The sequence below is a fragment of the Cibotium barometz genome, chromosome 6 (assembly GCF_041138505.1).
Source record: "Cibotium barometz isolate CiBa-2024 chromosome 6, ASM4113850v1, whole genome shotgun sequence".
NCBI classification, from domain to species: domain Eukaryota; kingdom Viridiplantae; phylum Streptophyta; class Polypodiopsida; order Cyatheales; family Cibotiaceae; genus Cibotium; species Cibotium barometz.
In genome coordinates this window covers 52321419-52393507 of record NC_141051.1, presented here as the reverse complement: position 1 = coordinate 52393507, position 72089 = coordinate 52321419, and the positions used below count along the sequence as shown (strand labels likewise).

Here is a 72089-nt window from a genome sequence, read left to right as displayed (position 1 = left end):
CGCCTGTAGAGAGTCAGGCGCAGCCAGCAGCCTGTTATGATGCAGCCGCCTTGAAGGGTGTATGCGCTGCAGTACAGAGAAAGATGGCAGCCGCTTGTATGGGTGGTGAAGTAGCCGCCAGGTGCTGTAGATGAAAGAACCGCCAACCAAGGTGATCGCCGGTTGATAATTTCAACGCTAGATGGAAGCGATGGCTCCACGCTTGAAGAAGGGAGTCTCTTTTAATAAATTAAGGTGGAGTTAACTATTGATGATACCCACGCATGCATGTGGGGGATTAGTGGGGGTAGGTGACCATGCCCACCCCCACACTCACTTAAAAGTGGGGCTCCCCACCTTGGCCCCAAAGTGGGTGCCCAAAGGGGGTGCCCACTTTTAAAGAAGTGTGAACACCTAACCTTATAAATCAAAGGGTTAGAATATAAAACATTAAAACAACATGTACCATATACTTACCACCTGTTCACATGCACTGAAACTTGTCAGAATACAGGGCAGACTTCACGACTCACTGGCAGGCGTCCCCGCTCAGTAAGTAACACGTCAGGCAGGCAAACACACAAATACATGTCATGCGAAAACAGTTTCAAGCATGCAAATCATGTGTGCATGTGCAAATAGTAACATGGACATATCTCCCGTTCATGGAACAAGTACAAAATATCTGTCGGCACAAAACTGGCACGACATAAAAACATAAAAACCTGGTCTTCCTATGGAGTGACAGTCCCATAGGTAAGACACAGTTCCAGGCACGAGTTTCCCTATGGTGTGACAGTCCCATAGGTAAAACACGGCACGAATACTGGCTCTTCCATGGCGTGACAGTCCCATGGATCGAACACAGTCCAGGTCATACACGGGTGGCACTGATCTGGCTCCCGTCCATACGACACCATCCTGCTAACACACGGGTGGCACCAGTCTGGCTCCCGTCCATGTCAGCAGAAATACTGGCCTCTTCACACGAGACACCGGCCTGGCCTCAAGTGAACGAGACGCAAAAACTAGGAATGGACCAAATGGTCGGCCAATTGGTGACAACATGACTCCTTGTGTGCGAAAAGGCATCGCACCCTTCAAGAGTGCTCCTTAGACGCAATTGACTTTGATGATAACTTTATGGAACCGATCAAGGAGACCACTACGACAAGTTCTGAAGCTTCCTTTAAAACAGGGCGCTCTAGCAAAGACTCGTATTGAGAGGAAATAGTTAGTGCTGTTCTTAAAAAGATGGAAGAGAATTGGAAGATAGCCCTGAAAGAGGCTGGAAATCCTCATCTCTATCCAAGAAGAGAGATGGTTTGGTGTGCCATCTGTCGCACCAATCACACAAGCTCTGAGTGCCCACACTCGAGGGCTAAGCCACCTCTCTATTGCACTTATTGCAGATGATATGGGAACCACGACATGACTACCTGTTTCCGCTTCAACCCTACCTTAAGATCTAACCCCTCAAGAGTGTCAAATGTGCCAACGATATGGGAACCACGACATGACTACCTGATTCCATTTCAACCCTGCCTACGATCTAACCCCTCAGGAGTGCCAAATGTGCCAGCCTTACTAGCAGCAACCCAACCTTTGGCGTTGCCTGTACCTAACCCTCCCTCAGGAGCACAAAGTCCCACAGCCGGTCAAATTACACGTAACCTATACAGGGGACAAGATACGCCACCTCCAGTGTTACCACCTAAACAAACACCGCCTAGGATAACACCAGTGAGACAAGTAGAGCCCGAGATGCCCAAGGAGGATTTTCCTCCTGACTATTATGGTGAATACCCAGAAATGTGGGAATCTCTTGCTTCTACCATAGACCCTAACTCAACTCTAGCAGGACACATGATGATAGATAATAACACGCTGGTGACATTGATGCAAGTAGCAGCTACAGCCTATAGAGGTAGGGACCTTAACACGATGAACAAAATACCACCTCTATCTTGCTACGAGTGTTCAGGACCTCATAGGATTGCTGAGTGTCCTAATAGGTGCACAACTACAGTTGCTTCCTCTACACCTCCAGTACCCTTGATCCATGGTGCGTAGGATGTGGTGTGGACCATCTCCTCAAGGATTGTCCCCACATATGTGATATGTAGCAGAAGTCTTTGTATTGGAAGATCCTGTCACACAAATGCTCACACTGTCTTCTGTATCCTGAGTTTCGTGAGTTTAGCAATCCACTTTAATACTTCAAACCTTAAAGAGATATGAGAGAGAGATATGAGAACTGTACACTAGATTGGGTCCCAAATTACCCACTGAAGGGCCCCCTATCCCGATAACGAGATAGTATTTGCTTTATTACTTTAGAGAGAATGACTGTGGACTGTAGATAAGCCAAACGCAAGATCTCGGAGGATCTGAAGCCTGGCTGAACTGTACACGGCTGTAGAAACACCTCGATGAACTGATCTCGAGCCTATGCACTCTTCCCAAGGGCATGAGGAAGGGCTGCACACCTAAGGCTGAGAAAAGAAGGCGGTGTACTGTTCTAAGCTATGTTAGAATGCTGTAAATGCTTATGAATGATAGAATACCTTTACCAGATGACTGGTGTATGCCTGGATGATGCACTACATGCTAGATACTGATGTAGACTGATGAATCAAGGCTGAAACTGCTGGGAATCTGCAAACGCAGACTGTAGGACTGAAGACTGTTGTGAGGCTGATGCTGGACAGAAACGCAGGGCTGTTTGTTGATGTGGGGACTGTGGAGGACTGTACGGTTGCGCCTGAAGGCTGTCCTACTGTACTGCTGTGTTAGGACTGCTGGATTGCTGCGTTGGGACTGCTGAACTGCTGCGCTTGAGACTATGGATGACTGAAGCAAAAACGCAGATGTTCAGAGGACTGGAGAAGCAAAACTCAAGTACTCCAAGGACTGGATGAGACTAGTCTAGTGCTAAAGGCAAGGGTACTCCTAGGGCTGAGGAGGAAAGCTCTTAGCACCCTGAAGACTGAATGAGAAACTAAGCCCTATGCAAGCCTATTTATACTGGATAGGGGTTGGTCAAGTTGGTTGGTCATAATTTAATAAACTTTATGTTTATAAATGCCAAATAAATACCATAAAATATGGAAAAAATACCAAATAAATCGTAGTAAATTCCCTAAGGTTTCTGGGATGTTCTAAATGATGCAGAGGCATATGAATGCATATTATGCAGGCTGCAAAGTGCTTTCTGATGCAAACCCTAAGGCTTCTACTGACTCTACGTGCATGAATGATTCTCTCCAAGTGGGTTAAGGGACTTGACTGACTGACTGACCCACTAAGGCTGAGGAATGACTTACGTAGCTCGTGCCTGACTTATCCTGGACTGAGTATGTACAATGGGGTCACGGCGTACAACGAATATCATCCTACTGGGTTCTAATAATGTACAACTGTTGCACTGCTGTGATGATGAGCGAGTTTGTCACCATGCACTGATGAGTGCAGAGTGCATGTGACATTCCCTCCTGCTTAGCTTGGCGGAAGATTCATGGCTTCCAAGTAGTCCGCCAACAACAACTGGGGGTACTCTTGGAAGAACTCCTCATCTAGCCATACGGCTTCGTGGGTACCTCGATCTCGGAATTTCGTATAGAACTAACGTATCTGTCGACCGGAACCATTCTTCCAACGATGAAGAAGGATCTGCTCAGGCTTGATGACTTCTGCTTCGTCTACCACGTCTGGCTGGTGTTCATCTGAACATCAAACACTTCTGGACCAACATATGGTTTTAGCCAAGAAACATGGAAAACATCATGCATTGTCCAACTGGTAGGCAACTTTTAACTTCATGGAGACATCACTTAACTTCTTAACTATTGGAAAAGGGCCAAAACTACGGAATGAAAGCTTGGGACAACGTTTGCCCACTTGTTTCAATCTCTATTTCATGATACGCAAATAGACCCAATCCCTTTCCTTGAAGTGGACATCTCGTCTAGACTTATTTGCCTATCTGCTATATGCTTCCTGAGCTTTGGTCAAGCGGTCCTTGACTAACTCAATGATCTCGGAATATGCTTTCGTGGTTTTATTAGCCTCTAAAGATGGAGACACCATTCTCGTCAAAAGAGAAGAAAAACGGCGACCAAAGGCTGTTTCATATGGAGTCCGTTCGACATTGGATGTGAATGAGTGTCGTTCAAGATAGCTTGGACCAATGGAAGATAATGTTCCCATTTGGACTGTTGGTCATGACAGTATGACTTGAGAACATCAAAGGCCAACTGGTTATAAATTTCTGTTTGGCCATCTGTCTGCGGCGGATGGAATGCACTAGACAACTGTAACTTAGTTCCGAAGCTTTCAAATAATGCCCTTCAGAAATGCAAGGTAAACTTGAAATCTTTATCTAATGTTATGGTGCTAGGCAAACCACAAACTAGAGCTATGGCCGTATGCTTGCATGGGGTGAGCATGCAAAATTTACTAAAGTGATCCACAATGGTAAAACACTGAGTATTACGGGATCCGGTGGATGCTGGTAGAGGCTCTACAAAGTCCATAGATATGTCGATGAAAGGTCCGTCGGAGATAAGCAAAGGTTGAAGTAAACTTGCCTTCTATGTATGGGGAACCTTGACTTTTTGACAAATCTTACAGGCTTGTACATATGCTATAACATGCGGAAGCTTCGGAGAAGAATCGATAACTTCAATGCTCAGAAATCAGCACTCTTTTCACGACGGAATTAATGCACAAACTGAATGAAGATGTGCAGAAAAGAGAGAGAGAGAGATGGAGAGGACACAGTATTGGGTCCGAAATACCCTCTGTTGGGCCCCCACCACGGATGGTGTATTTGCTTTATTAGAATGATGTAAATCTGAAAGAAAATACAAAAATCCTTGACCTTTCTTGGCTAGAAATTCCCTGCCCTTGACCTGCAGTCCTTCACCCCTTTGCTTAGCACCTTGGCTTGTCTAGCCTCTTTATGCTTGAGCTCTTGGTGAGAAATGAGATGAAATGATGGGATTGTGGGCTCTCCCTTTTATAGTACTCCTACTACAGTAGTCGGCCAGCATAAAGCCAAGCGGCTAGCTTTTAATGCTCCCACGACTGAAATTCTAGCATAAAATGCTGAAAAAAAATCACATTAAATGCTGTGTTTTTTTCTAACAACCTAGGCATGATGCGCCTACTTCTGATTGGCTGGAAAGAACCTTTGCAAAACCTCATGAGGGCTAGGCTGCCTGTATGGGCTGCCCCATACCTGCCCTACAGCCATGAAAAATGTTGTGTTCTCCTGAAATTTGCCTTTAGCTTGCCCCTAGGGCTGTCTTACAGCCCCTCCATGGCTGGTGGGTTCAGCCAAGGCTTTCCTGGCCCTCATGGGGGTGGCTTCACACCATCCCCATGTCCACACAAAGACCCGGGGTAGCCCTATGGGCTGGCCCCTTGTTCTAAACACTAACTACTTAGTGATCTGGCATTCGGTACCATACCAGATACACAGAATCACTAACATCATTCCAAAGGGAGACTCACAACGCGGACTGGCACTGTTTCATGTGCAGGACAGTGCACACGTCACCTTAGACTACTGTGCAGGACAATGCACACCTGACTTCGAACAACTGAGATGGATCCCTGGCTGACTCGTCCCGGATTGGGCTCACATGGGACCAGTTCACCATCCCAGGTCCTGCACCTTCTGTACAGAAATGTCTACATGGCATCCAAGTGCGGGATGCACGTGACATCCCCTTCTGCTTAACTTGACAAAAGCTGCATAGCCTCCAAATAATCCGTCAATAACGCCGGATAGTCTTCAAAAAACTCTTTGTCGAGCCATACCGCTTCATGGGTCCCTCGGTCCTGAAACTTCGTGAGGAACTGTCGTAGTCTTCGGCCTGAGCCATGCTTGAAACGGTGTAGAAGGATCTGTTCTGGAACCATAACTTCTGCTTCATTAACAATATCTGGTTCTGCTTCGTCTTTGACCTCTGAAGGGATTGGACCTGCATATGGCTTTAACCAACTAACATGAAATACATCGTGCATAGTCCAACTCGGAGGTAGCTTTAACTGCATAGACACCTCATTAATCTTTTTCCTTATGGGAAAAGGTTCGAAGCTCCTGAAAGACAACCTTGGGCATCGCTTACCCACCTGTTTCAATCTTTGCTTCATAATCCGAAGATAAACCCAATCCCCTTCCGAAAACTTCATATCCCTTCAGTCTTTATTGGCCTGTCGAGTGTAGGCCTCTTGCACTTTAGCCAATCTGTCCTTTACTGACTCTAAAATCTCTTGGTAAGACTCCGTCACTCTGTTCGCTTCAGGTACGGAAGACGAGGTCTTGGTCAACAATGACTTGAAAGGTCTTCCAAATGCTGCCTCATATGGAGTCTTGCCAATAGCTGAAGAAAAAGAATCATTCAAAACAGCTTGAACTAAAGGCAAATATGATTCCCACTTACCTTGCAGACCGTGGACATAACACTTCAGCACATCAAAGGCCAACTGGTTGTATATCTCTGCTGGCCATCCGTTTGTGGGTGGAATGCACTGGAAAAATTCAACTTAGTACCAAAGTTATCAAACAATGCCCTCCAAAAATGACTGGTAAACTTGGCATCTCGGTTTGACACTATGGTCCTAGGAATCCCGCCAATCGGTACCAATGCCGAATGAACAACTGGGCAACAACCTCGGCGGTCACATTGGCCCTGCAAGGAATAAGCATAACAAATTTGCTAAATCTATCAACAATAGTTAAGCACAATAGTTAAGCACTGCGTATTACGCTTACTCGGACTGGGAGGCAGATTCATGACAAAGTCCATGGAAATGTCTTGGAAAGGACCCTCGGGAATTGGAAAGGACCCTCAGAAATTGGAAAGGACCCTCAGGAATTGGCAAGGACCGTAACAACCCTATCTTCTTTCCACGAGGAGCTTTCATCTTTTGACAAATATCACAGCATTGTACATATGTAAACATATCACGCCTGATCTTTGGCCAATAGTATTGCCGTTCCAATTTCTCCAGAGTCGAATTCATGCCCCTATGACCACCTGTAATGGCGTCATGGGCATCATGGAGAAGAGCTGCCCTGAACGACTTCATGACACATAGTCGGCCTTTGTAGAAAAGCCAACCATCACGTATCAGAAAGTGGCATGGTCTTGTGGCATCCAATGTCTGTTCCCACTGTGTACCGAATTCCTCGGAATCCGCGTACGTGTGCTTCATGTCATCTAGTCCTATACTAACAAGATCAAGTCTAGTGGCCTGAATCGTTGTCACATGTTCCTTCCTGCTCAAAGCATCGGCCACCACTGAATTGGCCTTTCCTGGACGGTACTCAATCATACCATCGAGTTTCTGTAATATTTGACTCCAGCGGTGTTGTCGATCACTCCACTGTGCACTTGGCATCGTCTGAATCCAGCGTAATGCCTGATGGTCAGTGCGAACCTCGAAGTCACAGCCATACAAAAAATGTTTCCAATGTTTCAAGGCCTGTATAATTGCTAGGAGTTCACAATCATAGACTGAGTAGTTTCTCTCTGCGGGCAGTAACTTACGAGACATGTAAGCTCTGGATGACCATTTTGTTGCAATACACCTCCGATTGCGATGTTACTCGCATCAGTGATCACCTGAAATGGGTCGTCCCACAAGGCAAGTGCTAAACAAGACGGTTCTGATAAAGCCACCTTGAGGTTCTGGAATGCCTCCAACGCTCGTGGAGTCATTCGAACCTTTTGTCTTCTTGTCTTCACTCCCTTTAGCAGATCGATGAGATCTGCCGAGAGGTCAGAAAACCGGTCGATGTGGGTGGAGTATGCCTGGAATATACACACAAAGGATCCAATGTCATAAGCTGTCTGAGGTACTTCCCAGTTGACAATCTCGGTCACTTTAGTTGGATCAAGTCGAATGCTTTCAGCACTAATTATGTATCCCAAGTAATGCACCTGGAACGGATAAAATTCCGACTTCTTTTCATTGACGTAGAGCTCGTTGCTTTCCAGCAACCTAAGGACTTTCTCCACATCAACCTCATGTTACTCAACCATAGCTGAAAATACCAGTATGTCGTCCAATAATATGAACACACTTTCCAATCAAATCCCGGAAAACACGCATCATCATGCGGTTAAATGTAGCTAGGGTGTTCGTCAAGCCAAATGGCATGACCACGAATTCATAGTGGGCTGGGGATATCCCCCTCCACAATCCGCACCTGGTGGTACCCACTCTTTAAATCCAGTTTCGAGAATACCTTTGCTCCATTTAGTCTCTCGAGAATATAGTCAATTCGAGACATCAGGAATTTGCTCTTGATAGTCAGCTTGTTGAGTGCACGATAATCGACACACAAACGGGAAGACCCATCTTTCTTCTTGACAAATAAGATCGGTGCTGCAAATGGCGACATGCTGGGGCGGATGAAGCCAGATTGCAACAATTCTTGGAGTTGGCGGTCCCAACTCCGATTCCGTTGCCTTGGAAAGGCGATACAGAAACTTGCTCGGGGGTTCCAAGCCTGGAAGGAGGTCAATCTTGTGGTCCTACGGTCTGGACAAGGGGAGCTGGGGAGGGAGGCTATCCCGAAGAAAAATCTTTTGGAACTTTTCATGGAGAACCGAGTACTTCTCGGAAGCACTGGCCATCGTCTGGGCTGTCTGGATATAAATCATCGCACACTGTGCGCCTTTCCTAACTGCTCGCTTAGCCTGCAAGTGGCTTATGAGCGGAAAGTTCGGAATTCCTGGCTCTCACTTAATGGTCACCGGGGCGCTGACACATTCCGATTGATCTGGAACGTGTGCTTGTCCCACTTGACATCAGGAAGAAACTTGTGAAACCATTGAATACCCAAAATTATGTCTGCTCCTACAAGAGGGGCAACCATAAAATCACGCACAAACTCTATGCCCTGAATAACTAACTTAGCACCTAGAGCTTCATACTTGAAGCTCGTTGTCATGCCTGTGCTAAAACCCTCAACCTGTTTGTCCACCGAAGTCAGATCGAAACAGGCACGCCTAGCGGCCTATTCCGTGACCACATTCTCCGTGCTGCCGCTATCAAACAGGACAATGACTCTTTGGCCACCTATGTAGCCAAAGGACTTGAGCAATTCGTTGCGCTCATACTCCTGGTCATGGGCGCCCTTTTGCTTATCTTCGAGCTCCCGGCGGCGGCTAATAATTGCTCCAACTGAAGCACCGGGGTTTGAAGAACTAGGGGTAGCCGTTGGGGTCTGTGTGGGAGCTGAGCTCATGCTGTCACACAGGTAGTCATCAAGGACAAATCCCAGATATCAACGAAGGCCTCATTGATAATCTCTGAAGTACAACATACATGCTTGCTCTCTAGCTTCAAAGAAGAAAAGATATGGAACGAGAGTCTCGCAATACTTATTTAGCCACTCAAAACAGAGTCAGAGATTTGGAAGGCCAAATCCTCACAGCAGCTAGAATGGTGGAAGCACAATGGGCCACGAACGACCAACTCCAAGAGCAGTTGCGCGAGGCTACCACCGGCATCGCCGACGCCCAACAAAGGCTCTAGCAGACAGAGCAATAAACAAGGGCCCTGCAACAACAGCTCGCTGACGCACAAACTGCACACGACGCATTGCAGCAACGTCTACAAGAGCTGGAAAGTAGTCAGGAGCAAGCAACCACAGTCACCCACCTGAAACAGGAAAATGCACAGTTACGTGCAGAGAGAGCCAGCGTTGGAAGAAGCCCACCAGCAACGTGAGGCTGCACATGCAGTGGATACCACCAGACGGGAGGCCCAGATCGCCGAGCTCCAAGCCAGACTGCAGGCCTCGTCCTCTAAAGTGGCCCCATCTTCTCGGTCAGATGAAACACTAAATTATTGGCCAACTCGATACTACTCATGTTGTCACAATGTATAAAAACTTTCCCATTATGTGGCTGTCCCAAATCTGCAAACAAGCAGTTTCATCAACAACCATACACTTTCACATGCAACTATGGCTGTTTCTCTATACTCTACCTCTGTGCTTGACAAAGCAACAGTAGGTTGCTTCTTGCTGCTCCAACTAACCACAACACTCCCAAAGATAAATACATAACCACTGGTAGATCTTCTATCATAATAAGAACCACCTACCCAATCTGCATTTGTATAGCCATACACTTCCAAGGCTTTACCATGCTCATAGGATAAACCATATTGAGCTGTGGTTTTAACATAATGCATAATCCTCCTGACAACATCCAAATGAGGATTTCTTAGGCTTTGCATAAATTGACTAACAAGCCCAATTGCATAACTCAAATCCAGCCTAGTAATAGTCATATAGATCAAGTTGCCACCTATACATATAGATCAAGCTACCAACCATCTTCCTGTACATAGACGGATCTTCTAACTCTTGTCCAACATCAGCTCTTAGCTTAACATTCTACTCCAAAGGTGTACTCATGGGCTTACACCGTGTTATGCCATACTTTGCCAACATGTCCAAAGCATATTGTCTTTGAACCAACCATATATCTACTTCCTCTTTGACAACTTCTATGCCAAGAAAATATATCAATGCACCCAAGCCTTTCATGTCAAACTATCCACTCCGATGATTTCTTCACATCTTCAATATCCTTGGAATGATTACCTGTCACACAATCAAGTCATCCACATAGATGACGATCACCACTATACCATGAGCCGTTGTTGGGATAACAAGAAAGCAAAACACCTCTATAGCAATGTCTCCCAAAAGTGCTCAAGACACAAGATCAGCACCACAAATCACAACACACAATCCTCCATGAACCATGAGGACTCAAAGAAATGATCTCTTGGGAGTTTACTAGCACACGCCCACCCGAAAGATCACTCCATACACCCAGAAAGCACCTGTCTTGACACGGAATTACGACACATGTCTACCAATGCACTTGAAGGCAAGAGCTTCCTCTTCAGCAATTCAACACTCCAAGTCATCCACTTCGAACATATCTCTCATAATTTGTGTACATATGGAGGTAGCGCCCACTACACGGAATTACACCAAAGCTGCCATAAACTTGACAATAGTACTTCAAAGCCCCATCTTCAGTGGCCACTGTCGGAGAAGGAATCAAACTAGATCATGTATCTAACAGAGGAGATGCTTTGAGAACCCTCAGACATACTATCCAACATCCAACCCTCTCTCTACTTTGATCCACGAACTACTCTTCTCAAGTTACGCTGGTCACCACTGTCCATTGAAAAGAACTGCAGGAACTCTAGCCTGCATGCATCAATTAGGCGCACAAATCTGCAGGAGACTCTCAACTGCAACCTTACCTCTGATGATCCCTTTTTCCCATCCTCGTGCGTCCCCTAAAAATCATCTTTTTCCGCCTTCGTAGAGCCGATGCCGCCTTCGCCTTCTTTTTAGAACCTTGCTCCACCCTGTCTCCTCGTGGTCGCCATATACCTTCTATTTTGAAATGCACACCTGCGCCTTTTCTCTTGGTTGCCACGGGCCTTTTTCACCATCCTGGATTGACCATGCATCACCATTTTTTGCCTTTGCATTGTGTTTGTGAGGGATTTATTCTGCTCTTCACATATAGCCCTCCTGGATCAAAGGGGAACAACAAAATGTTCCAAAACCACTTAACTGCACTGATCCAACTGCCCGGATCAACAACCTGCAGCCTGTCTTCAAACTGTAACTGTGCCTTTCCCTTCGCAACTAGCTGCATCATCCAAGCGCACTTACCATCTAGCTCTCCTCCTGTCTCTCCATCCTTATCAACCCTCCTTTGCTCACATGCTTCAAAACATTTGCACTCATCTCTTCCCCTATCACACCCCTACACATGTTTCCACTCGATACATCTCCATCATCATAAAAAACTTTCCCAACTAGACCATCTTGAGCTCCATCAAACAAAGAGCCCAAATCAAACACTTGCTCAGCATTCTGCATCTCTTGGTCAACATCCACAAACTCTTTATTCTCCAACCTGCTCACGGCATTCAAAACCTGATTATCTCCCACGCATTTTTTCAGCATTCTCCTGAGCATCAAATAGCTCACCATCATCCATATCTAGATACTTTTCAAACAAATCATGGACACCTTCCAAGGTGTCATCCCACAGCAGATCCTCAACACTATCTACATCACAACCCATATACTTGGGTTCTAAATAAGGTTTGTAAAACCCCAAAAAAAAAAAACTAACCATCATACTTTCATCCGCTTATGCACACATATATACAATAGGTACAAAAAGCTGAGTTTTTTTTCCAAAATGCGCGTGACACCGTCTTCTTCACATACAGTGAAGAGTTTGAAGTGGAAACATGAAACCCAATGCTAATAATATATTTGCTTATTTTTATTGCTCCAAGCATGTGGTGCTGGCTTCAGCCCATATAGTGCTTTCTTTAATCTGCACACATATGTAGGGTAATCTGCACACATATGTAGGGTAATCTAGGTGTACATAACTCTCTGGCTACTCCATAAACACTTCCTCTTTGACAACTTCTATGCCAAGAAAATATATCAATGCACCCAAGTCTTTCATGTCAAACTATCCACTCCGATGATTTCTTCACATCTTCAATATCCTTGGAATGATTACTTGTCTCACAATCAAGTCATCCACATAGATGACGATCACCACTATACCATGAGCCGTCTTCTTCACATACAGTGAAGAGTTTGAAGTGGAAACATGAAACCCAATGCTAATAATATATTTGCTTATCTTTATTGCTCCAAGCATGTGGTGCTGGCTTCAGCCCATATAGTGCTTTCTTTAATCTGCACACATATGTAGGGTAATCTAGGTGTACATAACTCTCTGGCTACTCCATAAACACTTCCTCTTGCAAATCACCATTGAGAAATACATTCTTAACATCCATTTGATGCAATTCCCAACCTTTTGATGCAACCAATGCAATCACAGACCTCACAGTACCCATCTTTGCCCCACTAGGCTAAATATCTCATCATAGTCTAAGCCATGGGTTTGTGAATAACCCTTTGCAACCAGCCTTGCCTTATGTCACTCTATGGAACCATCTAACTTACATTTCACCTTGTACACCCACTTACAACCAATAGCATTCTTGCCTTGTGGTAATGCAACCAGATCCCAAGTGTCATTGTGGACTAAATCATCCATCTCTTCATCCATAGGCTTTTCCCAAACATGCTTGCCAACGGCTTCTATAAAACATGTTGGTTCCACATACTTTACCATAGAAGTCATGTATGCATAATGCATAGCGTACCCACGATATGTCAATCATTCCACTAGATATTGAATTCTTTGTGATCTCCTCAAAACCTTTGGATCACTTTGAACACCTTGCACTCTAGCATGTGGAGGTACATATCTTTCTTGCCTAGCACACCTAGCATGCGTACAGCTAGAATACCAAGCCCTTCATGAACTAGATGATTCATATCTTGTAATTTCAATGCCTTCAACTTTCTTTTTTCCTTTGTCAACAGCACTACTGCTAGAACTCCCATTATCATGCCTTAATCATCCTGACCATGGACGTACATTACTACTACTGCTAGACGATTCACCTGGCCTAGACAATGAAATAGAACTTTCTTATGGCAAGTTCACATGTACATTAGCATTTATATCATCAATGACACCATTCTCTTTTGGCTTATACCAACTTACCAACTCATCAAAGACCACATCTCTTAAAATAAGTACTTGTCTAGTGTGTGGGTTGTAATACTTGTATGCCTTTTAGTCTTGTGCATAATCAACAATTATGCACTTCTCTGCCTTAGGATTCAACTTCTTCCTCTTTTCATCCGAAACATGTACATAGGCAATACTCCTAAAAACCTTAAGATGTCCCATGTCTGGCCTATAATCTATGAGTCGCATCTCTGGCGTATTCTCATGAATAACAGTTGTTGGTGTCTTGTTCAACAAGTGCACCGCTGTAGCACATGCTTCTATGCAATAGAAATTTGGCATTCTCTTCTCATTGAGCATAGCTCTAGCAACCTCACCAATGACCCTATTCTTCCTCTCCGCAACTCCATTTTGTTGAGGAGTGTACATGTTCATGCATGTGAGCTGTCTCCTAATCCCATGCTTCCTAAGATAGTCTTCAAATGCGTATGAGGTTTATTCGCCACCTCCATTAGACCTTAAACACTTGTTGATCCAACATCCATATTTCTTCTCTGCATCAGCCTTGAAATCCATGAACTTACCAAGAACTTCACTTTTCTCTTTGAGAAAGTAAATCCTTATCATCTTGCTGTAGTCATCAATGAATGTGAGTAGTACCTGCTACCATTATTGGATGGGCATTGTGTAGGCCCCCAAACATCACTGTGTATAATCTCCAAAGGCATGCTACTCATGTTTCCTTCTTTAGGAAATGGAAACCTTGCTTTCTTCCCAAATTGACAAGCATCTCATACATGCAAGCTACCATCATATTTGAACCTAGGCAGTCTAATAACAATGCTTCTTGCTTGCATATTTTTCAGCTTTGGTATATTCACATGCCCAATCCTCTTATACCACATCTTTATATCTTGCACCACACCATGACTTTAGCTCTAGAATACCTGCATCCAACTTGAATAGCATCCCTTCTTTCTTGCCTTTGGAAATCACTCTACAACCATTCTTGAAATCTTCCACAAAATAGCCATGTTTATTGAATCTCACTTGCAAACCTTGCTCTACCATTTGATCCACAGATGCCAAATTCTTAGTGATAGAAGGCACATACAACACCCTAGACATAGTCTTGACTTCACCATTATGCATCCTCAAAGGTACACTTCCAACCAATGTGCTTAATAGTATGCCGTGTATTAATCATCACCTATTTCCACAAAACCGTTAACATCCATAGGCTTCATTTGCTTAGACCATTCACCATGATAGGTCATATGGTTTGATGCACCCGAGTCCATGTACCAAGTCTCATCATTGTCACTATGAGACATCATAGAGCCCACAATATGCTTCATTGCAAACTTATGATTTGAACTACCATCATGACTAGTGGATGCAAAATTGCCACCATGTTGCATTCTTTTTCCTCTCAAATAATTATGTTTCTTGTAGCAGTCTCAAGTCATGTGTCCAAGCTTCTCACAATAATGGCATTTAAATCCATTCATAGACTATTGTTGGCCTTGCCAACAACCTCTTCCATAAGCACTTGCTCTTCCTCTTTGAGGTGAGTACCCACGACCACCTCGAGCACCATAAGATGGTTGAAAATTATGTTTTGATTGTGGTGGTCTATCATTCCAACCCCATCCACCACGTCCTGGAGAGGTAAATATCCCCTTGCCTCTAGAACCTCTTTTAAAATAGAATGCCTAGTTCTTTGCATGCTCATCATTGCTGGTTGAGGCATCATTGGAATCACCAAAACCAAGCTTGATTTCCTCCATAATAAGCAGTGATATTAACTCATCAAAATATAGCAGACCGCATGTGCATACTAAGACAGATGTATCAAAAGACTTGTATTCTATGCCTAAACCATGTAATGCAACAGACACCAATTCATCAATAGGAATAGGTGCATTGATAGTTCATATCCTTTAAGCTCCTAGATGTAATCATGAATACTCGAGTTTCTTCTCCTCACACTATGAATTTGTTGTCACAATTGAGACTTTCGTGCACCAATGTCCGTGTCATGCATATGGACTAAAGTATCTTGAGCTTCTTTTGGTGTCTCTGCATCCTGTATATGAACAAGCATATCATTTGACACACATATAGAGAGGTAATGCAACACTTTGAATGCTCTCTCCATCCATTGCTTATGAGTGGCCAACTGGGCATTTGTAGGATTTTTCCTTGGTAATGCATGCTCTGCTTCTTCACCTGAGATAAGGCTCCAATAGCCTTTACTCTTCAAAAAATCCTTAATGTGGTATTTTCATGCTTGGAAGTTCTTTCTATCAAGCTATTCACCCACAATTTGTATTGGGTTATTTGCCATTGTTGCTCAACACAATGTAACACACAAATGTCAGCTTTAGCTTCAAATACTAGCTTCTTAGCACCTGTGTATACCTGCAAATGAATGTTCCTTAGCTTAATCAAATTCTTGGCAATGCTCCAAATGATCCAATTTACTTCAAAAAGCTCAAACTTGATGCATAAATTCACTCTAGTTGTATAAGATGCCAACTAGTTGTATAAATTCACTCTAGTTGTATAATATGCCTACTAGGTACATGCAGTCCGCTTTGACCACTTGTCCAATGCTCCAAATCACTATGAAATCATCAAATAAAGTGTAATAAATATTCATTCACATCCCAACATGCTCAATGTTTCATAGAAACACCATCAGAGCTCATTACATGCCAAATATATGCCAAAAGTAGCTCTTTGTTTTGCTTAAACAGGGGGTATACACCTACTAATCTACTTCTAATTCATCCAAATCTGGTCCAAATACAAGTTTCAGGCATTCATTGGCTTCATATTGATCCCCTCTAACTTTTTATATGGTAAATTGCTCCAATTTTGTATGATCTTGATGCTTCAATGCTTTCGATTTGTGCTCAAACGGTCTGCAATAGATTCGATTTCAAGCATACATTCTATGTTTTTGTATGGTTCTCAAAATAGAAACTTTACCTCTTCCACAATGCATAGAATAGCTCAAAATAAATGCTAGCTCGAAATCAATGCTAGTGCAAGCTCCTAAGTTGCTCTTGCTTCTCACAATGCCTTATACATGTGCCACTCACAGATTTTTCAACTACATAAGCTTCACATCCTCTTCTTTGCTTACCCATAGTATGTGCATACATTCACATAACGAGTCCAATAATGCTTCAATTTGTGTGCTTCAATCACCTGCAATCCACTTAGGGTGTTTGGGGCAACTCACCTGTGGTCCTTAGCTTTCAGATTTGTTAGTTGACAGTGTGCTCCAAGCTTCAATAGCTTCAATGGCTTCCTCTTCATAGCTTCTTCTTCATTGATTCACAGCTTCATTCACTCTCACTCATAAACCCTAATAGAGAGCACCGGCTCTGATACCTTGATAAAAGATAGGCTATGACATAGAGCACACACAAAATAGAGCAAAACCTAATGTATTCATGTACCATGACCATAGAGAGAAGCCATCTCTACTCTCTCATAACACACAATAGAGAAGAACCACACACTAATGTGTTGTGTCCACACATGAGAAAACCCCATCTAATGTCCAGACACATTGGCTAACTGGACACGGCCATTATTGCACACACACTATCTAGATAACTCTATCAGCGCATCTCGTGCTATCCAGCAGCTATCAATGAGCTTGCATTCTAGCGAGTGGCTACCCACAACAAAAAACACACACCAATCAAGATCATGCTCAGGCAACAAGCACACACTCCCTTTTCATGAATCTTAGAAGAACCATGGGCAAAATTGCCGCTCAAGCTTGCTCAAGGGGGCTTCAAACATGTCCATGGACATCTATGAAGCCCCCTCTCTAACCAATCAAAATCAAGAATCTAAAAAGTTGTCTATAACTATGTTCACACATGAAGCGAATGGCTGCCTTGCAATCCTTGTTGGCATGATGAATCATGGACACATTAGCACAATTCTTGTTCCGCCTATTCATGTTGCCCCTAGGCAGACATGTGAAGAAACAAAAAAAAATATTGTGGGGTCAAAGAATCTAATAAATCACCTCCTTCAATTAGCTTGAAAATAAACCTTCACTTAATATTAATTAAGTAAAATTCCGTCTGCCCTTTGTGAAGGATTTGGTGGACACTCGCATGACCACCCAAAAAGTAGGGTGAACATGGTGGACCTGGGGCTTCACTTGTTCACAGACATGTGTGAAGCGCCCCTTAGTGACTCATCATGGCCAAGTGACTTGGATGAGGACGCTAAGAGCCACACAAACAAATGGAAAGCAACAATAAAAAGTAGTGAGACCTAACCTTGGTTAAAGGCACCTAGCCCTAATCCTAGTCCCTAACCTAACCTAACCCAAGTTTGTAATTAAAGTAAGAAAACTCACCACACCCACCCATGATGTTGGCCCACGTTCTTAAATTGATCATTAAAATATCCCTAGGGTCCCTACCAAAGGTGGGTAGGGTGCCTATGCGCATTACAAGAAGTAAGCATTGTTGCTATCTTTTTGGAGGTAGGTCTCAAGATGGTTGATTGGAACTATTGGTGTTAGGGTTTCTTGGTTGTCAACTTTGATGCTTCATACTCCTATTCAAGTTTTCTTTGAGAAATTTATAGTAGTTTCTTATGCTAGATTTGTTTCTTTGTGAGTAATGGTGGATACTTTCAAGTTTAGATATAAATTTGTGAATGCCTTACCTACCTTGGTTGCAAAGAACATAAGACTTTCAGTTTTGGTAGTTGGATTAAAAGAGAGTTCTCTCACTGAGGTGATAGATTATCTCCATTCTTTCATGTCTTAATTAATGTGGTAATGTATGTAGATATACTAGCATGCTTCATACTTGATCCGACTTGCAACCTCCCTACCATTAGTTGATTTAGAAGACTTAAGTCTTATTCATTTTTGGGGTTGTGTCCTTTCAACCTAATTTGTGCAACCCCCCTTGAGGAGGACTTTACTAAAGAGAATATTCTATTAGTATCTACTCAAGTTATAGCTATCACAGAGCCTTTGGATCATGGGTTCCTTAATTTTGCTTTAAATGTGCAAGATGAGGAGGCAAGAGTAAGGCTTGCTTCTTGGCAAAATGCTTGCCCTTGGTTGCCTCTACTAGTGTTCTTGTCAACTTTTCTTCATTGCTTCCTTGCATTTGTTGTGAGAATACAAGATGAGGAGACAAAAGAAAGGCTTTTTACTTGTCAAAATGCTCCCACTTGCTTTCTTGCTTCTAGGGTTGTGTTTTTGGGCTGGAGCTAGATAATGTTTTAGACATGTAACTACTCATCAAAACTTGAGGGATTTGGATGGTTTGAAAGTATGGGAGGATGTTAAAAACATTTTTTATTTTTGGCCTACCTATAGAAAGGCCTTAGTGGTTGTTTTGGGTTAGAATATATTTTTAGTGAAGTGTGAATTTTAATATATCATAATATCTAAATAATTCAAGGAGGTTAAATATACTGATGTGGGTATTTACAAAAGTTCATAAGAAAATGTATTTAACATCATCATTGTGTGATTATTGTAATCATTGCAATCATTTAGATTATTGTACTTGCGTGATTGTGTGAGGGTGTCTAGTCCCTACCATTGGAGAGCGTAGTAGACCATAACATGTACTTATTCAAGTAGTAGACCACAACATGTACTTATTCAAGGAGTTGTGTGCTATTTAGCAATAGTTTTCTTGTTAATCCAACATTAAATACATCAATATCTCTCTCTTGCATTGGGCTTGGATGAGTTACTTGCTTTTTTTGTTGCATTCATAACATCTCTGGGCCTATGCACAATAGACATAGGTGTAACATTTGGTATCAAAACTTGGTCATTTATGCCTTGGACTGGGTTTTCTTTTCAAGTAGGGTTGAAGATATTCATAAACTACTGCTATATAAGGGCTAGAGACTACAAATTTTGTACATGTTTAGAGTCAAAACTCTTCTTCCTTGCATTTTGGAGGGGCTTGCTACTGATTCAAAACATTGTTTTCTTGTTCCTTCCATTTTTCTATAGATTTAACAAGATTCTCTTCTCTCAACTTGTGTTTTTTTCTAGTTGACACTTGGGGGGGGGGTCATTGGTGATGCTTTTTTTTCTAGCTTTGCATATGTTTAAGAGGCAATATATTGACAATTTTTTAGGACTTTTTTTTCCAATAAAGAAAAGCACTTTGGGCTATTTGAAGGTGGGTAGGTCCATCTTCTTCTTGTTGGATGGGCAGATCCACTCTTTGGTTGGTGTACAAGAGCCTTTTATTAGGCATGTGCTTGTGGAGGTGGTTTGAAGGCGCTCGACAAGCTATTGCTCGTTATCAGCTCTCTTGTATCTCCTATGTGGCTATTATTTCAAACTATCCATAGTTAGTCCTTCCCTCCCACACTCTTATCTATTGTGTTTGGGTTGGATAGCCTGAGCAGAGCCTTTCTAGATTTATTTCCCTGCTGTTTGGAGGCTATACACCCTACAATAATATGTGTGTTTGATGTGGATTTCACTATCAATCTTTGGTGATCTTCCTGGTAAGGATGGTGTTTTTTGGCATGTTGAGGTCCCCCCTATAACCAGATACTTGAGAGATCTTGCATGATATAGGATACACAAATAAAAAGCTGAATAAGGAGTAATATTGAAGGATTTCAATTGAAATAATGTTTATATAAGCTGTCATTTCAAATAAAGGATTAGAAGTTTCTATATCCTTTCTTCTCTCTCTACCTTTTATGTTTCACTCACTCTCTATACGATTGGCATCATGTAATTTTTTGTATTTTGAAAAGATTTTTTTGGTAAATTGTGAATTTTATATAACATATTTAGCTAGTTGTGCACACTCTAGCACCCAATTGAGTATAGTTGTGGACACTCTAACTAGTCTCTTTTTGTATTATGTGTTTAGTTAACCATGGACATTCTAGCATCCAATTAGGTGCCAGAGTGTGCACAATCTTGTGAGAGGATCTAAAGCAAATGGGCCCTTCTCCACATAAAGAAGAGGAATGTCTATTGCTTAGTTAGAGTGGTTGACAAGATAGACATTGAAAAAGTAAGAGACATCTAGAGCTTCCTCTGGAGGACAGTGACATTTATGCCATGTTAAAGATGTTTTCATCTACTTGTTTCGCATGAGTCCAAGCATTGACATCACATGCTCTAGTACTAGTGTAGCAACATGGATGGGTGTGGTAGCACATGCCTCTATATCAAACCAATCATCTTCATCTAACATTGATTCAGAGTGAGATGCCTTTCCTTTGCCCTTGGCCTTAAGAGCAAAGGCCTTCTCATCACTTCTTAACCCAAAAATGTTCACCCTGGTTTGCTCTTATTGTAACAACATACTGATAAGCTCTTTAAACATGAGAGCTTTCATGCTGTGTAATCCTTGGTATGAGGGTGGAAGAGAGTGAAGTATTATAGTGACAAGCTGCACGAACGTCATCCATGACTTTGTCAATGTTGAGAAGCCATTCTTTAATGTCTTTTTATAAGGTTAGGAAAAAACATAATGGGAAGGGAAAAGGAAAGCGTGAGAGAGAATGATGAGAGAAAGAGAGAGACTCTAAAAATAGCCAATAATATAATAAATAATTGGCACTCCAAACATAAAAGAAAATATTCACAAAAGATAAACTTGAATACCTTTTTATAAGGTTAGGCAAAAATATAAAGAGAAGGGAAAAGAAAAGAAACATGAGAGAGAATAAGGAGAAAGCGAGAAAGAGAGAGAAATTTTAAAAAAATATTGTTTACAACATTTTTTTTTTAAAAGAGAGAGATTACAAAAAAATATTATTTACAATGTTTGAGGGACATTGACTACTTACTAAATGCCATGAGATATGCTCAAACTTTGAGAACCGTTAGCCAAATTTTTTCCTTAATTTCTTAATTCACTAAAATTACAAACCCAATGCTAAGGCCTTATATTAATAGGGCAAAAAAGCGTCATTGCTAGGGTCCATTTACATAGCATACATTTTTAACACAATTGAGGGGAGAGACAAAGGAGAAGGAAAAGCGAAGAAGTAAGAGAAAAAGAGACCAAGAATCACCACACAATCAAGGGAAATGGATTGCCACCTTTGCCATGGCATACTCCTAAATGCATCATGACATATTGCACCTTACGCATCTCTTCAAGGAGTCCCCCCTTGCCCCTCAAGGAATCCCCCTCGCCCCTTCATTGCCTACATCTTCCTGGCAATATGTGGGTCGCATGTCTTGATAGTAGAGGAGCTTACTCTCACACAGAGTGGTAGGCACGGACATGAGCCGATAATAGATTTTGGGTGTATAGACAACAATGGCTTGTAGCATTACGATAAAGAGACGTTGCAATGGATTGACACACCCTTACGAGACTAGTGTACTCCCTAGTGCACCTATACTACTAGTTAGGAATCCGAATTATGAGGAGATATTGCCACCAAGGATTCAATCACCTCCCCCACCTCTTCACTCTCCTCATCGTGCCACAGCCTCCTTAATGTGCATAGCATCATGTTTGGAGGAACAAGGATATAGATTGGGTACTTATTGATAGTGAGAAAGTAGTTGGGTTAGCTCCCTTTTATGTTGTATTTAGTCATTATATTTTAGATCTTATTATAGTAACTAAACCTAGACTAGCTGGGTTAAATCACTGTATTGTACACTCATTTTTTGGGATATATTGATCTATCATTTTAGCATTGAAGTTAATTGATGGACTAGATATTATGGTATTCATCCATTGTTATTTTGCCACCATGTTGTTTATATAATTTTGGCATAATAATCTTCATGTAGTTTTCATAAACATGTTGTGTCTTCCTCCTTATCCCTTGGGCACGATATCTTACCCGAATGATGTCCAATGGTGATTGAACTTTGTAGGTGTGTGGGAATGGGTGCCCCCCACACACTTGCAAGGCTTGGTCACCGTTTAACATCATTCATGCATGACGGGGTTGAGAAAGCCCACATTTTGGTGGCTAGGAGAAACCTGCATAGAAAACAGGAGATAGAGCACGATATATTGCCCGAATGATGTTCCATGGTGACCAAACTTTGTAGGTGTGTGGGAATAAGTGCCTCCCAAATACTTGCAAGGCTTGGTAACTATTGAATGTCATTGGGGCACAACAAGATAGGGAAAACACACATTTTGCTAGTTTGCACCCTCTGGTGGAAACCCGCATAGCAAATGGGAGATCAAGCATGATATCTCACCCGAAAAATGCTTGATGGTCACAAAACTTTGTAGGTGTCTGGGGAGGAGTTCCCCCCACACACTTGCAAGGCTTGGTCACTGTCATTCAGGCACAATGGGGTTGGGAAAACCCCACATTTTAGTGGTTTGCACCCTCTCGAAGAAACCCGCGTAGAAAACAAGAGATAAAGCACAATATCTCTCTTGAACAATGTCTGATGGTGACCAAACTTTCTAGGTGTGTGGGGAGGGGTGCCCCGCACACGCTTGCAAATCTTGGTTGCCACTGGATGTTGTTCTGACACGACATCAAAAAATCCTATATTTTGATGGGTTGGCACCTCTAGGGAGAAAGTATGTCAGAAATGGGTGTTTGGACATGTTCAGCCGCTCGAATGACATTTCATGGCAACCAAACTTCACAAGGGTGAGAAGTGCATCCCCCCCCCACATACTTGAAAAGTTTGGTTGCCACCACCATAAGATGTCGTTCAAGCATGACGGCATCAAAAAATCCCCGAATTTTGTTGGTTTACCACTTCTAGGGAGAAAGTATGTTGGAAATGGGTGTTTGGACATGCTCATCCATTTAAGCAATGTCTGATGGAAACCATCAAACTTTTCAAGGGTGAGCAGTGGACCCCCCCACACACGCTCAAAAGGTTTGGTTTCCATTCGTCGATGTTGTGTAAGATTCCTCTTACCCAGCTTTTGAAGATATAAAGGTGTAAGAGTCTTCCCTTTCAGTCCCCAGTGATCATCCCCCCCCTTCAGAAAACTAATAGACGCTGCTTGCCCCTTTTTTGAGCTAGGAAGAGAATTTTGCTCTAATATTTTTGAAATATTTTTGGATAAGAATCTTCGTCCAGTCAATAGGAAGAATCTTCGTCCAGTCAATAGGAAGACATCCCCCGAAAAAGAATTTTAAAATAGTTTTTCAGTTGGGAGAAAATGAAGAAAGAAGGTTGCATAAAAACACCCCTTGTGCAAAGGCACTCAACTTATAAAAATCTTGTGGAATATTCTAGAGAGAGGTGATTTTATAGTAAGAGAAAATAATATTATTTTATTCAGATAACTACTTTCCCAAAATGTGCCAAAAACTCCATTTCTTAAAAAAAAGAAAAATATTATTATTTTAATACAGATAAAATATTTTGAGAATAAAAATGAAATATTCTTATCCAAATGACTCGACCACCTAAATGACGTTCAATGGAAACCGAACTTTACAAGGGTGAGGAGTGGACCTCCCCACACACTTGCAAAGTTTGGTTGCCATCAGAAGTCATTTGGGCACAACCGCATCGAATAATCCCAGATTTTGGTGGTTTGGTACCTCTAGAGAGAAAATATGTCAGAAATGGGTGTTTAGACATGCTCGGCCACCCAAATGACGACCAATGGCAACTAAACTTTGCAAGGGTGATGAGTGGACCCCCCCCACACACTTGCAAATTTTGGTTACCATCGGAGGGTGTCTAGGCATAACGGCATCGAAAAACCCCATAGTTTTGTGGTTTGGCATATCTACAGAGAAACTATGTCAAAAATGGGTGTTTGGACATGCTCGGCCACTCGAACAATGTCCAATAGCAATTGAACTTTGCAAGGCTGAGGAGTGGATCCCACCCCACACACTTGAAAATTTTGGTTTCCATCGAATGTCATTTGAGCATGACAACATCGAAAAACCGCAGATTTTGGTGGTTTGGCACTTCTAGGGAGAAAGTATGTTGGAAATGGATGTTTGGACATGCTTGGCCACCCGAAGCATGTACGATGGCAACCAAAGTTTGCATGGGCCAAGAGTGGACCCCTCCCACACACTTGCAAAGTTGGTTGCCATCATGTCATTTAGGCACAAAAAACCCCATATTTTGGTGGTTTGGTACCTCTAGGAGAAAATATTTCAAAAATGGTGTTTGGACACGCTCAGCCACCTAAACAATGTTCGATGGTGTCAACCAAAATTTGAAAGCATAAGGGGTGGACCCCATCCCACATGCTTCCAAAGTTTGGTTTTGCCATCAGATGAATGAGGGCATCGCCCTAGATTTTGGTGGTTTAGCACCTCTAGGGAGAAAGTATGTTGGAAATGGGTGTTTGGACATGCTTGGCCACCCAAACAATTTTCGATGGAGCAACCAAACTTTGCAAGGGTTAGGAGTGGACTCCCCCCCCCAAACATTTGGAAAGTTTGGTTGCCATCAGATGTCGTTCGGGGATGACAACATCAAAAAACTCTCGATTTCGGTGGTTTGGCATCTCTAGGGAGAAAGTATGTCAAAAATGGGTGTTTGGAGATGCTCGACCACCCGAACGATGTCGTCTGATGATGGAAACCAAACTTTGAAAGGGTCAGGAGTGGACCCCACCCCAGAAGCTTTCAAAGTTTGGTTTCCATTGGGGATGTCATTTGGGCATGACCACATCTCACACAAAAGTATAGTAATACAAGTACAATACTACATCTCAACATAAGTATAAAAATGATAGGCTAGTGACCATCTCAAAGGTACAATAATACATCTCTACATATATACAAAAATGATGGGCTAGTAACCATCTCCAAAAGGTATAATAATACATGTCTGCATAAGTACGAAAATGTTGGGCTAGTGACCATCTCAACAAAGGTATAGTAATACATCTCAACATAAGCACAAAAAGGCACAATAATATATATGTGCATAAGTACAAAAGTAATGGGCTAGTGACCATCTCCAAAAGTGATGGGCCATATTGACCATCTCCAAAAGGCCCAATAATACATCTTTGCGTAACTACAAAAGTGATGGACTAGTGACCATCTCCAAAAGGCCCAATAATACATCTCTGCATAAGTACAAAAGTGATGGGCTAGTAACCATCTCCAAAAGGCACAATAATAAATCTCTACATAAGTACAAAAGTGATGGATAGTGACCATATCCAAAAGGCATAATAATACATCTCTGCATAAGTACAAAAGTGATGGGCTAGTGACCATCTCCAAAAAGCACAATAATACATCTTTGCATAAGTAGAAAAGTGATGAGCTAGTGACCATCTCAAAAAGGCACAATAATACATCTTTGTATAAGTACAAAAGTGACAGGCTAGCGACCATCTTTGCAAAACTATACATATATATATATGGCATCACATCATAGGTACCAATATGAGGGGATGACATAGATCTGGTCCTCATCACCCTCTCTAGATCTGAAAGCATCCAAAATGCTCTCATGATTACCTACTACAAGAAGGCACCTATGCGAGCAAGCACCGCGTTTCCTTCTAACCACTCGATCAAGATGAAGATTGATAACAACCACTAGATTAGAGTACTAGAAGGCCTCTGACTCCCATCTCCACTATGAGAACTCAATGTGAGATCTATGCTGCTTGATCTATTGGTAGAAACGCTTAGTCATAATCATGCAATGGGCACCATAACCGAACCCATGATCATCCACAAAATCTTGGTCGAGGATGCACGCTGGCCTAGTGCATCTAATCAGATAGTAGTCAACCGCCTCGTTGTTGCCTTCATCACAACAATAACTACAAATACATCACCCTCCTATAAATAATCTGTCAAGGTGTCATGGACATCCATAATAACGTGAGAATCATGCTCAAAGCATTGGACTGTTTAACCTGGTCATAAGATGGACAATGTTGTAAGATTCCTCTCTCCAAGCTTTTGAAGATATAAGAGTCATCCCCTCAACCTCCACTGATCATCCCTCCCCTTCAGAATAATAAAAGACCCTGTTTGCCCCTATTTTGAGCTAAAGAGAGAACATTTTCTAGAGAGAGAATAAAATTTTGAAATATTTTTTATATAAAATTTCCTCGTCTATAGAAATAGATCCCCCGAAACATAAATTTTAAAAAAGTTTTCGAAGTTGCTTTAGTTTTGGGTGGTGGGACACAAGTCCACACCCCCAGTTCAAAGTTCTAAGCCTTGTAAATTTTTTCTAAAGTTAAAAATAAGGTATCCTTATTTCAATAGGTGGATAGTAAGGATTTAAAAGAAAAAGGGAAAAGAAAGGACTTATCCATAAGAAATGCTCACATGAGGTGAAGATATGGAATCTATAGTGGCATGGGGATGTGGGGAGTCCTTTAGAGAGTGGTTTGGACAGAAGAGAGAGAAGGGAGAGTTTTGAAAGGCACCTAGAAGTCACATCCCTCCTCCATTTTTATATTCACAAAAGCCAAGAAAAAAGGTGGGCTAGTCTTAAGAAAAGGTAGGCTGCACATGCCACCCTTTTTAGCTTAAGAAAAAGGATAATTAGGCCAAAAATGGCCAAGATTAGGCTAGATTTGATGGAAGCCACTTAATTTAGGTGGAACCCCTTTCTCACCTATAAATAGAGCCCCCTCCTTGTGAGAAAGTGTGTGTTAATTTTTTTTCTAGTGTATTTTCATTTCCCTCTTCCTTTCCCTCCTTGTGGAAGCCTTGAGCTTTGCACTAAACCCCTTCCTTGAAGGCTAATCCTCTTCCTTGAAAGCTAATCCTCTTCACAAAGGCTAAAGCTCTCCCTTGGAAGCTCAAGACACTCTTGGAGCTCTTCATCTCAAGCTCAAGACTCTCTTCTCTTAAGAGGTAAGCCTAAACTATAGATGTCTACACACTCTTCTCTTCTATTCATGTGTTGGAAGCATGGTAAGCCATGGTTTCTCTTCTACACCATGTCTTAATGGATTCTTTTAATTTTTACATGCTCATTAAGTGATAGGACTTCTTCTCCTTCCTTCTCTATGCTTAAGCATGCTACCCCATGGATTACTTCTCTAAACCATGCTTCTCTAAATTATGTAGATGTTTAGTTATGAAGATGATAACCCTCTTGTTTATACTTTTGTTTTATAGATTAAATGATGTTTAGGATATAAACATGTACTCCATTTGGATATGCCTTCATGTAGGCTATTCCTTCTTCTTATTTTCATCTTCTAAGCTTGGATAGTCATGAAGATGATCGCCAGGTCGTGTATGTTGATGTCCCATAGTCTCATGAGTACGAAGAACTAACTCATTTAAAGTTTATTTTCATATTCTGAACTTATCCATATAAAATTTTATGTCAAAAGAGGACTTATGGATACATTTATATGCTTATATTCATGGGAAGGTCATGTTTAAGTCATTTATATTTGAAAGAATATGTTTTAATGCATTGTATGTAAATATTTAAGAAAGATACTATGCATAAATAATTTTAAAGAGGATGTTTCATGATATTTTTATCTATATATTCATGGCATGGTTATGTATGAATATTTAAATGTTAAAAGAGAGTGAGATGTATTTTATATAAATGTTTAAGAGAACTTTATGTTTAAATATTTTTTTATATCAAAAGAGAAAGTTTTGTCATATTTATATATGTAAATATTTATGTATGTTTATGCATAAATATTAAAAGAGGATGTTTTATCATATTTATGTGTATATATTTATTGGCATATTCATGCATAATTATTTGATGAACGAATATTAAGAAAATAATTATCCATGAATATTTTATGGCTAAAAATATTCATAAAGCTTTATGCTAAAAGTGGAATCCCTACCATAGTTGTTGGGATGAATTTTTAAAAGAAGATATATCCATGTTTTGGATTATTCTTTATATTATTGGATGTTTGCTTATGTGGATTTTATTCACATTTATTTTATGGTAAAAGAGAAATTACCATGGTAATTGTGGACATTTTTAGAAAATATTTATTCATAAATATTTTAGGATTAAAGATGATTTTTATTATATTTAGAGAAAAGGGTTTTTGTGGAATATTTATGATAGATAATTAGAGAAATATCAAGAGATAAATTTCATGCTTTTACTTTATGGAAAAAGAAAGAAATTTTATTATTTTCAAATAGAGAAAAAACTATGTTTAAATCTTTTCCTTAGAAAAGGAAAAAAAATGTATAGATTTGTATTGGATTTAAGTAGGAATATTTATTTTTAAAAGTTTCTTGAATATTAGATTTAAGTTTGAAAATTCGTCCAGACATGAGGAATAATTCTAGTGAATAAATCTAGTTTAAGACCCTAGATTCATCCTAAGGGCCGTGACCATAATGGAAGGGTGGAGCAGTAATACGCTTACCTGCAAAAATGACCTTATGACCGCCCTCTCTTTGTTGTGAAGATGGATTAGTCATCTAATTCAAAAAAGTCCTCCTTGGGAAGTGAACTCATCCAAAGTGAGAAATGAACTCACTCTTAGCTAGTAAAATGACCACAAACAAGAAACAAGGCTCACCACGACTGTCTTTTGATGAAGTCCAAGCCCTAAAATAAAAGATCTTATGAAACAAAAACTTAGGAATCTTAGTCATAAAATCGTTCATGTGAAATGTAGTCAAACTTACTAGAATAACTCTACTTGCAAAGAAACCCATGTTTTTGATAAAGAACTGTTTTACGCCAAGAATGCTGGAGGAAGCATTTTGGTTTATGTTTTGGACTTAAGGAGATGTTATTTTGCGCAACAGCCAACGAGGAGTCATTGAAGGACGTCTCACACGAAAAAATCTGCCGAGGTCTTGACCAGCCTCGATATAGTTAAAATGGTGTGCTCCCAGTATAATGGGCGAGGGACCGATAAAGTGGTCCCTAAGTGAAGAGCTAGGTTCTGACCAAGCAGTGTACGAGCTCACGGTTGTCGATGACACCCAAGCGTATGTCGAGGGAGATTTCAAGGAGTTGGTAAGAAGTGTTTTGTATAAATATAAAATTTTGAAAACACAGAACCTAGATCTCATTGGTTAGTTAGCGGACTCTCAACGAAGAGTCCAGAACGATACTTATGCTTTGGAAAAAGGATGGAAATATTTTGAGTTGTGATAATGTATTGGTGTTGTTATTTAGTTACTCTTTCTTGTCTTAAGAGGAGTGCATGTGTACTATTCTTAAGAGGAGTGTGTGCATACGTGTATTCGAAAGCTAAAGTTAAGAAAGGCAATTTCAATTATGGGTACGTGAGTAACTGAATTTCCAATGGCAGTCGACTAACCCAGGGGACTGGATGGGGTTAGGCTGGATTGGTGAAATTTTCATAATAAAATAATAATTAAATATTTAATGGGTAGAAATTCGTTAAGATGCAATCAGTAGCATAAAGACCCGAACAAGCCTTGTTTTAGGGGATCGGATCAACGGGCGTGTCTCACTTGAGGGGGAAAAAAAGCATTGATCTCTCTGAACCAAGTGCAAGACTTGCCCTCCTTCAAGTTGAGTCTTTCAATCTGCATGGTACAGCCCGAACACAAAGGATAGTTAAGATTCTTGATTCCGTTAGGTAGTTTCTGTTAGATTTTTCCTTGGAGGGATTAGAAAAGTTTTTCAGTTTTGGCTTCGGGAAGAGCCACTGGACTAGTCTCTTGCTTGGACATTCGTGGGCGAGGCCTTGAGTGGGATAGTCTACCCTACGTAGTTGCTTTTCCACTACTAGCATTCTAATAGATGATCGTAGAAGGTATGGGTCTCGTAAGTTGGTATCGGAGCTTTGTTTAAAGCTTGTGAATTAAATCTTGGAAAGATGCATACATACGTCAGATCAAGTTTCAAGTTGTCTCAAAGTTGGTAAATTAGGTTTTTATAGATGGACGCCCTGTATTCGTCCGGTATCCCCCCCCCCCCCCCCGAACTTACCCAGAATCAAGACATGATGGCATTTGCCTTTGAGCATATCCTCTCTTCTGCCAGGACTCGTGCAGGAACAAGATCGCTAGGCACTTTGAGGATCTCTATTTTCTTGACCCAGTCGAGCGATGTCAGCATATGTGGTTTCATGGACAACGGATCCATGCTTGTTGCAGTCAATGTCACCTGATGTTGAGAGAGAATGTCTCTCTAGCTATGATCTTGTTGAAGTTAGGGGTTGTTCATGATATTGTACTTTATCGTCCGACACACTCGGACTTTAGGCTTCTGTGCCATATTTATAGGCTTCTTAAATGCTTTATACATAGGAGTAGGATTATAGTACCCTTAGCAGTGAGGACACGCATATATCGCGGCATGTATCCAACCCTGTACTGTCAGGCTATGTGTAGGCGCATGAGGTTTTGATCTTTTTGAGACGTGTTTCTTTGTTGTATATATTAAAACGATATATAAATAAATAAATGTTTTGCTAAATTCCAGTTATCAATTGAATTTTAGTCTCTAGAAAAATGAGTTTAAATAAATTCTGTTTATCTCAGAAGCATTGTGATTGAAGATAGCTTCGGTGTTAGCAGTAGTAACTCGAAATCCGTTCAGGACCTTTATCGGATCACTATGAGAATAGTGGATCTTGCAGACGAACTGTTTGTAACTCAACCGTAGTCTCAATGGAACCAAACGTGGGATGATGAACAGAAGTCTTGTATAATTGAAATTCCCATAGGAGATATCGCAATGTTAAATCAAAATATAATAGTATGTCATGAGTTGGAGATTGCTAGTCTTGTAGACCACTACTGTATTGAAGATATAGATGACCTATCACCTAATAATAACAAGTTATGTGGAAAGGTCACTAAACTTAGAATGCTACTCCATGTACATAAGATCTTTATTCCTCATCATATAAGAATTTTGAGAAGATGCTGTGAAGGAATAGGCACCTCAAGGAGGAGTCCCAGTTCCATCATTGCACCTCCTCACTGCATCATCTCCATCCCGCTCAAATCTTCAACCTATCCAACAACCAAAGTGAAGGAGCAGAGGAAGTCTGCGGCCAACCACTCTTCCGAACTACCTCGTCATCACTAAAACGGCCATGGACAATCCACACAACCTACCTGTAGGAAGCAACCAAGTATACGTCAAGTGTGGGTTCCCAAACAAGTCTTGGACTGGTTGGGGTGCTACAAAGGAACTCAACCAGTCATAATCCTCAACAACAACGTCACTCAATCACCCAACCCTTTAACAACACCAAAGACTGGGAACAATGGAAACCACAACATATCCAGAAGATCAAAAATCCTATCCCAACCAGATAGACAAGCAACAACTTCCTGCCAATCCAAAGTTTTATCATTTGTGATACCAAAGAAATAGGAATGGAGAATCAAAGCGAAGCCATCAACTTCCGACAAAGGAAAAGAGAAGATTCTCCACACACTTTCGCCTGAGGAGGAACTGGTAATCTATAACTTCATCATCAGCTTACCCTCCACCCAACTTTCTAAGCGAAAGTTAACAAGATGGCTACTCCACAACAATAATCTTATGGTTTTCAAAGGCAGACTGCTCCCTCGCTACTTCAGTTAACAACATCGAGAGCCCATAATAGGGAGGGGGGAGTATAATCTGCTAGAGGATAGAGCATAATCTGACTGTCACACACACACTTTGCACATGTAGCTAGTGCCTCGACATCGAATGCCACTGCCCTGCTTAACATCCTTCATGCACAGCATATTTTAGATTAGGAAAGCATATAAGTAGGTAGGTGCTTGCCTTTTTCAAGCACATGCATTTCACCCAAGCACGTGCATGTGCACAACATCAATACCCTCGCCTCGCCACAGCAACATCCCATTTACCTTGGACAATCATTTTTTCCTATTACTAGACGAGCAGATAAATTCTACGTCACATTCCTCTTTTCGAAAGGATGCTACTACAAATTAAACCCCTCATGCTTTCAAAACTACAACAAACATGCACTGTGAACTTACACTCATGCACGAGACACTTTCACTCACATACAATGCACGTGTAGTTAGTGCCTCCTCTTTGAAATCCAATCCTTGTCTTTATATCTTTTTCCCACAGCATGACTGTTTAATTTTTGTGATGCATATAAGCAGGTAGGTGCTTGCAATTTTTAAGCATATGCATTACGCACACTTTCTATTTCCAATCCTAGGCACCTGCATCTATGGCAAAGCATACTTCAAGGATAATTACATAACAAAACGGTGGAGGTGAGCTATGGCACAGATTTGAGTCCAAAGTGCTACATCCATCACCCATCATACATATATATATACATATCCCGATCACATGTATTTGTCATAACCTTGTTAGTTTACTTGTGCCCATCATGTGTGTACGGCCATTTGTTATCAGCATTCATCCTCAAACATATCATGATGGTGGCCGTACACATCATACTGATGTGTACGGACATCTGTACCCATCATACATATCCTTTTGCCCATAGTTTTTACATTTCTCTGTCTGCAAGAGGTTCTCTGGCATCCTACATATATATATACATATATACATATATATACATACATATACATACATATATATATATATACATACATACATACATATATATACATACATATATATATATATACATACATACATACATGCATATATATACATACATACATACATACATATACATACATACATACATATATATATACATACATACATACATATATATACATACATACATACATACATATACATACATACATACATATATATATATATATATATATACATATATGTGTGTGTGTGTGTATGTGTGTGTGTGTGTGTGTATATATATATGGGTTTGATGGGGGGTCAGCAATGCTGATCATGAGGTCTTCTCAGCTCATGTGTGGTGGCCCATAGAGGATGAAGATAAATGGGTAATTTATATCAAAAAGGCACTCTCACCATGAAGCCCTACATTCTAACCATGATGAAGCCCATTTAAAAAAAGGGATAATGTGCCCTCCAAAACATTGGCTTTTCTAAGGGCACATTACTCCTTTTTTTGTGTTGGGAAGGCCTGCACATTGCCCTATGCCCTTCCTTGATACTAGGTTTGTATCTGACACCGTGTATGAGTTAAATGCACCTTCAATTCCCATCCTTGGGACCTTCTTTGATGTTGGTGGGTTTGCGTATGATGCCTTCTATAAGTTTAGTGTGCATGTGTGTATGGCCATACGAAGTGAATGCCCCCCTCCATAGTGTTGGAATTAGGGTTGCAGGAATGCACACAACACAAAGTGTATTAGATTGTGTCAATGTACAAAAGATAAGTTAGCCCTAGAATGATGGGCATATATACAAGCCGGGGGAAAAAACCTCATTAAGAGGGAAAAAGTGCCCCGGCGGTCCTAAGTGTGTTCACACACATCACTGCCTATGTATATGGCAACAAATCTCCCCTAGGAGTGATGGTGTGAACGAGAGCTGGCACTCATGTATAGGGGAGTGCCATGCCCGAAGTAGATCAATCCACAAAGGGGAGCAAGCCCAAAGCTTTGCGAAAAGCTTCGAACTTCTCACGAGGAAGCGCCTTTGTGAAAAGATCGGCGAGGTTGTCCTGTGTTGGCACATAGGCCAAGCTGATCTCTCCTGCTGAGAGTCTCTCCCTGACATAGTGATAATGCACCTCAATGTGCTTTGTGCGAGCATGAAAAACTGGGTTTCTCGCAACTGCCAATGCGCTCTGACTGTCAGTGTAGATAGAGGTGGCAGACTCCTGTCCAACACCCAAATTATCCATAAGCCGTCTGAGCCACACACACTCAACCGTAGCTATGAAAGCTGCCCTATACTCAGCTTCACAACTAGAAGTGGCCACAGTAGGTTGCTTCTTGCTCAACCAAGATATGCATGAGCTACCGAGCATGAAACAAAAACCACTTGTGGACACTCTTGTGTCATAGCAACCAGCCTAATCTGAGTCCGAAAAGGCCTGTAAATCTGGCGGCAACGATCTCCCCTTGGGATAAAACAACCCAAGATGTATGGTGCCACTCAAGTAGCGAAAGATGCGTTTAACTGCCTTCCAATGTTGAGACCCTGGACTATGCATAAACCTGCTTACCTGTGAGACTGCAAACTGAATGTCCGGCCTCGTAATGCATACATAAATGAGGCAATCAACAGCTGTCTGATAGAGTGTGACATCAAAGTGATCTCCAGCATCATGAAGACTCAACTTCAAACCTGTCTCCATTGGAGTAGCAATAGGCTTGCAATCTTCAAGGCCAAATCTCCGCAACAATGTCTCAATATACTTTGTCTGACACAAAGCAATACCTCCATCACACTGCTTAAATTGTATCCCCAAATAATGATGCAAATGCCCCAAATCTGACATCTCAAAAGAGGCATTCAAATCAGCCTTAAAATCAGCAATATGACTCTCATTTGGTCCTGTGAGCACATGTCATCGACATAGAGAGCAATGATTAGATGTACATCATCCACACATTTAACATACAAAGTGCTTTCTATTGGACTATTCTGAAAACCATGTGCAGTCAAATATGCATGTATCTTTTCATACCAAGCTCGTGGAGCTTGCTTTAAACCATACAAAGCCTTTTTCAACCTGCACACTTTGTTTTCCTGCCCTCTTTGAACAAAACCACGAGGCTGCGATACATACACCTCCTCTTTGTTTTCCTGCCCTCTTTGAACAAAACCACGAGGCTGCGATACATACACCTCCTCATGCAAATCTCCATTTAAGAACGCAGTCTTTATGTCCAACTGATGTACATTCCAACCATTATGAGCTGCCAATGCACAAATGCTACGAATGGTAGTCATACGACAAGTGGGAGCAAAGGTCTCATCAAAATCAATGCCCTTTTCTTGAGCATAACCCTTTGCAACAAGTCTAACTTTATAGCGATCAACACTACCATCTGGCTTTCGTTTCAACTTAAAATCCCACTTACATCCAATGGCCTTTTTACCAATAGACAAATCACACAAAGACCATGTACCATTCTTCATTATAGCATCATATTCACTTTGCATCGCAGCAAACCAATTTTCTGATTTTTGTGCCTCATCAAATGAAAGAGGTTCTTCCTCTTCACACATACTAGACACAGCCAAAGCATAACAATCTGATGCATAAGAGGCATGTTGAAAACCTGAACGAGTACGACTAGATATAGATGCATCAATTTTACTATCACGCAAGGTTTGCACCAGCCATTTAGGCATACCTCTAGCTTGCTCATTTTCAACCCTATCCTCAAAAATTACATCCTGTAAATCTGCATCAGAAATGGGCTGATCTATGATGTCATTTGATATCTGCATAGGCTGAATATTTGCCTCATTAGGACTTACATTTGAATTCCTACCTGTAAACAGAGGCAACAATGTATCACATACATCCCGTGAGCTCACACCTGTCTCTTTGGTACATGATAACAAAGGCTGCACAGCATCTTCCACAAAAACAACATCTCAACTAATCAAGATATGCTTTGACTGCGGATGATACAATCTGTAACCCTTGCTCTCAGCACTATAACCAACAAAAATGCATTTGACAGCCTTATCATCCAATTTTCTGCGTTGTTGCACAGGCACTAAAGCATAGGCCAAGCAACCAAAGACACGCAAGTGACCAATAGAAGGCTTCCTGCCATGCCAAGCTTCGTATGGAGTAGTAGACTGCAAGGCCTTAGTGGGACACCTGTTGAGTACATATGCAGCACACATGACAGCCTCAAGCCAAAACGCATGTGGCAAAGCTTGGCTCTTGACCATACATCGTGCCATCTCCATAAGTGACCTATTTTTTCTCTCAGCAACACCATTTTGCTGAGGGGTATACGGCACTGTACATTGGTGTTTTATCCCACGACTAGCCAGAAATGCATCAAACTCTTTAGACATGTACTCCTCCCCTCGATCAGAACGGAGGGTGCCCACATTACAATTGGATACATTTTCAACCATAAGCAAAAACGGTTTGAAGCACAAAAACACTTCGGACTTTGCCTTTAGTGGATATACCCATGCATGCCTTGAGTAATCATCAATGAAAGTCACGAAGTACAAGTGTTTACCAAATGACAGAGTTTGCATAGGCCCACATACATCACTATGTACAAGTTGCAATTTGCGAGTGGCCCGCACAGAACCATCCTTTGGAAACGCAAAACGCTGCATTTTGCCCAAAATACAGCCTTCACAAACATGTTTCAATGGTGCCTCAAGAGGGGGCAATGAAGCAACCATATCAAATTTCTGCAAACGCAGCAAACTAGCAAAGTTCAAATGACCAAAACGAGCATGCCATAGTTTTGCATCTGAAACTGCCTTTTCATCAGAAACTGCATTTGCTGAATCTTCCACACACTTGTCATAAAAATTGAGCCTATACAGCCCACGAAATAAGGTGCCAAATACAATAATCGTATCACCAGAAGTCAAATCATGAACAGTACATATGTCATCCACAAATTTGACTACAAGTCCAAGTCTAGCAAGCGCAGAGACAGACAATAGATTCTTCTTTATCCCTGGCACATACAAAGCATCTGAAAGTGTGAAAGCGCTGCCATTTGTAGCAGTAAGCATAATTTTACCAATGCCCTTCACTGGGTAAGAAGCATTATTGGCACATGTGACATTATTCCCATTAGGGACAACCTCAAGAGAAGTGAACATATCACGATGCGAGGTAATGTGCTTTGTAGCACCACTGTCAAAATACCAAACATGAGAGTCAACAGAAACTGCCAAACATGCATCATGTACAGATGGATCATACTGGCAATACACGCTAAACGCCCATTCTGTATCCTGCACAACATTTGCAGAATTTGCATTTGTAGAAGCATCCGCTATTGTGGCTGCATTTGACTCTTTCTTCTTTGCCTCTTTAGCCTTTAGCTTAGGGCAATTCTTAATGACATGATCATTTGCCTTACAATAGTTACACCTGGTCTTTTTCTTGCCTTTATCAAGAGCCTTCTCAGACTTATTGTTGCTACCTGTGGAAGGAGAAGAAGTTGCAGACCTACTAATAGGAGAAGAAGCAGTGGAAGGGACTGCCTTACCACTTCTTCTCTGCTGCTGGGTAGCAATAAATGCTTGATCAACTGCACGCTGCATGGCCCTGTTTTGCCTGGACTGCGCTTCTTGCAAGAGCTTATTGACTAAAGTATCATACTTGACAGCATCAGGTCTGTCCCCACGTGGAAGCAAAAGTCTGATATGTCTCAGGTAAAGCATTAAGAACAGTCTGCACAAGAGAATGATCAGGAATAATCTCACTTATAGAAATCAACTGTTCTTTGAGATCTTTAATCTCAGCAAGAAAAACATTCATGTCATCATCTTCTTGCATAATCTTCAATTCTAGCTCTTTACGCAGGTAAGCGATTTTTGCCTCTTACGACCTGCTACAAACCAGCTAGAATATCCCAAGCCTGTTTTACTATTTTAGCTGAATGAATATGTGGGGTGATGTTACGTTTGACAGAAAGTGCAATCAAGGCATGAGCCTGCGCATCTTTACCATCCCAACGAGCTTGTTCAGCAGTGGGTAAAACAGCAGCAATAGTAGAGCTGCTAGAACCTGCAACATCCTCAACAGATCCTACATCCACAAAACCTGGACGTACATCCATACCCTGCACAATGTTCTACACTCCTTTTGCAACCAAAACATGCTGCGTCATGTATGCCCAAAGTGGGTAGTTACTGTCTCCATCCAATTTGTCATCAGCAGATAACATGCGAAATACATCATTGTTGTTATCAGCCATGGCCATTGACTGAAACTGATGCAAAAGCTACCTGTAATGAAGCAAAGACTGAACAGAAAACAACTCGTGCTATGTAGCACGGTCCACAATAGAGTACGTATGCCTGTTTTGCAGAAAACTGCACTGTCGAGAAATTTCTGCAGAAAATGACGAAAACACCTGTGCAGAACTTGAAATGCAAAAACGGAGCCCGAAACAACCTCAGATGCGATTTGCAGAGTATAGGGACCTGGAAGCGCTCGTGAAAGCTCACCTCAATCGGAGAACGTGAGTCAGAGGGTGCTGGCGGCGTAGCCCTGGGAGCCGATGCCTGCTCTGATACCAATTGTTGGAATTAGGGTTGCAGGAAAGCACACAAAGCTTGGAGAAGAAGAAGCAAGAATGCACACAACACAAAGTGTATTAGATTGTGTCAATGTACAAAAGATAAGTTAGCCCTAGAATGATGGGCGTATATACAAGCCGGGGAAAAAAACCTCCTAAAAAGGGAAAAAGTACCCCGACGGTCCTAAGTGTATTCACACACATCACTGCCTATGTATATGGCAACACATAGAGCACATGGAGGGGCTTCGCTACTAGCACACAACCCCTCCATGTGCTGTATGGGGGGGGGTTTACCTATGGAGGGAACATAGAGAAAATCATAAGCAAAAGGAGGGGCATTCACCTCTATAGGGAGGCATTCACATATATGTATGGCTAGCCTCCCTCTTATACATACATTGTCATAAAGTATACCATATATATATATATATATATATATATATATATATATATATATATAAGAGCATACTTTTTATGGTGGATCTCTATATCTTGGACGCACTATATATATACATTTAAGAGCATACTTTATGACACACACACACACACACACACACACACACACTATATATATTTATTTGGAAGATTCAATTCATATAAATTCTATGATTAATATATGGCTATAGTGGGCATCATCTTGAAGCATCTATCACCTCTTAGAATAATTTTATAGAGATGAGATGTTCTTGTGAGTACCAAAGTGTTAGCATGAAGGGGTCATAAGAGGTCAACATGGTTACACTTTAAATTGGTGTATGGAGGAAGAAGAGAAAAAAAGGAGAGGAGATAGAAATGTGAGTACAAAGAAAATTCCAAGAAATGAACTAGCATGAAGGGTCAAGAGGTCAACACAGTTACTCTTTAAATCGGTATATGGATGAAGAAGAGGAGATAGCAATCAGTCTAGCAAGAGAGGGGATAGAAAAAAAGGAGAGAAGGAAATTGGTCTATCAAGAGAATGAGGTTATTATGTGCACGATAATGGCAGAGAGACCGTTGAAGGCAACCAAGAGAGAGAAAGGGTGATTCAAGAGAATAAGTGAGAAGTAGCTAGGAACAACAAGCGTGGCCATGAGTAGCTTGGTTTTATAGCTAAGAGTAAGAAAACACACACACACACACACACACACATATAATATGTATGTATATAATGGAGGTTAAGAAGTTAGTTTAAGAGACCTTGAGGATTAAGCAATGGAGTATTAGAGTTGGACGCCATTGCATGTAGATAAAGTAGAATTAGAAGCCATTATGAAAAACGTTAATAGCCATCATGTAGATGGAGCAAAGTTGGAGGCCATCATGTAAAACAAAGTTTTAAAAAATTTGTGTAGATACATTTTTGTTTGGGCAAGGGTACATATAAAAAAAAGGAGTATATAGAAATTCATTAAAGTTTTGAAGTACCCATGAGAATGTTGATTATGATATTGTTATATGTTTGGTGTATTACTTATATAAGAGTATACGGTCTCATATATATATATATATATATATATATATATATATATATATATATATATGTTGATTGTGATATTGTTATGTGTTTGGCGGATTACTTACTATAATAAGAGTATATGGTCTTATATAAATTTATAATTTTTACATATTCTCAAAAGCATATATATATAATACCGGCCATTAATTCATAGCTTCTATTTTAGGCTTTTGTATATGATCTAACAACAATGATAAGCCAAAGCACTAGAGATCCCCCCCATTATGCAATTGTTGTGTGTTTTTCCAAAGTTACTTATGTATAAGTTGTTGCTAATTGTCTATGCAGGATTGGTGGGTGATGTGTGATTACTAATTGTGTGAATTGCATATTTCTAGGTATATGTCACGATACAACCTTCGGTCATAAAGAAGGAGATTGTCAAGTGAGATGGAAGTAAGCAATACACAACATTCACTGCAATATCCACATCCCTACCACTTCACAAGTGGAATCATCAATAGTCCCTACCATTTCCCAAGTGCAAATAAGACGTGGTGGAATCAAGTGATGCACTAGAGTTAACACAAAATGCTACTAATGTAGCAAACAATGAAAGAGACAAAGACTAAGAGCAAGTTGCCCTCATTCCTCATGGGCTCAAGACACAGATGCAGATTGGCCTTCTTCAAGACTCCATGTCAAAGTTCTATGTTACGAGGGAGAGATATCCACCTCTAATTCCATTGTGTCATTTGGTTGTGAATGTTGTTAGGACAACACAAGTGGATGCGACTGGTCTTGTGGATAGATTTGACAAAGCCGACTATATTGAGGCTACTGCACCATTTCTTGTTAGTTTGAAAAGGCTTGTGAATAATGACGATATACAGGAGTGGGATCCAATGTGGACAAGAATCAACATTGTGTCTAGCGAAGAGCTCCCTAATGAGTGGTTGGATATGAGAGGATTTTTTTTGGGTATGGGATGATAATCATTACCTCAAAGTTAAGGTCTTTACTCCATGAGCTATTGAGTTCAATTTCTTGGTACTATCTATACTTATAATCCCACCAACCATGCCAGCTATCATCCTTACATGTCATCCATATTTGCACTAGTTGAGAGTAGTTGAGCTCAATATCTCAATACTTTCCTTCAAGCTCAACTCCATACCCTACACTACTCTAAGTAATCTCCTAAATCTGTAGAGATTATTTATACCCAATGCCTTATAAAGATGTTAGTTGCCTGATCCTCTATGCTGATATACACCAAATCCAAATCACCTACTAGAACCTTCTCCCTCACAAAGTGATAATGCACCTCAATGTGCTTCACCCTAGCATGATACATTGGGTTTCTTGCCAAGTGTATTCTACTCATGTTATCATAATAAATGACAACAACGCTATCCATGGGCTTGCTTATATATGCCAGTAGCTTCTCCAGCCAAAGCTACTTCACATGCTATAACAACACCCCTACATAATCAGCCTCTATTTTTGACAAAGCAACAGTTGGTTTCTTTTTTGCTACTCTAACTAACATCAACACTCCTAAAAGAAATCATAAATATGCTAGTAAATCTCATGTCTGAGATAATACCAACCCAATCTACATTTGTATATCCATGTACATTTATCTATACTCCATCCTCATAAAAAAGTTCATAGTGTACTATGGAATTTATATATCTTAGTATCCTCCTAGCTACATCCAAGTGTGGCTTCCTTGGTACCTGGATAAATTGACTCACCAACCCAATCTACATCTGTATATCCACATTGCAGATATATGTAAGCTTTATATAGGAGGAGGTATACATGGTGCAACCACTAGTATATGAGGACCATGCACACCTGGAGTAAATCTACATCTGTATATCCATGTACATGTACCCATACTCCATCCTCATAGAAAAGTCCATAGTATACTATGGACTTTATATATCTAAGTATCCTCCTAGCCGCATCCAAGTGTGCCTTCAAGACCTACATAAATTGACTCAATAACCCAATCTACATCTATATATCCATGTACATGTACCTATGAGAAAGGGGCCATTGCATATCTATGTAAGCTTTATAGGAGGAGGTATATGTGGTGTAGCCACCAGTATATAAGGACCATTAAATCTCTTGTCTAAGATAGTACCAACCCAATCTACATCTGTATATCCATGTACATGTACCTATACTCCATCCTCATAGAAATGTCCATAGTGTATGGTGGACTTTATATATATAAGAATCCTCCTAGCCGTATCCAAGTGTGGCTTCCTCGAGACCTGCATAAACTGACTCACCAACCCAATCTACATATGTATATCCATGTACATGTACCTAGGAGCAAGGGGCCATTGCATATATATAAGCTTACATATACATACATTAAAAACCTTTATATATGGTTTTAAAAAATTGATAATATCTTCTCTTGATCTCTCTCTTTCTATCTTTTTCCCTCTATATTGGGTTGGTACTGTCTGAGATAGTACTAACCCAATCTACATCTGTATATCCATGTACATGTACCTATACTCCATCCTCATAGAAAATTGATAATATCTTCTCTCAATCTCTCTCTTTCTATCTTTTTCCCTCTATATTGGGTTGGTACTATCTGAGACAGGAGACAGTACTAACCCAATCTACATCTGTATATCCATGTACATGTACCTATACTCCATCCTCATAGAAAAGTCCATAGTGAACTGTGGACTTTATATATCTAAGTATCCTCCTAGCTGCATCCAAGTGTGGCTTCCTCGGGACCTACAAAAATTGACTCACCAACCCAATCTACATCTGTATATCCATGTACATGTACCTATACTCTAGCCTTATAAAAAAGTCCATAGTGTACTGTGGACTTTATATATATCTAAGTATCCTTCTAGCTGCATCCAAGTGTGGCTTCCTTGGGACCTACATAAATTGGCTCACCAACCCAATAACATAGATAAAATTTAGCCTGGTGACATGTAAATCAACTCTCTACAATATGTATGTAGTTAGTTAGTAGGGCCCTCCAAAAAGGTCATATATATTTGTTAGCCAATTTAGTGTTTTGCTCCAATGGCACTAAGATTGTCTTACAAGATGACAACTCTGTACACAGTAGGGCCCTCCATATATAGCCAATTTTGTATTCTGCTCCAATGGCACTATGATTGGCTTATAACATGACATACCATACATGGACAATTTTCCAAAGCACATTGCCTTTGTAAAAGCCAAATCCTATCATGTGACCTTATCACCTCTTTATTTACCTAGGAAGTATCATAGGTCACCCAAATCCTTCATTTTGAACTTCCTCTTAAGGATCATCTTCACCTCATGAATGTCACCATCACTGCCTTCTATGACAATCAAGCCATCAATATAGAGTGAACAATGCCTACTAGAACAATGCCATTGCTAGTCTTTTTCACGTATAGTGAAAAATATGTTGTAGATATATGAAATCCACTAATAAAAAAAATGTAGATATATGAAATCCAATAGTGACAAGATATTCTCCTATCTTGTCTTACCATGCTCTAGGTGCCTGTTTCAAGCCACAAAAGGCTTTATGCAACCTGCAAACAAACTTCAAGTGTGCATGGTCCTCATATATTGGTGGCTGCACCATGTATACCTCCTCTTATAAATCACCATGTAGAAATGTATTCTTTATATCCATCTAATGTAAAGACCATTTCCTAGCTGCAACCATACCAATGACTACTCTCATGGTTGCCATCCTAACAACTGGACTAAAAGTCTCCTCATAATCAATGCCATAGTATATACATATCCCTTGGCTACCAATCTTGCCTTGTACTTGCTCACAGACCCATTTGAATTCTTTTTTACTTTTTACAGACCCACTTGCATCCAATTGTCTTCTTCTCCTTAGGCAAAGGCACTAACTCCTATTTCTCATTTGCACCCAAAGCAGTAGCACTCTATAGCTGGCTCGGGGTCACCTAAATAAACATCATCTTGGATTACATTGAATATGCCACTTTCATATTTTGCTAGACATCCCACTCTCGTACTGTCCGTTTATGACCGCATGCTAGAAACAGGAAGTTGAGGTGCTACCCATGCATTGAGAAGGCTCCCCTAGCCAATGAGAAGCCTGCATCCAATGGAGCCATCTCTTTATCCATGGGAAATTCCTAATTTTTATGTCCAAGTGCCCCCTCAAAACATGTGGGCTCTATTTTTTGACCACCATAAAATCATAATGGCGAGATGTATACCCAACATAAAGCCAATCAATGAGAGGTACCACCATCGACCTCTCTTTCCTTAAAATATTGCATAGGATCCTCAATGCCTTCTCTCCCTTGTACACCAAGTATAACAATAGCCAAGATCCCAAAATCCTCATCAAGCCACTATCCCCACCATCAACAAATGAACGACCTGCTGAAATATTAGGCATTATGAAAGACTAATCCAACTTCTATTTTGCCTTTCATGACAGGTGAATTTGTTGAATTTTCAGAACTTATAGTATCACCAAATGATGTGTCAAAATTCGTGGCATTCTGGTTCAATCTTCTTGACCCAAGGTCTAATAATAGACCCACTGCTCGAGAACTCTCTAGGTCTACTAAGCGCATGTGATTGTTGTTGATCTCCATTCACTATAGCCATATTGCTGTGTGTTTACATCAACTTGGAATCCTTCTCATTGGTGTACTAGCTACTCATCTCATCAAAAACAACATCTTTGCTCACTCGTATCTCACAAGGAGAGGAGTTATAACATTTATAACCTTTCTGCTCAAGGGAGTATCCAATAAAGGTACATTTTTTTACCTTAGGATTCAATTTTCTTTTCACTTCATTTGGCACATGCACATAGGCAATGTAGCCAAACACTTTCAAGTGTGACAAGTTTTGTGCTAGTACACTTATGTTCAAGCATCATGCCATGAACTATTACAATAGCGATTCTGTTTATAGTATAAACTAGAGTTTCTTTAAGACAAAAATAATGAGACATCCCTTTATGATTCATCAATGCATAGGTAACTTTTGCAATATGCATGTTTTTCTAATATGCAACCCCAATCTACTATGGGGTGTACCTGCACGTGAACTGCCCGTGCTCTCTCAGATAATCACACTGAATTCATTAGAGGTATATTCTCCCCACCATATGATCTTATGCATTTTATAAGCATGCATTTATCTTTCTCAACCATAGCCTCAAAGCTCTGATAACGCATAAACACTTCCTAGTGTGAAACACAACGATAGATACATAATAGTGGCATCCTTGAATTGATGTCATCTTTGTTGGTCCTCCCCAAACATCAGAATGCACCACATCTAAAGGTCTTTGATTGACATTCTTCTTATCATGTGAAAATGCATGCTTAGACTATTTTTCTAATTGGCATGCTTTATATACTTTGTGCATTCCATCCACTTTAAACTATAACAAACTTATAACAGTGCTTTGGGAAAACCTCTGGATCACTTTGTACACCCTGCACTACTCTATGTGGAGGAACATATCTCTTGCCTTACACCTAGAGTACGTAAGGCTGGGATGCCAAGCTCTTCATCTAGACTTTCCAAGCTAGATGACTCATAATCTGTTGTGCCAATTCCTTCAACCTTCTTTTTGCCTTTGTTGACAACACTTCCACTTTTGCTCACACTACCATGTCTCAACTTTCCTGATCATGGACTTACATTATCACTTCCACTAGATGTTTTACCTGGCCCAAAAAATGAAGTAGAACTCTCTTTTAGAAAGTTCGTATGCACATCTACATTTATGCTATCAACAATAACATCCTCTCTTTGTTTTTGTACCAACTTGCCAACTCATCAAACACCACATCTCAAAAAATGAGCACCTGTTTAGTTTTCGGATTGTAACATTTGTAAGCCTTTCTTTCTTGTGCAGAACTAATGAATATGCACTACTCAGCCTTTGGGTCCAGCTTCCTTCTCTTCTCATCCAGCACATGTACATAAGCAATACATCTAAAAACCTTGAGATGCCCATTGTCTAGCCTAAAACTTGTCATCTTCATCTCAGGAGTACTATTATGTATAGCAGTTGTAGGTGTATTATTCAAGATATATACCATTGTGGCACATGCTTCTGCCCAATAATACAAAGGCATACTCTTCTCATTCATCAATGCTCTTGCCACTTCACCTATCACTTAATTCTTTCTCTCAGCAACCTCATTTTGCTGAGGAGTATACCTTCATGTAAGCTACCATCTAATACCATGGTCTCTCTCATTTTGTTGAGGAGTATACCTTCATGTAAGCTACCATCTAATACCATGGTCTCTCAAGAATGCATCAAATGCATGTGAGATGTACTCATCACCACCATCTATCCTCAAACATTTAATCCAATGATCATATTGCTTTTCCACAAGTTCTTTGAATTTTGTGAACTTGCCCAATGCTTCACTCTTCTCTCTCAAAAAAACAAATCCATGTCAGCCTACTGAAATCATTAATAAATGGGATGTAATACTTGCTTCTACTTATTGATTAGGTTTGAGTGGGTACCCAAATGTCACTATGCACAACCTCGTGTGGTCTTCTACTCATTTGACTATCCCTATGAAATGGCAACCTTGCTTATTTTCCAAATTGACATGTATCACAAACATGTGTACTCCCATCATATTTGAATCTTGGTAGACCACCAACAATGCCCTTTGTTTACATAGATTTCAGCTTTTATATGTTTACATGACCAATCCTTTTGTGCCAAATATCAATGTCTGGCACTATCCCACGAATATGAGAAAACATGGTTGATTTCAATTCTGGTATGCTTGCATCTAGCTTGAACAATCTCCCTTCCTTTTGACCTTTGAGACAATCAATTTGTAGCCATGCTTAAAGTCCTCAACAAAACATCCATGCTCCTTAAATATCACTTGTAGTCCTTGTTCCACGATTTGTCCAATAGATGCCAAAGTTTTTGTAATAGATGGCACATCAATACCTTTAACATAGTTTTCACCTTGCCATCATGCATCATACGGTACACTACCAACATGTGTAATAGGAACATAACCCTGAGTTTATGTAGGCATCATGTTATCAAACCACTCTCTATGGCATGTCATGTGGTTTGATGCACCTGAATCCATATACCATGTTTTGTCACTCTCTTTGCGAGACGTCATAGTAACCATCACATGTTTCATGGAAAAAAAATGATTTGTATATCCTTCATTGCTAGATGATGCATAATTTCCACGTTGGACTCTACCACCACGAATATCATTTTGCTTTTTGTAGCAATCTCTTGCCATATGTCCAAGTTAACCACAATAATGACACTCAATGCCATGCATATTCTGTTGTTATCAATGACCTCTACCACGAGATCCATATCTTATTAGCCTGGTTAGCATGGAAGTCCCTAGAGTAAATAGCTCTACACACAAGCACTTTTTACCCTGTGTGGTTGTTGCTAACGGCCTCTACCACTAGATCCATATCTGGTTAGCCTAGAACTCCCTGGTGTGAATAGCTCTACACACGGGCACTTTTTACCCTATGTTGGTAGTGTTTTTTTCCCGTGTGAACACACTCTTGTGTGTTAGCCACATCAACCTTAGGGCTAGGGCTTCTATTAGTACTCTTGTATTCCACTCATTTATCATCGAGTACTTCCAGCTATCACTTATGGTGTCCTTCTCGCTCTCTGAGCTTAAATCGAGTATGTGTGTAGAGTATCTCCATGCTCATCCAATAGATCTCCCTCTAGCATAAGGGTAAAAACCTCTACCACCAATGATGGTTGTGAATCCTATTGTTGGTGTGGTGGCCTATCATGCTAACCACATCCACATGTACGTCCTCTCGAACTAGATCTCCTCTGTTTTTAGCACCTCTATGAGTAGAATGTCTGATCCCTGGTGTGCCCACTAATACTAGATGAAGTACCTAAACCAAGTTTCATCTTCTCCACAATAAGCAAAGAGACCAACTCATCAAAATCTGGGGAGTCTACACCTCTAACTTGATAGAGGTTTCAAATGCCTTATAGTCTTTGCCCAAACCATTCAATGTAATGGCAACCAAATCATCATCTTTCATAGGGGCACCAATAGATGCAAGCGCATCTGCACATCCTTTAATATCTTGCACATAATCATTGAGTCTCCTATTGTTTCGAGTCACACTATGTATCTCTTGTTTTAACTGCATCTTCTTTGGTTGAGTAGTTATGTCATACAACTTCACCCATGTATCTCATACATCCTTGGGATTATCTGCATTTTAAATATGGCATAACACCCCATATATCACACAAATCGATAATTAATGCAACACTCTTCTGTCTGATTCCAATTCCTATGTGCTGTAAGCTTGGCGAGTGTTGCAATCATTGGTGGAACCTATGGCTCCGTCTCCTCACCTGTCACTAAATTCCAAAGTCCTTTGCCTTTCAAAAAGTTTGTCATGTGATACTTCTAAATCTGAAAGTTGTTTCTATCAAGCTTTTCCCCAACAATCTTGTCTAGATCGTCATTCATCTTGCTATGCACAATGTTCACTGAGTATAGCAACTAATCAACTCAAACACTCATACATAGATGTGCTTGATCACCGATGCTGTCCACACATTCTACAATTTTTATGGTGTACAGAATCCAAGACTCAAAACCATTGTTTGTATAAGCTAAAAATCACTTTGCACCACTCACAAGTTTTAAGAAACACATCCAAAACAGTCCTCCACTTTCCGAAACACTCTAATGTACTCACACGAGCTCACTCTTTATGCTTTACATCCATACACTATTCAGTGCAAAAAATCTAATATCGCTTGCAATGCCACACAATAATGAGCTCTTTAATGTACCAAATCACTAGAAAATGGTCAAATCAAGTGTATACCATATGCTTTTACATCCATACATGCTCCATGTGACATATAAACATCATCGGAGGTCAATAAGTGTCAAATACATGCAACAAATAGCTCTCTGTTTTGGTCAAAGGCATATAAACAGTTAAATACCGACACTAATCCACTTCCAATTCATTCAAATCACATCCAAATCTAAGGCCCATGCATTCATTGGCTTTGTATCAAGTTTCTCTAGCCATGTATAGGATCCATTGCACTAATTTTGACTAAATGAGTGAGTAATTAGATGATTAAGTACCTTTATTTTGCTAAACATAGTTAATAGCCCTATTAATCCTCCTTAATCTAGCTTATTTTGCATCAATACCACCAAATGAGTGCTTGTGGGTTTCATTCAATAGTGTATGCTTGCTTGGGGATCAATTGCTAAGCCTTTTGTGCATATTGTATGCTTCTGTTTGAGCACTTTTATGAATTTCTATGTCCCTAGTAATTTTTGTGGTGATTTTTAGGCTACCACCAATTGCTATAACTCCTTCAATGATGTTGGATTGAGTTTGGGTAATGATTAGGGTGTGATAAATGTGCCTTAGCTACACATCAATAACCTCAATGATGCATAAAATCAATACTTGCAAGTTCCATACATTATGAGCTTCCATAGCCTCAATGTTGCCTGCAAATCTATCTCACTTGCTTAAGAGTTGTCTCAATAGCTTGCTAGTGCAGCCTTCTCACATTTTCCATGGAAAGCTTGAAAAAACTTGCATTTCACTTGCTTTGGGTAGCCCACTCCTTGCTTAATCTTTGTCAAATCACCTATAATCTGCTTAGGGTGTTTAGCTATCCTTATCCGATAGGCCAAGATCTCAGATTTGTTTGGTTTGGTGTGCTCTATAGCTTATTTTAGTTCCATAGCTCCAATGGAAAGCTCCAAAAACCAGACTTTTCCCTCTTGCTTACTCACTCAAGAAACCCTAATGAGAGCTCCATGAAAAGAGAATAGAGGGACACATTGGAGATACACCTAAACTATACTTGCTTTCATTTCATTAACACACACCAAGTAGAGAAGCTCCATAGCTTTCCTTCATTGCACTCCACAAAACACAACACATTTTCCTAATGATGATTTCACACTGAAATAACCTAAAGCTAATATCCACACACTGGCTTCATGAATTAATTAATTTGGTTTCAGAGAAAGAAATGTTGGATTTGAGTTAATTAACTTAGTTTGAGAGAAAGAACTATTGGATTTTAGAAGGTAAAGACCTTCCAATGTCAAAAATAGTATGAAATCTATAATGCATGATTTTTGCAATTTTTGTGACCACGTGGAGGCATATGCTATTGTCATGGAGGGCAAAGAGATCGGTGTTTCATGATGCACACAACTTGTGTCTTTGTCTAGCAACTCTCTCTCCTACAAGAGATGCACCACTTAGCTAGAAATGATCAAGCCTACAACCACGCCTTCTCTCTCTCTCTCTCTCATGTGTTGGATGGCAGGAGGATGCCCCTTGTTCGCTAGTTTTCTTACTCTTGGAGTGTAAAGGGAAGTTGGCCCTATTTGAGATTGTTATGTTGGATGGTAGAGGAAGAGACTACACTAGTAGCATGTTAGAGGAAGGCCAAAGTGATTTCAGAATTCGTAGAAGTTTTTGCAAGCACTATTTGGTAAGTTGCTGCAAGTAATCATGTGAGACAGTCTATCTCAGATTGTGAGCAAGAAGCTGGACAAGAACAACTTCCAAGCATGGAAGTTTAGGATGAGAAACTTCTTTGATATTTATTTCAAATGACAAGAAGAGCCGAAGATCTTTCGAAATAAAAAGTCACTCCTATTTGAGATTGTTATATTGTATGATAGAGGAAGAGGCTACATTGGGAGCAGGCTAGAGGAAGGCCAAAGTGATTTCAAAATTTGGATTTGAGGTCGTTCCGAGTTCCATTTTTGCCCTGCAATTTTTTCGCATGCACTCTATGAAAGTGTCTATTTTCACCAATTTCTAGTTCGGTGCAAAGTTGCAGCAAGGTTGCAGTCCGTTTAGAAAATCTAAGATTTACTGGTTATTGGATGTATGTTTATGTGACTATTCTATATAGAGTTATAGTATAAATTATAACAGGTTTATAATACCACAGGAGATAACGGTGTTGGAGATTACAGATTTGATGTAAGTATTGAAGCTTTGCAAGCACTATTTGGTAAGTTGTTATGCAAGTAATCATGTTAGACAGTCTATTCTAGATTGTGAACGAGAATAAGAACAACTTCCAAGCATGAAAGTTTAGGATGAGAAACTTCCTCGATACTTATTTGAGATGACAAGAAGAAGCCAAAGATCTTTCGAAATAAAAAGTCACTCCTCACAACAAGCATGACACCTAAGAATGCATGGGATACTTTGGTTAAACTATATAGCACAAGTACTAAGGCAAGAAAGATACATTTAAAGCAAAAGCTACATAATGTAGCAACACCTAAGAATGCATGGGATACCTTGGTTAAACTATATAGCATAACTACTAAGGCAAGAAGAATGCAATTAAAGCAAGAGCTACATAATGTGCAGAAGAATAAGATGAGTATAAGCCTGCATAGTATTAGGCAATTGGTTTAATAAGGCTGACCAAGGCGCAACTTGGTGTCGATCACATTAAATGGGCTTGGCAAAGAGTATGATTAGTTTTAGGACATCTATCCGAACTCGAGAAAACTACCCAAAGTTCGAGGATCTTATAGCCCTTCTTATCACTAAAGGAGATGAATGTCAAGAGTAAATCATATGTTGGGAATGCAAGCTCATTGGGATCTGGTGGGTAGCGGTAGTGTGTGGACACCAATCTAGCAGTGTGTGTGTGTGGACAATAACGGCCGTGTCTAGCTAGCCACAAAAAGAGGATTTCAGTTGTTTATTGCTGAGCGAAACACAAGAATGGAAATCGGAATACAAAGGATCAATTGGAATGAAACCCGAAAAAGAGGATTTCAATCGTCTATTTAATTATACTAGTACTCAACCCGCACGTTGCTAAGCGAAACTCAAGAATAATAGAAAAGGTCAATAGGAATACAAAGAATCAAATAGAAGAGATTTTTTCCTCTTATTTTAAAAAATCCAGGATTTCTTTTCTCTCTCCTCTCCTTGTGTGGTTAATATGTGATAGACATAGATATAACATCGAACAAAAATCTTTACGACGAGATAAGCTGGGCGAGGTCCCGATGGCCATGGCTTCGTCCGCAGTTCCTGCCACCTGTGGAAGCAGCTTCAATGGCAACTTGCACTTTGTGCGCTTCGGCGTCCTGCCAGCAGGCTATGTAGATCTTTCAAGCAAGTGCAGGCGATGGCGAGGGCTAGCTTTCCCCGCATCTCTCCCTCGCAGTCCTCTGCAAGAAACCCTAACCCGAACCGGACCCTGTTGTTGCTTGCCTGCCACTGCACCTGCGGTTACTCCCCTCTCGGATCTTTACGAGTTCATCTGCAACGGCCCCTTGCTCTCTAAAGCGGGCCTGGACTCTGATTCTGTGAAGAACTCCATGGACGAATGGCTCGAGCTTGGACTCCGCCTGTCCCGACAGCTGGGATTTAAGGAGCTCTTCTTGACACCGGACGAGAAAATTAGGGTTTATCATTACTATATCCCCGTCTTCATGTGGTGCAAGCAGCAGCTGGCTCATCATCGATCTCAGTTTAAGGAAGGGGATGAGGTGCCTGCATTGGTGGTGAGTGTTCTGAAAACTCGATTTCTGGTGCAAACTTTATTAAGTGGGGCAACTTTACCCATTTAAGTAAATAAGCCAATAAACACCGTTCTCGTAATCGAATAAAGAAATATTTATTTAGCATATTCGATTATTTCTGAGGTTATTTGTATGAGTCTACTCATTTTTGACTGGATTTGTTTGAATATATGCATTTAGTGCTTATGTGTACAAGGGGTGCTGCAATGGCAGCTTGTGAGGTAGCGTATGAGCTCATAGCGTACATGTATGCATGTATATATTATTGTGATGCACATTCATTATGCATATTCATTTCTTTCGGAGTCTATTTGTATGGTATACACATTTTTGAGTGGGTTTGTGGACTTGTGTGAATGGCCATGTGTAAACGTTTGTACCCACACGCATGAGCTTGCATGTATCTTTATGAAGCACAATTGCACCTACACACGTGTATACATGTCTGCATGTTATGTGTAAGTGTGCAAACTATGATATTGGGTAAATGTGCAATGATTATTTGTCAAATCTCCATGGATCTCCTCGTAGAACGCTTGCAAAACAAAGCCAAACAATGTGAAGGGGATGTAGGCTTGACTCACCACCCAACCATGACAGCCGTGGGTAAAACCCACAAGTCTTGGCTGACCCCACCGAGCCACGAGCTGAGCTAACTAGCAAAATGCACCTACCAATCTCTACCCTGCGACGTCCCATACCACCACGGAAATACCCTCATGGGCCTCGAGACTGTTGCCGGCCTCAGCCCATGAAGCAAGTGCACGAAGCAAGTGCACGTCTGCACTAGATCCAAGCTCCTAACCGTAGAGCTCTCACAAAGACTCGCGAGACTCTATGAACAACTGACTAACCTTGGTCACCCTTTTATAGGATCTTGGCCGATCACCGGGCATCCACCCTTGGGCGCCCGTCCATTAGTCTATTCCTAGTCCAGCTCGCCAATCAGCCTGTCTAACTCCAAGCTTTCCTAAGCCTCGAAACTAGTCTTGTGTGCGTGTTGCACACAGTAGATACACTCTGTGCACATGACATACTCCCCTTCCATTAAGAGCTCACTCCTGAGCTAAGTAAAAACCCGAGGTAGTCTCTTTGAAGGGTAGTCAATGTCTCCCATGTAGCGCTCTCCTTAACACGATCCTCCCACTTGATCTTGTATTCCGTGAGTAGCGCATGCCGCAATCGTCACGAAATCCAAAAATCTTTGCCGGTTCGTGTGGGACAAATGTCATATCCTCGACATCTATGATTTCTTGAGGAGTAACTAACTTGTATGTTCCACCCAGTACTTCCTTAAGGCTACTGACATGGAATACGAGATAAACTTTCACATGAGAAGGCAAGTCTAATTTATATGCAACTAAACCAATCTCGTGTGTAATCCGAAATGGTCTGCAATATCTAGGAGATAATTTTGGAGATCGATTCTTCCGTAAAGTCTCGGAATCTTTCGAAACTCACAAATACACCATCGTTCCTTAAGAGAACTCTCTGGGTGAATGATGTCTATTAGAATAAAATTTGTCTGTCTTGAGCACTTCTATTAGAATAAAATTTGTCTCTGTCTTGAGGACTTCTAATAGATTCCTTTGCAACTTGTAACATTTCTTGCATATCTTGTAAAAAAGTACGCGTTGCATCATGTTGAAGTTCTGAAAATCCTACGGTAATAGGTGATTTAGGTTGAAATCATAGTAACATGGGACGGGGAACGTAACGGGGACGGGGACAGGGATTCCTGGGAACCAGGACGGGGACGGCATGAGATGGCATACAAAATATGCAATTTTAAGTAAGCACTCATTCAAGAAACTTAACAATACTAAAACAAAGTTACTTTACACTTCCAAAGTATCAATATTAAGTCATTCTAGCAAAAAAATGGGTGTTACCGAAAAGGAGATCGGGCACCCAGGACCCAGTTACCAAAGGCTAAAGAAAAAGACAAGGGCAAAGGCCTAGGTCCTAACCACGTAAGTGGCATACAAAAAAGAGACTACACTAGAGTAGTACATATGTCAAAAAGCCTAAAGGGGCATGTGAAGTGTTGGCCTCACGATCATGGGTCCCTACAATGCCTGCAGGCTCCATAGAGATGTTCTCCACTTGCACCTCCAACTCCTCATCATCTTGAGACATCTTCCACTCGGTAAATGCATCAGCCTTTGCAGTTGTACTCTTGCAAAGCATTCGCAAGTTTGCACTCTCAAAGACTAGATCATTTGCCCGTTCCACCCCAAGACAGTTCCTCTTCTTCGATGCAATGTGACTGTATGAGCTCCAAAGTTGCTCTAGGCAAGAGGAACTCACTGCTTGGCTGAGAATGCGGATGGCTAGATGCTGAAGCTCAGGTCCATCCGAACCAAAATCTTTCCACCACAAAGCAGTCCCAACTTTGAAGCGATCATCTTGTGCATCCATGTCTCCATAAGAGCTCTGAAAGCTCCTATACCTGGACAAGTGGTCACAGATCTTCCGCCTAACATTTGGGTCAGGCACAAGTCGAGTCAAGACAAGTCTCCATAGCTTGCTCACCTCTGCATCACTTTCTTGCCCTTTACCCTGAAACTCAGGGTCGAGCACATAGGCTGCTGCATGCAAAGGAGAGGAGTAGGAGTTCCACCTACGCACACATAGGGCACGGATCTCCTTGTACCTGTCCTCCTTTGGCTCCAAATCCCTCAGCTTCTCTATCATGCTGTCCATAGCCTCATATACCTTGCCGATGCATGGCTTCATACCATCCACTAGCCTCATCAAGTGGACAATAGGTTGAACCATAGCATCAATGCAGTTCACTTTTTCCCAAAAATTAGGGCTCTCTGCTTTTCCCTTGCATAGAGCTCCTGTCTCAGTGGAAGCCAATGGTGAAGAAGTGAACTCGTCACTAATGAACAACTGTCTCAATGCACCACTACACTCTTTCAATCGGTGGAGCATCAAGAAGTTGTAGGCAAACCTTGCATCTGAGTTTTTGAGGAGTTGACGGCTAGATTTTTTGGAGAATTCATGGCGTAGGAACTGATGGTTTGTGACAAATGTCACTATTTGGCTGATGTGCCTGCTATGCGGCACTCTCCTCCTTGAAAGCAAGGCCTCATGTGCGGCAACACCATACCGAAAGGGCACCATTTTGCCACGTGAGCTGTCCTTTGAACACTCCCCGCCAGCTCTTGGAACCAAACTTCCCTTAGAAAAACATATACCAAATGCTCCCTCCAGCACTCTGGCGTAAGATAGTCCTTTAAGAAAACAGGGTTTCTATGCAAGTTTTCAGCCAGTTTGATTTTCTTTTGAATATAATGAGTATTTCTTGAATGAGTATCCCCAAAACTTCTTGATCGAAATTCAAAATTTCATACCAGAATTCCTAGAATTCTATAACCTTGATCCACATATCAATTCGAAGGGCCACAAACTTAGTTTCAGATTTGGCGGGAGTTGAGTGTATTTTTCTAAACTGGGCACACTTTCTTTCCTCGAAACTGGCGAGAGAGTTTGGTCTTGGTCATAGTCTGATTCAAGGTTCGAGTCGGATAAGATTTTTCCTGAACTATCTTTCTCGAAAAGGTTAGATAGTTCAGTTACTATTTTACCGAATTTTTTTCTTTGAATATTCACTTAGTTGATTTCTAAACTAGTTACAAATTCCAATGAGGAATCATTTATCTGAATATTTTGATCTCAATAGATTTCCTGAATTTTCTTTTTACAATCCGTGTGAATATAAAACGACACAAATTTCTCTCTTAGAGTATTTAATTATTCATTTATCAAATACTCATAGAATTTAAACATAGAATTTAAGAAAATTCTAATTTTGATACAAAAATTCTTTATGCATCTATTTATGCATAAAAATCAACTTCAATAGGAATAACACTTTTATAAAAAAACTCTTTTTATGTATCTATTTATGCATAAAATCAATTTTAATAGGAATAACACTTTTAAAATAAAAAGAATTTCTTTATGCATCTATTTATGCATAAAAATCATTTTTTATAAGAATAACACTTTTATAAAAAAAATTTCCTTTATGCATCTTTTTATGCATAAAAATCAATGTTAAAAGGAATAACACTTTTGCAATAAAAATATTTCCTTTATGCATTTTTTATGTATAAAAATCAATTTTAATAAGAATAACACCTTTATAATAAAAATCAAACCTTTGATATGAAGGATTTGGGTGATGCAAATCACATTTTGGGTATGCAGATACTTCGGGACAGAAATCAGCATGTGTTGTATTTGTCTCAGAAGGAATACATTGGCAAAGTTTTGCAGAGGTTCAATATGGACGGGGGGAAGAAGACTAGTACTCCTTTGCCTCCATATGTGATGTATGCCATGGTTGCTACCAGGCCGGACATTGCATTTGCAGTGGGAGTGGTTTGTAGATACATGGCCAAACCTGGCAAGAAGCATTGGGAAGCAGTGAAAGGTGTCATGAGATACCTGAAGGGTACACAGGATATGTGCATTTTCTTTGGCAAACAGGATGCATTAGTGCATGGTTACACGGATTCGGATTATGCCGGTCATCCAGATAACCGGAAGTCTACTACCGGTTATGTGTTTACATTCACAGGAGGTGCTGTGTCATGGATATCCAGGATGCAGAAGTGCACTGCCTTATCTACTAGAGAGGCCGAGTATATTGCAGCCACAGAGGCTTGCAAGGAGGCATTATGGCTATCTCGGTTAGTGGTTGATTTGGGTTATACAGGGGATATTCCATTGTTGCTTTGTGATAGTCAGAGTGCCATCCAGTTGGCAAAGAACCCTGTCTTTCATGCAAAGACGAAGCATGTGGACGTGAAGTATCACTTCATCAGAGGTGTGATAGAGAACAAGCAAATTCAGCTTGTTAAGATTCATACGGATGACAACCCGGCTGATCTGTTGACAAAGAGTTTGCCTCCGGAGCGGTTTGCTTACTGCAGACACTTGATGGGCATTGGATGAGGCCAGTTTCAGCCTTGATATGGCCTTGTATATTATCATGTACATGCTGATTTTTCTTTTCCTTCATTTAAGGGCACTTTGCCTTTAAGTGGGAGGTTGTTGGGGTAAAGGCACTATGCCGACCCTTATAGTGTGTACAAGCCCATAAGTTATAGTATATAGTACACTTAGTACTTTTAATGTACTAAGTGCACTATGTGTACTAGTGCAATATACATGTGTGATAGGGGAGTCACACACTCTTTCCAATGAGTTGACTTATCCCCACAACTCTCTCTCTCTCTCTCCTTTCTTCTCTCTGTGTATTTTCCCCACATGAAAACCTAACCCTACTTCTCCCCATTCACTCTTCACATGAGACACCGGCCTGGCCTCAAGTGAACAAGACACAAAAACTGGAGATGGACCAAATGGTCGGCCAATTGGTGACATCTTTCTTGAAGACTTTTTCGAACTGTGCCCAGGTTGTTGGTTTAGGTTTGAGTTCTTTCCACCAGAGCAAAGCTTTGTCCGAGAGGAAACATGTTGCCAATTGAATCTTTTTGTCATCCCCATATGGATGAAACTAGAAGTGGACCTGCCACTTATGTAGCCGCGTGTCCACAATCTCCTTGATATGTTGCTTTTGCTCGTCTCCAAACTGCTCTGGAGTAATGTTGGGGCCTAAAGTAGACACCAAGGTATGCATGCCCGAGAGAGTAGACATGGTAGTGGTCAATAAAGAGATGGAATTCGGCAAAGCGTGCATCTGCGTGGTGACCTGTGCCTGACGCTCCGTGAAAGAAGCCTCGAAAGTAACTTTAAACTCTTGAAAATCAGATTTAGTTACAAAATCTTCGAAAAGATCGTCATTAGCGGCCTCAGTAGCTTCAGGCCTTCACGTTCGAGAACGGGTTCTATCTCCGATTCTTGGATCGACATCTCGAAGAGGGAAAGTGAGAAAATCTTGGGTGCAAGCAAGAGATGGTGCTAGATAACTCGAGGAGGCTTGTGGCTAGAAGCCCACTCTAGGGGTATTTTATAAAGCCTCCCAAAAGCTTTTGTTTTTTGTGTGTTGCTTTGATGCTTTTCGTTTTTTTAACGAAGACGTTACGTTTTCTGTCAAATCTCCATGGATCTCCTCGTAGAACGCTCCTAAAAATCGACCGGAAACTTGCAAAACAAAGCCAAACAACGTGAAGGGTGTGCAGGCCTGACTCACCACCCAACCATAACAGCCGTGGGCAAAACCCACAAGTCTTGGCTGTCCCCACTGAGCCACAAGTTGAGCTAACTAGCAAGATGCACCGACCAATCTCTACCTTGCAACGTCCCATACCGCCATGGAGCTACCCTCGTGGGCCTCGGCCCTAGAGACTGTTGCCGACCTCGGCTACATGAAGCAGGTGCACGACTGCACTACATCTGGGCTCCTGTCCGTAGAGCTCTCGCAAAGACTCGCGAGACTCTATGAACAACTGACTAACCTTGGTCACCCTTTTATAGGCTCTTGGCCGGTCACCAGGCGTCCACACTTGGGTGCCCGCCTGTCTATACTTGGGTGCCTGCCCGTCATACTATCCCTAGCCTAGCTCACCAATCAGCCTACCTAGCTCCAAGATTCCCCAAGCCTCGAAGCTAGTCTTGTGTGCGTGTTGCACACGGTAGATACACTCTGTCCACATGACATTATTTGCATCATGTTATATGCTTGTTGGATTGGGTTTGATCTTGCTTGTCGATGAGCATGTACGTGGATTTATATGCGGTACGTATACTATATAATAAAATCTCAAAATAAACGAAAAGAGGAGATACAATGGACAAGACCCATACATCTTTATTAGTACCTACATATGCTTTGACTGTGGCTCTGTAAACTGTTATGGTTTTCAGATAGGAATTTCAGCACCTCAGGGTTGTGGCAAAAGCACTCTAGTTTATTCTCTCGACTACCTCTTCAACTCAACGAGCAAGTATGTAAAAGTCTTTTTGCATTGCTGCTGAAAGTGTTGTTAATAGTGTATTCAGCTAATACATTTTATCGGTGTGGCTGTAGAAAGTTATGCATTTCCTGGTCTCCTCATTGCATTTCTTGTGTATTGATTACCAATCTTTTGGATTTGCTTCAGCCGGGCAGCATCAGTCTCAATTGATGATTTTTATTTAACGGGTCAAGAGCAGGTATGTCGTATACAGACCAAAATACTATAGGTAATCGGGTCAATGTTTTTTTTTTTGGGGGGGGGGGGGGGGTGAATTCTTTAGTCTGAAGCTAGTATTATCTATGTATTCATTTCAATAGTGTAATTGCACACTAGAACATTGTTTTGTAATGTCCACAGATGTACGTATACCTACTAACTGCCAATGAGGTGATAACTCAAGGGGTGAAGGTGTTTGCCTAGGACCAAGAGGTCTTGGGTTCAAAACCCTCCTTGGTGCTTCCTCGGCGGCATCACCTACGGGCAGATGAATAAGCGCCTATGGGCGGCTGTCTACGGACGGTGAAATTTGGTAACTATGGGAGGATCTTGTGCCAAAGGCCAAACCCCACTTGGTGCCTCCTCGGCAGCATCGCCTACGGGCGGTAAAAAAATCGGTAACTACGGGAAGATCTTGGGCCTAAGGCCAGTCGAAAAAAAAGAATACTTACTAACTTCGATTTGGTTTCTTTTCTAGACATGCTCTTGGGTGTATTCGTGTATATAAATGCCATCTAGCTGCCCCAAGGATGCCTGCTACAGTATGACTTGTTGGGCATCTCACCAGCCCTGCAGGTCTCATGCAGCTCCTGCATCTTTATATTTAGTGTTGGGTATTGGCAATGCTGAAATGCTGACTTGCTGACTTGCTGCTGCCTACGGAACTCCTGCTAGGTCCTGACTTGTGATTCATGGCCTCATCCTTGGGGACAGGCCTGACGGCCGAGGCAGCTAGTGGGTAGCTCATAGGTTGCATGAACAGGCAAAAGTTAGGCTGCTCGGTGTTAGACTGCAGGTGTGGGGTATGTGGCGGTGTCCTTGTAAGAAGCACAGGTTTGAAGTCTCCTGTTGGGGCTCAACTTGGGCATGAGGGGACTGTCATAGGGCCTGAACAGTTTTTAAAATTGTCCTTCAGACCCCCATCACTTGTGGCTTTGTGGTCCGCGAAGAAGTTGTTCACATGGGCAGGTTTGCTTGCTTAGGAATTTGTGGAAGGGGTGACTGATTCACTTGTGCTTGTACTAGCAGTTGCATTGCTGGAGGAGACTTTGTAGTAGCATTTTTATAGTTGAAGAAGTGTTTGTTTCTGATTTCAAGCATAACCTGCTGCCTCTTATTTTGGACAGGAAAAGATGGCTGCTGAAAATTCAGGAAATTCTCTTTTAGAGGTATGAAAACTGAGTGGCTGAAACCAACAATGGATAGCTTTTGTATAGGTTTGAATTGCAGCCAGGCTTTCCCCCCCTCATGTTGTAAGAGCATTGAAAGATTCACGAATCTGCCAGCTCAGGGGTAATGCAGGAAGCCATGATTTAAAACTTGGTACAGAGACCCTGGAAGCTTTGTGCAATCTGTCAACTGCAGGTAGTTCTAACCTCTTTTTTCCAATTGTTTATAATGGAGCCTTGTTACAATGCACATGTTTCTCTGTTTTTAACAGTAGCGTGTTGTTTTTCTTTGCATAGGCAGAAAAGCCAAAGTGCCACGCTATGAAAAGGTATGCTGTTTTTGTGCAGGATCTCGCGCTACTTGTCTTCGCCCCCCCCCCCCCCCCCCCCCCCCCGGCCCGGGGCCCGCGGCGGTTCCCCCGTGCCCCTTCTTCTTTTCCCCCCCTTTTTGCATGGTATTTTCTCACTTCCTAACTTTTGATTTGCAGTCAGCACGCAACGGTCGAGGAGATAGAGCAGACCCTTCCATGTGGCCTGAGATTGAGGGTCCTTTGAAGGTGCTTGCTTTTCATTTGTATATTCAAAGTAAGAGTGTCCTTTTTGAGGTTTGGGGATTTTCTCTCCTTGGACTCTCCTCTCTTTTGATATGGAGTGTGGAAGTTGAACCTAATGGCACTTCTGGCTTTGTGCTTTAGGTTTTGCTATTTGAAGGATGGATGCTTGGTTTTCAACCAGTAGATGCCACAGTTTATCAAGCTATTGATCCTCAGGTTACTATTGCTTCTTTGACACTTCTCAATTTCTTTAGTAGTGATCAGAGTTGTCGGAACAATTTAGAAATGTGCAAACAGTACGGGTGTCAAACAAGTTTTGAAAGTTTTGATGCCCAAAGGGGAGCTATGTACACCTGCACAAATGTGGACACACACACACACCCCTCTCCTCCCCCCCTCCCAAACCAACCCACACGCATACTCGTGTGAATAGTATGGGTTTCAAACGAGTTTTGACGATCCTCTCCAAAGGAAAGGTACTCTGCACACACACACACACACACACACACACACACACACACACACGCACAAGATCAATTGATTGTGCACATGGATGTAAAATATTCAGTGGATCTGAGTGCAGACATCAAGTCCCCATCATACCCAATTGCAGTCTACTGACACTTGGCATAGACATAAGCTCTCTTGCCAACATGGTGTCAGTCTCCATGACCCTTGTCATAGAAATAAGTCTCCTGCCAACTAGGCGTCAAGTCCACTCTACCACTTGCACTTCATGTTGTTACTCTAACCACGCACCTTGCAGGGGAGGTGGGCTCAAGTCCACTCTACCAATATTATTTCGAGTAAAAGTAGCACTCCTTGAGACTATCCTCCCGATTTTTGAACTCAGGTTCATAGGGTTTACATGTGATAGCATAATGAGGATCTGGCCAGCCTTATGTAGCTATGATTTGGGCCAGTGAGTTGTCATCTACACTTATGACAACCTCATGATTTTGAGACAGGATTGTCGTGGATGAGTGTTCTACACTTGGACAGCCTCATGATGTGTTTGGGTAAAGCAGTTATGCTTTGCTAGATGCTATGTAAAGCTTCTTTATTGAAATAGTTTTGAGGATCTTGAGTCTTGACAGGTACACATATATTTTGCAGACATCTAGATTGAGTTGAGATTTCACTGAAATTGAGATCAACAGGATTCTCCGATAGATTTATTCTGTCGAGAAGATTCAGTTTGTATGCTATGCAATTTTGGTGGTATGGGAGACGTTGGTGTTGCATGCGCGGAAGCCTTGCTGTATTGATCCACAGTCCTAAGCTTGACTAAGACCATTGATTCTAAATAAGCATGATTAAGATAGAGGAGAGAGAAGAAGAGAGAGATTGGGTGTCAAGGTTTTCTTGTATTTAATAGGGTACAAAAAGGTTACATGACTGCATGTACATGGCTTAGGCCTAGGTGCCTTGATGTTTATATACTTAATTTAGGTGCTGGTCGGCTAGCTGTGGTGCTGTCGGCCGGTTGCCCTGGATAAATATTCACTAAAATCTTCATTAAATGCTGCGCTTTAACTAGATGCTGCCCAAACAGTTGATGAAGATATTGTAGACAATGCTACTACACTGATGACTGATGATCAGACAAGGATTACATTGATTAGACACAGATTACACCGTTCGTGCTGAAGATTAAGCCATGGCACGGACGTGCACGTGACATTCCCTTCTGCCAAACTTGATGACGGGGTGGACACTCTATTATCCTTTCTCCTTGGACTGCTACTGACTCTAACCTTCTCCTTTACTCACTTTGACTTTAAATGATATTTTTGTTTGAACACCTTCACTCTTGATCTCCACTTCCAGGTGTTGCTGAAGAATCGAGCATCTGTTCAACTGTTGTCCCCATGCTTGCTTTCCCTTAACCTTGACACAACATTGGGTTACCTACCGAAACTGATCATGCCTGTTGCTAGGCCTTTGGATTGATCTGAGAGCTTAATGAGGTACTAGGTATGTGTACCTACCCTCAAGGAATGCTTCCTTTGGCTTGGCCTATTGCAGACCACTCCGTCTGCCACCTTGTTGCATCCTTTTTGTTGGAATTGTGCACCTTCCTTGGGACATTGCTTAGTGGGCTGAGCTTGAATGCTCTGATACCAATGTTGCATGTGTAGAAGCCTTGTTGTACTGATCCACAACCCTAAGCCTGATTAAGAACATTGATGCTAAACAAGCATGATTAAGACAAAGGAGAAAGAAAGGAAGTTATATTAAACGTCTTCAAACGACCCAATGGGTCTATGAGACCAAAAGTGATACAATAGTGTCCATGTAATCTCACATGTTACAAAAGAAAACAAAGACTAGAGCTATGAGAGAGAAGAAGAGAGATTGAGTGTCAGGGTTTCCTTGTATTTAATATGGTACAAAAAGGTTACATGATTGCTTGTACATGACTTAGGCCTATGGTCAGCCCGATAGGGGTGACCCTGGTCCTTCTATAATACCTTTACTGATGATTAAGAATGATAGAATGACTGAATGAATGAATGATTTATGCCTTGATGCTTATATACTTCATTGAGGTGCTAGTTGGCGAGATGTGGTGCTCTCGGCCAGTTGCTCTGGACAAAATCTTCATTAAATGTTGCGCTTTAGCTGGATGCCGCCCAACCGATGCTGGCCTTCAACCAATGCTGCCACTTGCTTCCTGGACCCACCTGAAGACTGCCGACTGTTGTATAACAGCTTGGCTGGCTGGTCATCCAGATCCTCCATGATGTTGCTAATGACGACGACGACGATGATGATCTCATGCTGATGACATTGCTACTGCATTTATGACTGATGATTAGATAGGGATTATGCTTTTGATGTTGAAGACGAGCGTGCACGTGACAACTAGGATGTATCACATGTGCGGGTTTACAGGGTTTCGTCGAGGCATGTTTTGGCTTCTGATGGGAAAGTTTTAAGGAACTTAGGATTGCTGGATGCCTAGTTTATGGGGTGAGTGCACTAGCCTCTGATATGGTAGATGTCCAATTCATTAGCCACACCGCTGATGTTGCAAATGTATTGTTTACGAGCCATGCTTCTGACAAGGTAGTTGGCGAGGCTATGTTCTTTTATGGATGTTATCCAAAGCTGAGTAGTGAGGTATTGACTGGTGGGATTATATTTGTTTGACCTAGTTCCAGTAGAGAATGTTAATGTTGAGAGATTTCGCTTGCATCTTGATTACCTTGACCTAGTAGGCAAAGTTGGGACTTGAAGTTTTTGGATACTTTAGGCAGTCCGAGTTCGACTGGGATAGTTTTCTACTCATGATGATTGTTCTTAGCAGGTGGCAGAGAGGACACATGAGTTATGGTGGAACATTGTACATGTTTAGCACCGAGAGATTATTTGATTGGTTAGGATCTGCCTATGATAATATTGAACAAGTTATGTTTGGTATGGGTGTCAACCCAAATTTCCTTGAGAAGTAGAACTTGAAGCATAGTCACATGAAACGGCCGTTTCAGTCCCTAGAAATGTGTTTCTCCGTTTTAGGACCCCATCCGTTTCCATGGTTATTTCTCGTTTCCCAAGTGCTATTGTCACAGGAAACATCCGTTTCCACCGCTAAAAACTTGTTTCCCCGTTTTCCTTCCCGTTTCTCGTTTCTGGTGACTATGACTTGAAGATGTAGTTCTAGAAAGAATTGACCTACTGTACAATCAATTTCACAGTTTTGCATTTGGCAGAGGATATGGTACAGTACGCGAGTTATATTATAGGTGTTTTGGCTTGGACACGGTCTTGATAGGAACACTTTCAGAGGTCATTTATGATGAGTGTTCAGATATTTGATAGTTTTGTGGTTCGCAGAGAGGGAAGGTATTATCCTGTGGGTACGAGAAATTACCCAATCATGATAGGATAGGTAATTTGATTGGTTACAACAAATGTCTCTGTGATGTCAGATTATCCGATTCCTTGGGAGGTGCATTGAGGGATTGTTGTGTTCCTCACAACTCTGGTTTGAGTCGGTCTGCTTGTAGTTCCATTGAGATAATTGTAGGGATAGTGGCTACGGATTTAGTTAGTTACTATAGTGGTGCAATTGTTGAGGCAACCACTGCCGCTGCTCCTCCGTTTCTATTCCAGAAGTTGATCTACCGTTACAACTCTAGGTTGAACCTCCGCAGCAAATGGCCTTCACTCAATGAATCCACATGATGTGTTATGCCCAAAGCCCTCTCCAAGCCTTGCTTATATAGGTTTTGGTAGCTCTAACTTTTTCCAAAAAGCTGTGGCTTTTAAAAGCATTTTAAAAAAGTAACTTGCTTTTAAAAAGAAACTGAAAAGCAACTTTATTGACTTTTTGCACATTGACTTTTTATGCAAAAAGTCATCCTCCTAAAAATCTATCAAATCACTTTGAATTTGAAGATGCTGTAAGAGACACAAAGTTGCTCCTCTCAATGAGCTCTTCAGAATGACGCAAGCAGATATTCATTATGACAATCTTGAAAATTAGGGTTAGGGTTAGGGCTTCTGCCGAGGCAAAACATGCACTGCGGTGACATTGTAGAGAAGGGTTTCTTCCACACAAAGGTTCAGCAGACAACCCTCTGCATCTCTCCTATTGGCGCCCTCTATTTCCTCTCGTTTGCTTCAGGTCACGGTGAGCTGACCGGTAGAGTCTTTTGCTTCTACTTCTAGCTTTTGTACGCTCTACAAAATGGATCGGGCCACGTCATCAAACATCTTTCTTATGGAAAGTTCTCAGGAGTTGGGTTTCCAACATGGCAGACCAAGATACAGTTACTCTTGATGAGGGAAGGACTATGGGAGATTGTCTCCGGTGATGAGAATGCTTCTTCAACTGAGAGACTGGAGTTGGAATCTTGGAGGCAACGCGATCAATGGCAATCGCCATCATCGACCTCGGACTTGCATATTCATTCATACATCATGTGTACTTCAAATCGATGGCCAACCAAATCTAGAGCTAGTTAAAAGGTATCTTTGGAAACAAAATCACTAATTCCAAAGTATTTTTGAAGCTTAAATTTTATGGTCTTAAGATATAATACAATGAAGAATTAAGTGACTATCTTGCAAAGTTCTACTCAATAGCTCACTAGCTTGAAGTTTTTTTTTTCCCCGAGAAAAGATCTTTTCATTAGTTATATAAAGAAACGCCCGTTGGGCTACAAACAAACCCTCTCCTGCTCATAAGAAAGCAGAGCTGAGATCCAATCAAGGCACCTAGGGAGACTCTCCCTAGGTGCAAAAAAGTACAAATATCAGTACAAAGAGCTGAGAGGCTATATCATACAATAGGAGGGGGGAATGTGTGGGAGAAAGAAGAATTAGGGTTAGGTTAGAGTATTCATGTGTGGGAGACATACACAGAGAGAACAAGGGAGAGAGAGAGAGAGTTGTGGGGATAAGTGAACTCATAATGATATGAGTGTGTGACTCCCCTATCACACATGTATATTGCACTAGTACACATAGTGCACTTAGTACATTAAAAGTCTGTGGCCTCGGGGGATGCATAAGGATCATGCCACTCGTACTCGCCAGGATCCCACTGGAGCTGGGCCAAGGGGTGCGCAGCATATGCTCATATGCGCGAATCAGAGTCCACATCTGCAGGGTCTGGATCAATATGCCACTTCCAGGAAGCGGTGGCCACTACCCGTATCCTTTGAAAGATGCACTCTGCAACCAAAGGCGACTCCGCCTCCACTCTCTGAAGTCTGCCCTCATCCTGGATCTCATAGTAGAGGCATCTACCATCCTCAGTGCAAGCTCTGACAGCAATCAGGATCTCCAATTGCGTAAAGGCTCCCATCCACCGTTGGGCCGCTGGCTCGAGAGGCGTGAACCACTCAGCAGTGAGTGCCTCCTGAATGTCATCCCTCATAATCAGCCCCCCTCTGAAGTGACTCAGTCTCTCCACCTGGATCTCCTCTGGAAGGTTGTAGAAGGCCTGCCAGTCTCCAAAACTGCGGGCTGGGCTTGCCGCCAATGGTCCCTAAGCTAGACGAGGCCGAGAACCCAGCATATGGCCCTGCACTGTGTGTACCGTTGGGCTCCAGATGAGCGGCTGTCTGGCTTGCTCCTCATCGCAAGTAGGTCTCTGAGAAAGCCCCGGTCTCAGCAGCTCCCCAAGCTGGCAGGATGCTCAAGGCAAATCTGTCCTCCCATCCTCTACTGAGGCCTGTCCTCCTCATCTCTATGAAGATCCATCGTATCTCTGGTGCCCAAGTGCCCCCTGCTGGGGGAGCCCCTAGCCTGCAGTCGCTGAAAAAAAAACTCCTTCCAAGGCTCAGCGCCTGGAAGTAGCCCCCGAACAATAAGCTTCCCCAATAAGGCTCTACTTTGATCAACTGGATCTATAATGCCCAAGCCCCCTGGCCCAGCGGAAGAGTAATAACTACCCGGCTCCATGCCGGAGTGGGAGGGCTACTGATCCAAAAGGCCACTGTCTTGCGCCAATTGATCAATGCTCCCGAAGCTGCACCAAAAACCGGTAGCGACTGCTCTGCCGCTTGAAGATTGGCCTCCTGGCCATGCAAAAACAATCCCGTGTCATCAGCAAACTCAGAATCGAGTAGGTCCTCACCCCGGACTGGGAGCTGGAGTCCTCTCAAACCAACCTCCTCTGCCGTGAGATACATGCTCATAGCCTCAGCAAAGAAGAGAAAAAGAAACGGGGCGAGAGGACACCCCTGATAGACTGATGTGGTCAACTCAAAGCTCGGCCCCCGTCCTCCTGCCATCAGCACCTGGCTACGAGCTGTGGGAATATAGAGCCGCCACTCCTCGAATCCAAACTGGCTCAAAGCCCAGGCGAAGCATAGTGCCCTCTAAGAAACCCCAATCGACTCTATCGTATGCCTTCTCAAAATCGAGAAGCATCACAACCAGGTCCTCACCGAGAAATCTAGCTCAGGCCGTCGCCTCCCAGAAGGTGAAAATGTTGTCAAGGATACTGAGCTCCTTGACGAATCCTGTCTGGGTAGCATGAATCAACTCCCCAAGGAAGGGTTGGATCCTCAAACTCAAGGCCTTTGCTAAGACCTTGTAGACAATATTGAGAATCGTAAATAGGTCTCCAATGCCGAATATCATCTGACACTCCCTCCCCCTTGGGGATAAGAAAAATCAAGCCCTCTGAAAGGCTCTGTGGCATCACCCCAGTGTCCAAAACATACTGAAATCCCCTGTGGAGGCCTGGCCCCAAAAGGTCCCAATAGCGCATAAAAAAGGTAGGCGTCAATCCGTCCTCCCCAGGGCAACCATGGCGCAGAAGGGCCTCAAAGCCTCAGCAAGCTCATCCTCTGAAAGAGGCTCACCCATAACTGTGTGCATACGATCTGTGACCCTCCTGTGCACATGGGCCCACACAGTCTGTCTGTCCCTCCGTGACTGGCTCCGTTGAAAGCAGGTCTCTATAGAACTCAGTGGCAATGGCTCTGATCTCCCGGGCTCAGTGGGACGATCCGTCTTGCCTCGTGAGCTGGCGTACTCCTGCTCGAGCATGGCGGGGTCCAGTAATCTGAAAGAACTCCCCAGTCACTCTGTCACCAAGCTGCATCCACTGAGAGGCCTAGCGATGATAGTAGAACTCATGTCTCTGCTCCTCTGCCTCTCTAACCTCCTGGCTTGCCTGGCTCAGCTGGGACGCCACCCACTCACATGTAGGTTGCTGCTCCTGAAGGCGCTGGAGCGAAGCAAGGCTACGTGTCAAACGACGCTCCCGCTCTCGTGTCTCTCCCAGCCGTGTCAAGGCTACAGCGTGCAAAAAAGAGCTGAGCTCGATGAGTCCCTGGGCACACTGACCTGCTGCATCTTGGTCAGAGCTCTGGCTATCATGCCATATCCTCTCAATGTCCTCAGAAGACTGGGATTTGTAAGTACCCTCTCTGGGATCCTAAACTGCAAGCTAGTCTCCCGTGTCCTCTCAAGTGTCAAAATAACTGGCGCATGGTCTGAAAAAGAGGTGCTAGCTAGAATGCCAACGGAGCCCCCACGCTCCCCGAACCTGTCGCCCACCTGCCTGCTGAGGTGGAGGCTGTCTCAACCGTATGGCGGGCCTTCGCAAGCGGCTTGGATGGAGAATAGTCCCCATCCGAGCGGCTACGAATCTACCCACCCGTTGTGCCGCAAGAATCTCATATCAGGCACCAGTGGCTGTGTCCCATGGCGACTGCCTCCCGCTCAGAGAGAGCAACCTCGTGTATGCATACATAACCAGGGTCGCGTGCTAGGTCTGCCATTGCGAACCACCAAATGTCGAATCCCGGAGGCATCCACACTCCCCGTATCAAAGAAATGAGCCAACTCCCAGAGTCGGCCTATCACGCTGTCATCTCCAGATCGCTCACATGGTGAGAAAAACTCAAATGCCTGAGTCTTCAAAATGCTAAGAGCGAGATCCAGAGTCCACTCCCGGTCGCTAGGGCCACAGAGAGGGAAGGAGAAGGCATCTTCAGTCTGCGCTGGGGTCTCCTCCTGGAGGGGAGCAAAGCTGTTCCTCATTGGAACCCAGTGAGGCTAGACTGTGGCTGTTGCTGCATTGGTCTCTGGGCGTGCTGCTGTGGTTGTCTCCCTCGACGACGCCCCTGTCCAGGCTGCCACTTCGAGGTCTCCGTGGGCTGAGCAGGTGTCCCGGAGGCTGCCTGCCGAGTCGCATCTGTGGGCGGGCGGGCGGGCCATCGGGGGCCTGCTGCTGCGGGTGAAGGTCGGGGTCTCCTGCGAGGGCAAGCCTTGGCCATGTGGCCGACCTGCCTGCATATAAAACACTGGTTCGGGAGCCCCAAAAAACTCCACTCTCTGATCGATCCATCCCCCCCTATCCTAGGTAGCTGAATGACCTTCGGAAGGGAGGAGATGTCAGGAACCAGAACTCTGAGCGAAGGCAGGCCAGCTGCTCTAGCCACCATTGAAGTTGCTGTGGGGCCAGTCTCAAGCACCGAGCCCACCAATGCTCCTAGCCTAGGAAGGAGCGGAAGGTACTCGCGGCGGAGTCCAGGGAAGCAAATTGTGACATGAAATCGGCGCTCTCCCTGCTCGGCCGCTGCTGGGTCGAAGCCATGCTGCCAAGGTATGAAGAATGCCCGAGCGCCCCTGATGTCAAGGGGACTCATGGCTAGGACCTGGGCCACGCTCTGGGCTGTCTCGAACTCAATCTGGTAGTGCCCACGGCCCAGTAACTGAACGTCCAGGATCTTGCCCACATCTGCAAGAAGGCGGGCCTGGAGAAGATCCCGGATCTCCCCTCTGCTAGGGCGAGTGCCGACTATACTGCAGATGGTGGAATGTGCCTCGAGGCGTTCCACCTTTGCAGCGAGGCTCGCTTCCTCTTCTGGCGAAAGAGAAAGCCTGATGGGGGTATCCTCAGGGGCGGGCGAGGGGGCTGCGGACGAGTCCCTCTGAGGTGGGGCGGGAGGAGCCTCCATCAGAGTCTGAAGCTTAGTTGAAGGCGAAGCGAATGCGGAGAGTCCTGCAAGAACCGAGCTGCACAAAAGGCGGGGAGGGGCGAAGGGGGAAAGGCGGAAGACAAGGAAAACAAAGGGGGGGCGGGAAAAAACTCAAAATAGAGGGGGAGGGGCGAAGGGCGGCGAAAAGGCAGGGGGGGTGTGGAGGAAAACGCGGAAAGGGGCGGGGGGGAGAGGGCGGAGGCAGGCGGAGGGGGTGGGACGCTGAGAAAGGGGAAAACAAGGGGGCGCGAAGGAGACGGGGGCGGTGGGCGCGACAAAGCAGGGGCGGGGGGCGCGAGAAGACCAGGCCGGGGGGGGGGGGGGGGGGGGGGGGGAACGCGAGGGCGGAGAGGACGGGGCAGACGGGGGAGCAGACGCGAGGGCGGGGAGGGGGGAGTGCGTGCAGGCGGCAGCGCGAGCAGGGGGGAAGCGAAAGCTTCAGCGAGCAGATTCGTCACTAGCTTGAAGTTTGAGCTGATGATGAAGATAAAATGGCAAATCTTACAAAAGTATGCAAGATGTTACTCAATTCCAACCATACCTCAAATTACTGTGCCTAGCTTCAAGGGCATGGTAGCACTGCCTAATGAAAAAGACCGGCGAATCAAAGATGGCGAAGCATCTAGTAGCAGCCTTGGATTCAATAAGGTCCTTGCCGGAGCATAGAACGGAAGGTCCAACAAAAAGCTAAAGTTGAGATACTATCAATGTTTTGGATACAAGGAGTCACAATGTTTTAAAAAGCTTGAGAAAGAGCAGGAGAAGCACCATATAAATCTGATAGCTAAAGAAGAGGAGCCGATTGAAGAAATCAACGTGGGGGGGGGGGGGGGGGGGGGGTGGGGTTGTTGAAAAAGTGCGGACTTCTCTACATCTGCCCAAAATCTTGACCAGAGAGACTCTGTGACCATGGCATGGGAGATGATGCATGGGTGAGTCTTGCTTTGAGACAACGTGGATAAGGTAGGTAGGTGGTAGCATCTTTTCTTGGGTAAGGGTCTCACCACCTTCGCTCGAAAGGGTGTGAGAAAGCCCTTGTATGTGT

The 72089-nt window shown here is 42.2% G+C and overlaps 1 protein-coding gene across 1 annotated transcript; it reads left to right on the top strand.

The window, feature by feature from the left end:
* The first annotated feature begins 52130 nt into the window (after positions 1-52130).
* On the top strand, positions 52131-62036 carry LOC147637858 (P-loop containing nucleoside triphosphate hydrolases superfamily protein). Its single transcript, XM_086799702.1, has 8 exons — positions 52131-52697; positions 59562-59641; positions 59798-59849; positions 60997-61038; positions 61156-61234; positions 61336-61367; positions 61527-61595; positions 61734-62036. The coding sequence occupies exons 1-8, from the start codon at positions 52197-52199 to the stop codon at positions 62019-62021; spliced, it is 1143 nt and encodes a 380-aa protein (XP_086655828.1). The 5' UTR covers positions 52131-52196; the 3' UTR covers positions 62022-62036.
* Positions 62037-72089: the final 10053 nt, after the last annotated feature.

Excerpts from the sequence above, each read along its gene's own strand:
- LOC147637858 (XM_086799702.1), top strand. The coding sequence starts at position 52,197 with ATGGCCATGGCTTCGTCCGCAGTTCCTGCCACCTGTGGAAGCAGCTTC. Across the intron at positions 59,850-60,996 it reads ATTTAACGGGTCAAGAGCAG|GAAAAGATGGCTGCTGAAAA; the intron begins GTATGTCGTATA and ends TATTTTGGACAG. Across the intron at positions 61,039-61,155 it reads CAGGAAATTCTCTTTTAGAG|CTCAGGGGTAATGCAGGAAG; the intron begins GTATGAAAACTG and ends CGAATCTGCCAG.